This window comes from Pan troglodytes, chromosome 7 (genome assembly GCF_028858775.2).
Source record: "Pan troglodytes isolate AG18354 chromosome 7, NHGRI_mPanTro3-v2.0_pri, whole genome shotgun sequence".
Taxonomy (NCBI): domain Eukaryota; kingdom Metazoa; phylum Chordata; class Mammalia; order Primates; family Hominidae; genus Pan; species Pan troglodytes.
Genome location: NC_072405.2, coordinates 110,943,805 through 111,015,283, shown reverse-complemented (window position 1 = coordinate 111,015,283; position 71,479 = coordinate 110,943,805). Strand labels below are relative to the sequence as shown.

Sequence of the window (71,479 nt, the reverse complement as noted above, 5' to 3'; positions counted from 1 at the left end):
GTGGGGACAGCGTAAGCCCTGCCAGTTAGGGGCTTCTCATAGGTGTAATTCCAGGCCCACATTGAAGGCCTGGCCCCATCTCTCTCAAACGCCTTCTCCAGAAGCCTCTCCCAGCTGCCCCATGCCTGGGTTTCTAGGGCATGGGTTGGTGCTCTATGTATACTGCCTTCTATTGTCATTGATGGTTTTATATTCAGCCACCTCAACTCACATGTCAACCCACTGAGGAAGGAAAGAAAATATTTCTCACTGGCCACATTCAATCCAGTCCCTTTCCACTACACTCTGCTGTAAGTGTGAGGAGGATATGGGTGGGTGGTTAAGAACAGTCTTGAATAGCTGAGCACTGTAAGCCCAGCACTTTGGGAGGCTGAGCCGGGCAGATCACTAGGTCAGGAGTTCAAGACCAGCCTGGCCAACATGGTAAAACCCTGTCTCTACTAAAGATACAAAAAATTAGCTGGGTGTGGTGGTGCACGCCTGTAATCCCAGCTACTCAGGAGGCTGAGGCAGGGGAATCGCTTGAACCCAGAAGGCAGAGGTTGCAGTGAGCTGAGATGGTGCCATTGCGCTCCAGCCTGGGCCACAGGGCGAGACTCTGTCTCAAAATAAATAAATAAATAAATAAAATAAAATAAAAAAGAACAGCTTTGGAATCAGGCTCAGTTTTAATTCCAGTTATCCTATTTTTTAGATATATGATCTGGGCAAGTTACTTAATCTTACTAAACCTCAGTTTTATCATCTGTTAAATGGGAACAATACTATTACCTACCCCACCGGGCCATTGTAAAGATTGAGGCAACACTGGAAAAGTATTTTAGCACAGAGCCCTCGGTCATAGAAAACATTCAGTAAGTGATAGCTTTGATTATGCTCAAGGTATTAATAGAAGAACATCACTAAGAAATAATCCTGTCTGGGTGCAGTGGCTCATGCCTGTAGACCCAGCTCTCTGGGAGGCCGAGGTGGGCAGATGATGAGGTCAGGAGTTTGAGACCAGCCTGGCCAGCATAGTGAAACCCCATTTCTACTAAAAATACAAAATTAGCTGGGTGTGGTGGTAGGTGCCTGTAGTCCCAGCTTCTCGGGAGGCTGAGGCATGAGAATCACTTCAACCCAGGAGGCAGGGGTTGCAGTGAGCCAAGATCACACCACTGTACTCCAGCCTGGATGACAGAGTGACATTCTGTCTCAAAAAAAAAAAAAAAATCCTATCAGAAGCACAATATGTGGTTTACCATGGATTGCAGTATAAAGTGCCGGAAGAGGTACCCGCTGCAACTGTCCAGCAATGAAGTGATAAGGGCTACTGACCTATGCTACTTGGCCTCCAGTACTCCTCCCTGCCACAAAGGTAGTGGTATTGGTCATTCAATCCCATGAAGATGACAGTCTTTGTATACCCCTTCCTCCTATATTTCCCAGCCTCTAGTATCCCCTACTGTAGTTTTTACTTCTATGAGATCAACTTTTTTAGCTTCCACATATTAGTGGGAACATGCAGTGTTTAATTGTCTGTTCCTTGCTTACTCACGTAACGTAATGTCCTCCAGTTCCATCCAGGTTGCTGCAAATGACAGGATTTCATTCTTTTTAAGGGCTGAACAGTATTCCATTATATATATATATATATGTAATGTTTTATATATAACTATATATAATACATTATATATAATCATATATTTTATGTATTTATAAAAATATGTTCATATACACTAGGCATGGTGGCTTATGCCTGTAATCCCAGTACTTTGGGAGGCCGAGATGGGCGGATCATCTGAGGTCAAGACCAGCCTGGTCAACATGGTGAAACCCTGTCTCTACTAAAAATACAAAAATTAGCCAGGCATCGTGGCAGGCACCTGTAATCCCAGCTGTTCAGGAGGCTGAGGCAGGAGACTCACTTGAACCTGGGAGGTGGAGGTTGCAGTGAGCAGAGATAGTGCCACTGCACTCCAGCATGGACAACAAGAGCAAAACTCCATCTAAAAAATATATATATTTTTATATATACCATATATATTTATATATACCATATATTATATATATTTCATATATAATATATTTTATATTATATATTATATATATTATATATATTTTAATTTTTATATATTTATATATTTTATAAATTTATATATATTCATATATTATATATAAAATATATATTATTTATATATTTTACAAATTTATATATATTTATAAATTATATATATTATATATATTTATATATAATTTATAAATATGTAAATTATATATATATTTCATATATATATAAAATATATACACCACATTTTCTTTATTCATTCATCTGTTGTTGGACACCTAGGTTGACTCCATATCTTGGCTATGATGACTAATGCTGCAGTAAACATGGGGGTGAAGATGTCTCTTTGATATACTGATTTCCTTTCCTTTGGATAAATGCCCAGTAGTAGAACTGCTGGAACATATGGTAATTTTATTTGTGTTTTCTTTTAAGGAACTTCCTCACTGTTCTCCATAGTGGCTGTACTACTAGATTACATTCCCACCAACAACGTATAAGAGTTGCCTTTGCTCCACACCCTTGACAGCAGTTGTTATTTTTTTGTCTTTTTGATAATAGCCATCCTAACTGGGGTCAGTTGACACCTCACTGTGGTTTTGGTTTGCATTTCCCTGATGATTATTGATGTTGAGCATTTTTTTTTTTGAGACAGAATTTTGTTCTTGTTGCCCAGGCTGAAGTGCAGTAACACAATCTTAGCTCACTGCAACTTCTGCCTCTCAGGTTCAAGGGATTCTCCTTCCTTAGCCTCCCAAGTAGCTGTGATTATAGGTGCCCACCACCACACCTGGCTAATTTTTTGTATTTAGTAGAGATGGGGTTTCACCATGTTGGTCAGGCTGGTCTCAAACTCCTCACATCAGGTGATCTATCCACCTCAGCCTCCCAAAGTGCAGAGATTACAGGCATGAGCCACTGCACCTGGCCCGACATTGAGCATTTTTTCATACATTTCTTGACCATTTGTATGTCTTCTTTTGAGAAATGTCTGTTCAGATCATTTGCCCATTTTCAAATCAGATTATTTTTATGTTGAAATGATTAAATTCATTATCTATTCTGGATGTTAATCCCCTGTCAGATGAATGGTTTGCAAATATTTTCTCCCATTCAGTAGGTCATGTTTTTACTGTTGATTATTTCCTTTGCTATGTGGAAGCTTTCTAGTTTAATATAATCACATTTGTTTATTTTATCTTTTGTTGTTTGGTTTTGAGGCCATATTCGTAAGATCTTTTCCCAGACCAATTTTCTGAATTGTTTCCCCTATATTTTCTTCTAAAAATTTTATAGTTTTGGGTCTTACATTTTGAATATTTGATCAATTTGGAGTTGATTTTTATAGAGGGTGAGAGGTGGGGGTCTAGTTTCATTCTTCTGCATATGGATATCCAATTTTCCCAGCACCACTTGTCAGAGACTGTCCTTTCCCAAATGTATGTTCTTGGCATCTTTATCAAAAATCAGCTGGTGACTGGATGTAGTGGTTCACACCTGTAATCCTAGCATTTTGGGAGGCCGAGCAGGCAGATCACTTGAGGTCAGGAGTTCGAGACCAGCTTGTCCAACACAGTGAAACCCCGTCTCTACTAAAAATACAAAAGTTAGCTGGGTGTGGTGGCGCATGCCTGTAGTCCCAGCTACACGGGAGGTTGAGGCAGGAGAATCACTTGTATCCGGGGGGTGGAGGCTGCAGTGAGCCGAGATTGCACCACTGCACTCCAGCCTGGGCAACAGAATAAGAGTCTGAGACTCTGTCTCAAAAAAAAAAAAAAAAAAAATCAGTTGGCTATAGATACATGGATTGATTTCTGGGTTCTCTATTCTGTTCCAATGGTCTATATGTCTATTTTTATGCCAGTACCATGCTGTTTTAGTTTACTACCGCTTTGTAGTATATTTTGAAGTTTGGTAGTGTGATGCCTCCAGCTTTTGTTGTTTTCGCTCAGGAGTTCTTTGGCTATTTTGGGTCTTTTGTGGTTCCATACAAATTTTAGGATTTTTTTTTTTCTTTTTTCTGTTTCTGTGAGGAATGTCATTGGTATTTTGACTTTACATTGACTCTGTAGATTGCTTTGGGTAGTATGGTCATTTTAACCATATTAATTCTTCTGATCTTCACAATAACCACTGAAGTTTTTAATTTTTTTTTTTTTTTTTTTTTTTTTTTGAGACGGAGTCTTGCTCTGTTGCCCAAGCTGGAGTGCAGTGGTGGGATCCCGGCTCACTGCAACCTCCGCCTCCTGGGTTCAAGCAATTCTCCTGCCTCAGTCTCCTGAGTAGCTGGGATTACAGGCACATGCCACCACGCCCGGCTAATTTTTATATTTTTAGTAGAGACAGGGTTTCACCATGTTGGTCAGGCTGGTCTTGAACTCCTGACCTCGTGATCTGCCCACCTCGGCCTCCCAAAGTTCTGGAATTACAGGCGTGAGCCACCATGCCTGGATGGTTTTTATAATTTCTTTTTTTCAGATGAGGAAACTCAGGCTTTGAGAAATTAAGTAACTTGTGGGGTCACACAGCTGAGTCAAGACTATGAATTTGTCTGACTCTAAAGTCTCCTTGATTCATATTCTTTGTAGATCTCTTAAAATATGAGAGTTTGATTATTAAAAACAATGCCTAAAAGTGTATGTTTATATAACCACTGAAGTTTCCTTTATCTGTGCTCAGTGGATTCTGCAGCCAGGCCCCCAAGGAATCACACAACATTAAGGTGTGACAAATTCAATCCCTCGCCTCCTTCAAGCCTTTGTCCAAATGTCTTCTTTGGGCCTTCTCTGACCTTTATATTAAATGTTGCAAATCCCCATACACCCACATCCTCACGCCAAGCAAGGATGACCAGTTGTGCTGGTTTGCCAGGAACAGAGTGGGGCCAGGATAAAGGGATTTTCAGTTTTCAAACCGGAGAGTCCCTGAAAAACTTGGAAAAGTCAGTCACCCTACCTTGCTGAGAAAAGGCCATTGCCCTTGACAGCATGATGGTCATGGATGCCCTTGACAGGAGCTGTTTTTGCAGAGTTCTGAAGATGAAAGCACAATTAGATTGGTTTTAAAGAGAATAGGCCAAATACAATGCAGTACCCTGGACTGGATCAAAACAATGAGAAAACTGGTGAAACACAACTACAATCTGGAGCTTAGTGAATAGTCATGTCGTCACCAGAAAGGGGTCCTGACCCAGACCCCAAGAGAGGGTTCTTGGATCTCGAGCAAGAAAGACTTCAGGGTAAGTCCGCAGAGTAAAGTGAAAGCAAGTTTATTAAGAGAGTAAAGGAATAGACCCGGCAGAGTGGCTCATGCCTATAATCCCAGCACTTTGGGAGGCCGAGGTGGGTGGATCACCTGAGATCAGCAGTTCAAGACCAGCCTGGCCAACATGGCAAAACCCTGTCTCTCTAAAAATACAAAAATTAGCCGGGCGTGGTGGCACTCACCTGTAATCCCAGATACTCGGGAGGCTGAGGCAGGAGAATTGCTTGAACCCGGGAGGCGGAGGTTGCAGTGAGCCGAGATCATGCCACTGCACTCCAGCCTGAGCCAAACTCCATTTTAAAAAAATACAAATAAAAATAAAAGAATGTAAAGGAATAAATGAGTGGCTGCTCCATAGGCAGAGAATCCCCAAGGGCTGCTTATTGCTTTTTCTTTTTCTTTTCTTTTTTTTTTTTTGAGACAGAGTCTTGCTCTGTCACCCAGGCTGGAATGCAGTGGTGAGATCTCGGCTCACTGCAACCTCAGCCTCTGGGATTCAAGCAATTCACATGCCTCAGCCTCTCGAGTAGCTGGGATTACAGGCACCTGCCACCACGCCCAGCTAATTTTTGTATTTTTAGTAGAGATGGGATTTTACCATGTTGGCCAGGCTGGGCTTGTTGCCCATTTTTTTAAATTATTATTATTATAATATACTAAACAAGGGGTGGATTATTCATGCCTCCCATTTTTAGACCATGTAGGGTAACTTCCTAACATTGCCATGGCATTTGTAAACTGTCATGGCACTGGTGGGAGTGTAGCAGTGAGGACGACCAGAGGTCACTCTCATCATCATCTTGGTTTTGGTGGGTTTTAGCCAGCTTCTTTACTGCAACCTGTTTTATCAGCAAGGTCTTTATGACCTGTACCTTGTGCCGATCTCCTATCTATGCCTTAACCTCCTGGGAATGTAGCCCAGTAGGTCTCAGCCTCATTTTACCCAGCCCCCATTCAAGATGGAGTTGCGTGGCTGGGCATGGTGGCTCATGCCTGTAATCCCAGCACTTTGGGAGGCCAAGGCGGGTGGATCACGAAGTCAGGAGTTCAAGACCAGCCTGGCCAAGATGGTGAAACACCGTCTGTACTAAAAATACAAACATTAGCTGGGCGTGGTGGCGGGCGCTTGTAGTCCCAGCTACTCAGGAGGCTGAGGCAGGAGAATCGCTTGAACCCTGGAGGCGAAGGTTGCAGTGAGCGAGATCATGCCATTGCACTCCAGCCTAGGTGATACAGTGAAACTCCGTCACAAAAAAAAAAAAAAAAAAAAAAAGATGGAGTTGCTCTGGTTCAAATGCCTCTGACAATGTCTCCATCGTAGTTTCTTGGTTTTAACAAATAAATGTGGCATAGTAATATAAAATGTTAACATTGGGAGAAACTCGGTCAGGAGTATATGGGTGTTCCCTGAATTACCCTTGCAACTTTTCTATAAATCAAAAATTATTCCAAAACAAAACATTGAGAAAGAGAATGGGAGGAGATGAAAAGGGAGCAAGAAGTATCACAATTTTCTCAAGGTAGAATAATTTATCTGTGGTTGATTTTTGAGCTTTGCAGAAATTCTGCCACTAAAACTTTCAACCCTTTGGCAAAGATGCTTTTTCCCTGCTCTAAAGCAAATACTCCTGTAGAAGATAAGCGATTAATACTTATTGGGCATTTATACCTTAATATAAATGAGTTTATCAGCTACTTTTCAGAGAGCAAGTGGGGTGGGTAAGCAGGAAGTCAGAGTTTGCTTACATCGTAAATTAGTCTTGGGCATTTACCTTTTGCTTTTGTTCTTTACATTACACAAATATAAATGCACATCATTCCTTGGATTGTTTCTTTCTTCTTTCTTCTTTTTAATGGTCACTTACAAAATTAGCAAAAATTGGGGCAGAAACATGTTTTCTTCCTTGGTTGGTTACAAGTGCTTTCGGAGTGTTCGCATTTTTACAACTACTTAGCTCCTGGCACTAACCCAAGAGTAACCCTCTACAGAAATAGTATCTGATCCCCCAGATGGCTTCAGGAGAGCTGGCAGCGATGGTACTCCCTCGGAGAAAGACATGTTCTTGCCTTATCTCACTGTCACAGAGCCTTAAACTTTTTGCCTCTCCTGTTGTTATTTAGACTGAGAATGTTGGATTCCTAGGAGGATGAGAAACCCATAACTAAGTGAGAAGGTCTTATACGTAAAGAAGTTGTTACAGGCATCCTTTTTTTTTTTTTTGAGTTAAATACTAAATGTGGAACTTTATAACCCAATATTTATAAATGTCTCATGAATGAAAGCTGTGAATATATTTTGAACTAACTGTATTTTAAATTTTAAAAACTTGACAATGTGCCAAAACAACAAATCTTTGACTTTTCAACGATGAAATTACACTTAAGGAATTTTTAGTTCAAAAAAAAAAAAAAACTTTAACTTCCAAAGGCAGAGGTAAATATACACTAGCCAGTTATTAATTGTGCAATTTCTACTAAACTTTAAAATACAATGGAGTTCATGAATACATGTGAAACCCTTGCCATCTTGATGGAGGTGTGACCTATGTTGTCCCACAGGGCCCCGCACTGAGAAGGGCCCCATGCTTAGTTTAATGTTCTGCTGTCACCGTCTTGAAATTCTTAATACTTTTTGAACAAGGGGCCCTGGTTTTCATTTTGCACTGGGACCTGCAAAGTATATAGCTGGTCCTGCCTGGTATGGAGCCTCCCTGGTATGGAGTAGTGTTTGGTGGAATATTTGTCAAGGGAATGACAAGAAGGAGCCAGCTGTGCAAAAAATCTTCAGATGGATGTCCAGGCAGAAAGGCCAGCAAGTGCCAAGGCTTTGTGGTAGGAAAGAGCTGTGCGTGTGACCAGGGTCACCACACTACATACTTCCAAGGGCATCATTCACCCTGCAGCCTACTGAATGCCTCTCTTGGAGTTATGCAGTGTACAACCTGCATGTCTGCACATAGTGGGCCAGGCATGAGAAACAGCAAAGTCGGTGTGGACAGATCATCACAAGAGGGAGGGGAGTGGTAATGCCATGAGATCAGAGAGTCAGGCAGGCCAGATCACAGGGGGTCTCACAGACCATGGTGATGAGTTTGGATTCTATCCTGCGGTGAGATGGAAAGCAGATGAGTTGTAAGATGAATGACATGATCTGATTTACTTATAAGATGACACTAGCTTCACCAGGGAAAATGAATGGAGGGGGTCAGAGTGAAAGCGGGAAGATGAGTTAGTAGTCCAGGTTAGTGATAATGTCATGGTGGCTTGGATTTTAGTGGTAGCAGCACAAAATAAGGTGTGAGCTGATTTAATTTAAATTTTAGAACTAGTAGTAGTACTTACTAGAAGTAGTTATGCCTAGTTTCTGCTGGCAGCTACCAGCCTTGTTTGTTGTACATCATGGGTAATCACTAACTTCCTAAGGTCATCAACATGTCAGTGTTGACGGAGGCTTCTGTGACTCACTTGTTACGAGAGTATATAGTTGCATAATAGATCTGGGCTTATTCAATTTACATTACAAAATCATGTTCATATATGAAACAAAGAATCCGACATTTCTGGTTACATTTATTTTTGGTTACCAAGAGTCTCTTTTGTATCAATAGGAAATGAAACTGTAAGAAATAAAACTATCAAAAGTCCTCAAGACAGGAACTGCTGTATTATAATGACTGCGTTCCCATAGTGATCTCACAAGATATGCAAAAAACTCAGGCCACTTTGCAGTCAGCACATGACTATGGATTGACAATAAGGCCGTTGGTGGATGGTGGGAGTCTGCCTGTAGCTGCAACGTCCTTCCAACAGGCAAAAACGTTCACCAGTAACAGAGGGCAGAAAGCTGCCATAGGCTTCAGTTACCTTGAAAGCTTGTTGATGCACAGCTGTCAAAGATTTAGGAGTACAGAATTAAAAAGCCAAGCTGAGCACTTTGAAGACAGGCAACCTTAAATGGTCCCAAGTCCAAGATCAACCTCCAGGATAAACAGGCAGCCTGGAGAATGAGGTCACATTTGTGAAATTTGTCCTTGACCCCCTGAGCCATCTTCAGCAATATCCAGCTGTTTGTACTTTAAAATGCAGAAAAGTAGGATCAGTAGTGCCATGGATTAGAACATGAGTCATGCCTTTTAGTCATGATGCTCCTCTTGCCAGCACATGGTGGGCAGAAGGGTATAACAGCAACCACTTACATTGCTCTGAAGCTAGGCTGCCGGGCAAGACTTGCCACAAAGACAATAGGCAACGCGGCTGTGGGATGCTTGGGAGGAAGGAGAAGCCCATAAACCCACCTGGTGTGTCAATTAGACTCAGGGTGGGTCTGCTCAAGCAAATAGGAAGACAGATCCCTGATAATTTTAGAAACAAGTCCTACAAACAGACAGACACTAACCAGGAAGCAGTTCTATCCCAGCCTGGTGTGGGAGACAGTGCTAAGGGCTCCTGCATAGGCACAGAGGTATCAGAAGAGCAACCAGGGGCTCCTTGGCAGCTTCTCATGGGAAGAGAAGACTAAAGCCAGAAGACAGGGCTAGTCCTGGCTTTGCCACCTACTAGCTGTGGAACCTTAGGCGTATTCCTTAAGCTGTCTGGGTCTCAGCTTTTCTCATTTGTTGCCAAAGACCTTCCTGAGTGCTTGTCCTATGTGTCATCTCTGCAGCATTTGACACTTGTACCCTCCCCCGGCCTTAAGTGCCTTGTCTCTTCCATTGACTTCTTTCACCCTGTGTTCTCTGACTCTCCCAACTACTCCAACCCCTCGTTCTCATCTTCTTCATTCGTTTCTCTTCCAGTGCTCACCTCTTGTGTGGCAGTACTCCCTCTTCCCATCTCATACTCTGGGCAATCCTGTTCATATCCAAGCTCTGACTACCATGACGTTTTCTAAATCTCTGTCTCCAACTTCAACCATTTTCAGGGTCCTTGGGCAGGTATTGCAACTACTGACAGGATTGGACATTTCTACCTGGATATTCTCGGGTTTTTTTGTTTTGTTTTGTTTTGCTTTGTTTTGTTTTGTTTGAGATGGAGTCCTGCTCTGTTGCCCAGGCTGGAGCGCAGTGGGCGAGATCTCGGCTCACTGCAACCTCTGCCTCTGGTGTTCAAGCGATTCTCTTGCCTCAGCCTCCTGAGTAGCTGGGATTACAGGCACACACCATCATGCCTGGTTTTTTTTTTTTGTTTTTTTTTTTGTACTTTTAGTAGAAACGGGGTTTTACCATGTTGGCCAGGCTGGGCCAGGCTGGTCTCAAACTCCTGACCTCAGGTGATCCTCCTGCCTCGGCCTCCCAAAGCACTGAGATTACAGGCGTGAGCTACCGCGCCTGGCCCTACCTGGATATTCTGCAGTCAACTCAGATTTATTAAGTCTAGTACTAAGCTCATATTATTCTCTCTTCCTCTAGAATCTCTACCACAGGCCAGGTGTGATGGCTCACACCTGTAATCCCAGCACTTTGGGACACCAAGGCAAAAGGATCATTTGAGGCCAGGAACTTGAGACCAGCCTGGGCAACATAGCGACTTCATCTCTACTAAAAATAAAAAATAAAAACTAGCCAGGTGTGATGGCACACACCTATAGTCCCAGCTACTCGGGAGGGTGAGGTGGGAAGATCGCTTGAACCCAGGAGTTCAAGACTACAGTGAGCTATAATCACACCACTGCACACCAGCTTGGGTGACAGAGCAAGACCTTATCATAAATAAATAAACAAATAAAATAAAAATATAGACTCTCTACCACAGTTAACACCATCACCATCCAATTGTCTAGAAACCTAGGAGTTGTCCACTTCTCCTTCTCCCTCACCACAAGATCAAAGCAGTCATCAGAACAGAATTTATTTCTGAAGTACATCCCTTCCTCTCCGACACACACCTGCTGCTTTAGTTCTGTCCTTCACTGTTTGTCTGTCTTATTCTATTACAATGGTGGCAGAGGCTGTTAATTTTCTGCCAGTATACATTCCTTTGATTTTTCTTTTAGTACAGAAGCCCAGTTTTAGCTGTATACAAGGCTTCCCAATTAGAGATGATAAGATTTCCTAAGGTTCCTTACAGCTAGTTAAGCCACAGGACCACACGGCCACATAACTAAATTCTAACCAGAAGGATGTGAGCAGAAGTGATACACTCAACTTCCAGGTACTTTCTGGAAAAAGGAAATGGTTTCCTTCTTCCTTTCTCTTCTTCCTTTCTTTCTGCCTCTCCACAGGCTGCTCCCATAGTTCTAACATGACAGATGAGGACAAAATCCTAGGTTAGTGTTTCTCAAACTTGAGTGCGCATCAAAATCACCTGGAGGCGGCTGGGCGCCGTGGCTCACGCATGAAATCCCAGCACTTTGGGAGGCCAAGGCGTGATCACCTGAGGTCAGGAGTTTGAGACCACCTTGGCCAACGTGGTGAAACCCCGTCTCTACTAAAAATACAAAAAATTATCCGGGCTTGGTGGCACATACCTGTAGTCCCAGCTATTCGGGAGGCTAAGTCAGGAGAATCGCTTGAACCCAGGAGGTGGAGGTTGCAGTGAGCTGAGATTGCACCACTGTACTCCAGCATGGGTGACAGAGCGAGACTCTGTCTCAAAAAATAAATAAATAAAATCAACTGGAGGGCTTGTTGAAATACAGATTGCTCATGTCAGTTTACCATTGCCATGGCAACAACCAGGGAAAAAAATATAGATTGCTGGGCCCCACCCCTGGAGTTTCTGATTTGCTAGGGCTTGGGTGAGGCCTGAAATTTTTCATTACTGATAAGTTCCCAGATGATACTGATGCTGCTGCCCCAGCAGCTGCATTTTGAGAACCACTCTCTTAAGAGATAGCAAAGTAACAAGGTAAAAGAAACCTGGGCCCCTGAGTGGCCTCACAGAGCAGTATCCCTTCTGTGGCTCTTGACCACTCACTTTTACACTGTAACATGAAACTCTTGTTTGGGCCTTATTTTGAGTCTCAATGTTATAAAAGTTTAGCCTATACCCAAATAATACACCCCTCAGATCATCCTTCATGATTCAACTTACACTATCTTTTTGTTTTGTTTTGAGATGGGGTCTTGCTATGTTGCCCAGGCTCAAGTGCAGTGGGTATTCACAGGTGTAATCATAGCTATAGCCTTGAACTCCTGGGCTCAAGCCATCCTCCTGCCTCAGCCTCCTGATTAGCTGGGACTACAGGTGCATGCCACCATGCCCAGGCCAGCTTACGCTATCTTTTAAGCCACTGATCTGACATGTCATTCTCCTTCATTAAATTCTTCAAATCTTTCCTATTGTCCAGCACAGCTTGACACAACCAATATATCCTGACAAACATTAACCTGAAGCATTGTGAAGAAGGGAAGGAATCCCAGGCAGCCAGCTGGGGTGGGAGGGACGGGCATGACTCTCTTCTATTTCTTGGGCCACGCTGAGGGATTTTCAAAATCCAAATACTCTCAAAGTAGAAAGTATATAGTGACTTCTTCATCAGGGCAGAGAATAATAATACCTGGTATCCTTTGGGTTAGATACCAGGCATATAATCCTCCAATTGCCCTGCAAGGGATCTACTACTAATATTTCCATTTTGCCACTGAAGAGACAGAGACGCAGAAGTAAGTAGACTGTTTGTGGTAGGTACCAAGATGCACTGCTCAGAGCCCCCATGCACTCCACCCAGCTATGGGGAGTGCAGTGAGCAGACAGCTTCCTCCTGCAGGGTCTCCACTGCTGCAGACATCACCTGAGGCCTGGCCCCACCTGGGGCAGTCTGTGTCTGGTGATGGAGCAAGGTAGGGTTACAAAGGCCTGGCCATTTCAGCCTGATACAGGTCAACCCTGGCAGGCCGTACTCGTTCCAGAATTTCCCATCAGGTTGGCCAAGACTTTGCTGGGCCTGCTGTTTGATTTCGTCTGCCCAACGCTGCTTCTTCCTTCTTCCTCTCATAGCTGTTAATTCCTAATAAACATCTTACACTCCAAATCCGTTTCAGTGTCTGCCTGCAAAGAACCCAACCTGCAGCACAGCCCATGAGTAGGGGAAGCTGGGCTTCAAACACAAACAATCTGCCCACGATCACAATTCCACAGCACGTTGCGAAATCCACTCACAGGAGAAATTCACCTTCCTTAGCATGGCATTCCAGGCCCTTTATAATGTGATTGCAATATTCTTCACTCACCTTATTTCCCACCACTCCCCAAGACAGGCCCTACTCCATTCCCATTCCAACCATTTGCTCAAGTGGTATATTGACAGGAACGCCCTCCTTCCTCCCGACAAGGTCCTTCCAAGCCTAGCTCAGACACCTTCTCCTCTGTGAAGCTTCCCTACGGTCCCCAGAGAGGAAGGAGTTGCCTGGAGTAGTGATTGGAGCCTGGGAGTCTGTCAGGCCTGAGTTCAAATTCCAGCTTCATGACATAGGTATGTGACATGGAGAGAAGTCCCTAACTCCATCTCCTCTCCTACACGACGATAATAGCAACTCCCTCACCAGGTTTTGAATTAAACGAAATCTATACATCGGCTGGGCACCATGACTCAGATCTATAATCTCAGCACTTTGGGAGGCCAAGGCAGGAGGATCACTCGAGGCCAGAAGTTTGAGACCAGCCTGGGCAACATAGAGAGACCCTGTCTCTACAAAAACTTTCCTTTTAAAAATTAGGTTGGGCATGGTGGCACGTGCCTGTGGTCCCAACTATTCAGGAGGCTGAGGCAGGAGAATTGCTTGAGCCCCAGAGTTGGAGGCTACAGTGAGCTATGATGGCACCACTGCACCCCAGCATGGATGACAGCAAGACCCTATCTCTAAAAATAATAACAATAATAAAATAAATCTGTCCACCACCTAGCCCAGTGCTTCTCAAACTTTAATGTGCATAGATATGTCCTGAACATTTTGCTCAGATGCAGCTTCTCTCTTTTTTTCTTTCTTTTCTTTCTTTCTTCTTTTTTTTTTTTTTGAGACAGAGTCTCGCACTGTCACCTGGGCTGGAGTGCAGTGGTGCAATCTTGGCTCACTGCAACCTCCATCTCCCGGGTTCAAGCAATTCTGCCTCAGCCTCCCAAGTAGCTGAGATTACAGGTGCCTGCCACCACGCCCAGCTAATTTTTTGTATTTTTAGTAGAGACAGAGTTTCACTATGTTGGCCAGGCTGGTCTCAAACTCTGACCTCAGGTGATCCACCCACCTCTACCTCCCAAGTCCTGGGATTACAGGCATGAGCCACCACGCCCAGCCAGATGCAGATTCTCAAATCAGTGGGGTCTGGGGTGCGGCCTGAGATTCTGCATTTCTAACAAGCTCCCAGGTGATGCAGCTGCTGGGGGTCCGTGGACCACACTTGGAGTAGCAGGGCAGGGCTCTAGCCCAATACCTGGCACTTGGCAAGCACTCAATGACATGTACTCTCCCCACCCCTTTCATTACTCCCTCCTCCTGGCACCCATAGCATTTCACTCGTACCACTTGCACACTGCTCTCCACACCATACTTTAGTTGGTTACTATTTGCATCTCCCACTGCACTGTATTGAGGACAGAAATTATGTTATCATCTTCTCGGTATCACCAGTGCCCAGCAGAGGGACAGGTATATAAAAGAGGATCAATAAATGTTTGATGAATGAAGCCTTTAAAATGGAAATAAAAATATCAACTCTGCTTGTCTCGACAAGTTGTTGTAATGAGCAAATGCGATAATTTGGGAGAGAGAGCGTAGAAACACGTATCGAGTGGTACAAATATAAAGTATTTTTACCCATCAGCCTTCCACCCAGCAGCAGTTCAGACGGATGCAGCTGAAGTGTGTTTACTCATGGCATTTGCTCAGACGCTAGCGATTTTAAAAATTCAGATTCATCTATAGTTTAAAAATAAACCATATCCTCTTCAGGATAACAACTGTGGCACTCTTTGCCAATTATAAGAAAGTAATTATAATGATTTCAATGAAAAGGATGTGTCTTTCAATCAATAGGCAAACAATCAATCAATCATGAAGCAGGCACAGAGTACCTCTCTCCAGGAGGCACCAGGCTTACAAAAGACATTTGCTTATCGACCTCCCCCAAATGAGCAGCAGATATCAGCCTTGTCATCTGATGCCTGTTTGAAGGGTGTAACATTCAAAGAGACATCCAGATGAGGCGAAAGAGAGAGAAATATCACAAAATGTAGACTATAACAAGTCAATGAGTATTCCTCTCACGCAGCTTGATACCAGGTATGCTTTCTGGATTTATGTGGGTACTGTAAGTCTCAGACATGGGGGAAGGCAGATGGTCCACACAACTACAATAGAAAAATAATTTTGAGCCGCATGTGGTGGTGTGTGCCTGTAGTCCCAGCTACTCAGGAGGCTGAGGCAGGAGGATCCCCTGAGCCTAGAAGTTAGAGTCTAGCCTGAGCAACATAATGAGACTCTATCTCTTAAAAAACAAAACTTGCAAAAAAAAAAAAAAAAAAAAACAGTGATTTTTTTTTTCTTTTTTTTGTTTTGAGATGGAGTCTCACTCTGTCACCCAGACTGGGGTGCAGTGGTGTGATCTCAGTTCACAGCAGTCTCTGCCTCCTGGGTTCCAGCGATTCTTCTGCCTCAGCCTTCCAAATAGCTGGGACCATAGGTGCCACCAGGCTTGGCTAATTTTTGTATTTTTAGTGGAGACAGGGTTTCACCATGTTGGCCAAGCTGGTCTCGAACTCCTGACCTCAAGTGATCCACCTGCCTTGGCCTCCCAAAGTGCTGGGATTACAGGCATGTGCCACTGTGCCTGGCCAAAAAAAAAAAGAAAAAGAAATTTTTAATGAAAAGATGACTCACTGAGTGAGGGCAGAGTCAAGATAACCAAGCGAGACACCCAGGGACCAAGAACAGTGGAAGACATCACCACCAATGCCAAGAGTCAGGGGCAAAAATTGCTATTACCAGAGCTTAAAAACTGGAGCCCTGGTGTAAACACCAAGTGCAGTGGTGTTTACAACTAATTTATCACAACCAGCTACTGATTCCTTTGTTCCTTCTCCACTCCCACTGCTTTGCTTGACTAGCCTTAAAAAAAAAAAAAAAAAAAAAAAAAAAGGCCGGGTGCAGTGGCTCAAGCCTGTAATCCCAGCACTTTGGGAGGCTGAGGTGGGCAGATCACGAATTCAGGAGTTCGAGACTAGCCTGGCGAACATAGTGAAACCCCGTCTCTACTAAAAATACAAAAAATTAGCCGGGTGTTGTGGCAGGTGCCTGTAATCCCAGCTACTTGGGAGGCTGAGGCAGGAGAATCACTTGAACCCAGGAGGGGGAGGTTGCAGTGAGCTGAGATTGCACCATTGCATTCTTGCCCGGGCGACAGTGCAAGACTCCATCTCAAAATAAATAAATAGGCCAGGCGCGGTAGCTCATGCATGTAATCCCAGCACTTTCGGAGGCTGAGGCGAGCGGATCACGGGGTCAGGAGTTCAAGACCAGCCTGGCCAAGATGATGAAACCCCATCTCTACTAAAAATACAAAAATTAGCTGGGCGTTGTGGCACACACCTGTGATCCCAGCTACTGGGGAATCTGAGGCAGAGAATTGCTTGAACCCAGGAGGCGGAGGCTGCAGTGAACCGAGATCATGCCACTGCACTCCAGCCTGGGCGACAGAGCAAGATGCTGTCTCAAAATAAATAAATAAATAAATAATAATTAAAAAAGTAAAAAACTGGAGCCCTGGAAAAGTGTCTGTCCCATGGAAGCTGTGACTACAAAGGGACACAGTCACTATGATTCATAATGGAGAACCATAGGGAGAGAGTGGAAGTAATATGTATTCTGACCTTTGTCTGTTTCCAGCCTCTTATCACCCACTGGTGCCTCCCATTGACTTAACCCAAGCCTTCCAGCAAGGGAGCCTGGGTGGTGCACCACATAGACATCAGCCTTCCAGGCACAAAACGAGGCAGAGAAGGGCAGAAAATGAATCAGTTAGTGGGCTGGGCACTGTGGCTCCCACCTGTAATTCAGCAATTAGAGAGGCTGAGGCGGATTGCTTGAGGCCAGGAGTTCAAGGCCAGCCTGGGTAACAGTGAGACCACGTCTCTATGAAAAAAAAAAAAAAAAAAAAAAAGCCAGGCACGGTGGCTCATGCCTGTAATCCTAGCACTTTGGGAGGCCGAGGCAGGTGGATTACCTGAAGTCTGGAGTTCAAGACCAGCCTGACCAACATGGTGAAACCCTGTCTCTACTAAAAATAAAAAAAATTAGCCGGGCGTGGTGGAGCCTGCCTGTAATCTCAGCTATTCGGGAGGCTGAGGCAAGAGAATTGCTTGAACCCGGGAGGAGGTGGTTGCAGTGAGCCGAGATTGCACCATTGTACTCCAGCCTGGGCAACAAGAGCGAAACTCTGTCTCAAAAAAAAAAAAAAAAAAGAAATTAGTGGGTGTGGTGGTGGTGCACAACTGACAACTGTAGTACTTCCAGCTACTCTGGAGGCTGAGGTGGGGGGATCACTCGAGTCCAGAATTCAGGTTTCAGTGAGCTATGATTGCACCACTGTACTCCAGTGCCACTGGAGTGACAAAGTGAGACCCTGTCTGTCTCTTAAAAAAAAAAGAAGGCCAGTACGGTGGCTCACACCTGTAATCCCAGCACTTTGGGAAGCTGAGGCAGGTAGATCATCTGGGGTCAGGAGTTCGAAACCAGCCTGGCCAACATGGGGAAACCCCATCTCTACTAAAAATACAAAAATTAGCCAGGCATCCTGGCATGTGCTTATAATCCCAGCTATTCGGGAGGCTGAGGCAGGAGAATCACTTGAACCCTGGAAGCAGTTGTTGCAGTGAGCTGAGATTACGCCATTGCACTCCAGCCTGGGCAACAGAGTGAGACTGAGAAAGAAAGAGAGAGAAAGAGAGGAAGGAAGGAAGGAAGGAAGGAAGGAAGGAAGGAAGGAAGGAAGGAAGGAAGGAAGGAAGGGAAGGAAGGAAGGAAGGGAGAGAGAAAGGAAGGAAGGAAGGAAGAAAAAGAAAGAAAGAAAGAAAGAAAAAAGAAAGATGTGAGGGAGGGAAGGAGGGAGGGAGGAAAGGAAGGAAGGAAGGAAAGGATCGGTTGGGAGTTGGGATAGAGTTGGGCACTCAGTCAGTTCAGAGACAACCTTGAGCTCTTCCCTCAATTGCCCTAATCCTGGTGACATTAGTCCCTGACTATCCTTTTCCCCACATTTTCTAGGTGCCTGGTCTTTCTGACTCTTCCAGTCTTCACAAAACTGCTCATAACTGGAGCAAATCCTCTAGTTATGTAATGTAAACCAGTATAATCCAAGACCACCCAGTTCCAATTAGAACCTGAGAGACTAAGAAACAACCATCAATTCTGCATCAATCACTAGAGATAAAAATCTTTGTAGTCCACCAAACTGTAATGTCTAGTAGCTCAGGGCTAAGAAACAAATTTACTTAACCAAAGATTACTTTTCAATTAATTGTGCAAAAGTATATGTAAACCACACAAAAATAAAAGTAGCATCCAAGTGGGAGCAGGATGTTTTGCAAACAGTTCCTCCGTGCTTATAAATTCATATTGGATGTGCATAAATCCAGAGAGGCCAGGAGTTCACCCTAACTGGAAGAGAGCCTCTCCCCTCCAAAAAGGGACCTCTGCACAGTCAGCAGTCCAGCAGTCTGCTGTTTGGACTGAAAAAGGAACTGGCCAAATGCCAGGATGAAAGTTTTCTTTTTTAGCAACATGTTCATCGTTGTCTTCATCAAAGTGACTATAAAAAAAAGCCACTCAAAAGAATGATATAATCCTGGACCTGTCCTCTGTCGTTTATAGTATAAGCAAGATGTACTAGTGCAAATAGGTGTGGACAGATTGAAGATGTGTTATGGTGAACCAGCAAAAAAAAGAAAGAAAGAAAAGAATTCACAGCCAAACACAAAAGGGATAATAGCAAGAGTTAACAGAATGCACATACAATAGTCCTATAGGGTAAGTATTATTATTATACCTTTTCTATAAAAGATGAACATGAAGTTTTAAACTCACATTCACATAGTGAATGGCTGGTAGAGCCATGTATACCTAACAGCTGGCTTCTCTCTCTCTCTTTTTTTTTTTTTCGAGATGGTGTCCCGCTTTGTCACCCAGGCTGGAGTGCAGTGGTGTGATCTCCGCTCACTGCAACCTCTGCCTCCTGGGTTCACCATGTTGAAACCCTCCTGGGTTTCAGTATGTTGGCCAGGCTGGTCTCCAACTCCTGACCTCAAGTGATCTGCCCGCCTTGGCCTCCCAAAGTGCTGGGATTACAGGTATGAGCCACGGCATCCAGCCTCGGATACTTGTTTCTGTACAGCCAGTATGTGTGGTGTCTGACAGACCCACCTGCAAATCCAACCTCCACCACACTAGTTGTTTGATCTTGTAAAAACTCCTTGACCCTCTCGGCCTCAGTTTCCTTATTTATAAAAATGGAGACAAGCCAGGCGCGGTGGCTCACGCCTGTAATCCTAGCACTTTGGGAGGCCAAGGCGGGCAGATCACTTGAGGTCAGGAGTTGGAGACCAGCCTGGCCAACATGGTGAAACCCCATCTCTACTAAAAATACAAAAAAAAATTAGTCAGGCATGGTGGCGGGCACCTGTAATCCCAGCTACTCAGGAGGCCAAGGCAGGAGAATCACTTGAACCCAGGAGGTGAAGGTTGCAGTGAGCTGATATGCGCCACTGCACCCCAGCCTGGGTGACAGAGGGAGACTTTGTCTCAAAAATAAATAAATAAATAAAAATAAAAAGGGAGAACAGCTATTCTAAGGATTCAAGGAAATATATATAAGGGAACTAAAAGTCCTCAAAAATTGGCAATAATTATTAATAAATAATAATAATAAACTATAAAAATGGGCATGCAAAAAGTTTTCACTAACATAAAAAAGGCCCCTGTAAGAGTCTGTTCTGAACCCTTACAACAAAAAGAATACCTGGGGGTGCCAAGCAACACGGTGGCCATGACAGGAGGATCCCTTGAGGCCAGGAGTTCCAGACCAGCCTGGTCAACATAACAGAACCCATCTCTACAGAAAAAAAAAAAAAAAAAAGAATGCCCAGGGGTGCTTAGCATGTATGTGTGCTGAACTCCCGCCCTTGCCCTCCTTGGCTCCAGGCTACAAGCCTTCTCTTGTTCTCTGTCCCTCTTCTGAGCGAATGCACTGCTGCTTGACTTTTGACTTTAGGGCCCTTAGAATTTTTCAGACGGCACTAAGGCCAGAAGTTATCCTCTTTTCTGATAAACCAGCCATGTGACTTGTACATCCTGCAGTGCTGAGAGGAAGGAGGGCAGAATGGGAAGTGGGAAAGGCTGGCCGTGGAGAGAATGCTCAGGCTACTGAGCTGAGATTATAAAAGGATTATTGATGGAAGTCCTCACTAGGAAAGGAAGACTTCAGGGGAGGCCCCTTGATTCCAGCTCCACCAGAATTGCCAGCACCACCCATCCCCAGCCTATTCCTTTCTTCTCCCTCTTCCCTCCTCTTCCTAAAGTGGTGAGTTCTGTGCCAAGACACACACACACGCACACACGCACACACACATGCACAAGCAAACAAAAAACAAGAAGAAGGACTTTTAGACTCCACTAGGAATCATTCCATTTGGTGTATAGTTTATAGGTTCGGTCTGTTCTCACTGTGGTTTTACATGGTCCAAAGCCCCACCCCAGCGCCAATTCTGGATTCAAAAGTTTCCAAGGCCAAGTCTAGTCCAGAGAGGTGGCCAGGTTCTGGGAAGCCAGAATTGCCGCTTCAGAGTCAAATCCAAAAGGCAAGGCCAAGATGAAAGTGGGGAGATTCGCCGGGCATGGTGGTTCATGTCTGTAATCCCAGCACTTTGGGAGGCCGAGGCGAGTGGATCATGAGGTCAGGAGTTCCAGAACAGCCTGGCCAAGATGGTGAAACCCTGTCTCTACTAAAAATACAAAAATTAGCTGAGTGTGGTGGCGGCCGCGTGTAGTCCCAGCTACTCGGGAGACTGACTCAGGAGAATCGCTTGAACCCGGGAGGTGGAGGTTGCAGTGAGCCGAGATCGCGCCACTGCACTCCAGCCTGGGCAACAAAGCAAGACTCCATCTCTGAAAAAAAAAAAAAAAAAAAAAGGCCAGGCGTGGTGGCTCATCCCTGTAACTTTGGGAGGCCACAGCAGGCAGATCTTGAGGTCAGGAGATCTAGACCATCCTGGCCACCGCACCTGGCTACACAGTTGCCCAGTTCTAAATCTAGAAACAATCCTTTCTCTTTTACTTCCTACACCCAACTTATCAGCAAGCTCTGTTAACCTTACCTCTGAAATGTATCCAGGATCTCACCCGTTCTCCTCCTCTTCCTCCATTGCCACCCTGGTTCAAGCCTATCACCTGGATTATAAGACAATAACCTTCTAACTATCTCTCTGATTCCATTCTCTGCCCTATACAATCGCTTCTCCACATCATGGCCAAAGAGAGCTTCTGACACATAAAGAGGATCACGTTGGTCCCTTGCCTTAGAATCTCCAATGGCTCCCAATTACCCTTACAATAAAACCCACACTCCTCACCCCAGCTGGAACTCATGCTTCAACCTCCTCTCCCGACACCTCTCCCCGTCGACACTTCTCCCCCTCGACACCTCTCCCACTCGCTCCTTCTTTTTGTTTCTCAAACATGCCAGGTCCTTTCACACTTTAGGGAGAGCTTGCATTTGCTGTTCCCTCAGCCTTCGAGCCTTCATCCCACAGATTTTTAGCTGCCTGTTCCTTCTCATTCAGGTCTCAGCTTGAACCTCCTCTCTGCAGAGGGGCCTTTGCTGAGCATGTGAAGGGGCCCAGCAGTCCTCTCCAGCTGGTCACTCTCATTATAACTCCCAATACTTTCTATTTTCTAACTGCTTGCATCGCCAAAGTAAAGAGAAGCTACTTTATCCTTCTTATTCACCCATTTTCCTAGAACTTAGAACAGAGCCCAGCACAAAGAAAGCACCAACTATTTTTAAATAAACTTAAGATCGGGGAAAGGTGGCTGATTCGAATTACAAGTCTACACTCATCAAGAGAAAGGAAAGCAAAATCCTTTCCTCTGACAAATTTTTTTTTTTTTTTTTGAGACAGGGTCTCACTCTGTCACCCAGGCTGGAGTGCAGTGGTAAGATCACAGCTCACTGCAGCCTTGACCTCCTGAGCTCAAGTGATCCTCCCATCTCCGCCTCCCAAGTAGCTGGGACTACAGGTGCATGCCACCATGCCCAGCTAATTGTTTCTATTTTTTATAGAGACAGGGTCTCACTATACTGCCCAGGCTGGTCTTGAACTCCTGGCCTCAAATGATTTTCCCACCTCAGCCTCCCAAAGCACTGGGATTACAGGCTTGAGCCACCGTGCTCGACCTGGACTTTGCATTTAACAAGTAAGTTTATGCCATCATGTAAAGATATGATTTTAAATGTATTTGATTCAATAACATATATACATAGGTCAGCATTCCCTAGATGATCCCCTAGGTTCCTTTTCCTAGAGGCAACTACTACTACCAACCTGACAAATGATCACATCATTCATGGGATTTACTCATGCTTACTGGATCAGAATCTTCAGGTTGCAAATATTTTCTCCAGCCCTTCCCACGTGTTCAACTATCACAAAGACTTGTGTAATGAATACAAGATACAAAATCAGAAGATTGTTTAGCAGTTTTAATTCAAATTCTTACCAGGCTATTCCCAAACACTTTCAGGCCCTAGAGAGGCCTATGCCATTTGCTGCAGTTGGACAGCTTTCTAGACAAACTAGAAAGTCTGGATTTCAGGACAAGCTCAACATCTAGACAGACAACACCCTGGCGGTGGTTTCAGAGATTAAGAGATGCACTGTCCTCTGATATCACCCACATGGGCTTTCTGTGACAGGCACAACTCCATCTCCTTTGCTGTAACGCAGCGTGGTGTCATATGGGTCATTCAAAGAACATGGGCTGGATTCAAACCCCAGGTTTACCTCTTGAAAACTGTGTGACCTAGGACATGTTATTTAACTTCTCTGAGCTCTTTTCTCTAGTATAAAATCAAAGAATATCTACCTCATAGTGTTGTTGTGAAGATTAAATGTAATGATATACGTGAATGGCTCTCACCAAGTAGTCATCTCATGGTTTGTTAAATTACTTTGGATTTATGTAAAATTCAGATGACCTCCCCGGGGGTGTCTTCCATGACTGACCACACCCGACTCTGTGGCATCAGCATCTGCAGGTCCCCAAGGAGTCTCTCTCCTCCTGTCTGGAGTCAGCCCGTCTGGGGTTGATCTCCACTGCAACCCTCCTCCTGCTCCTCCAGGATCTGCTTTCATCGTTAGTTTCTTCTGTCTTCTATCTTGAATCTCTCTTTGTCCATTGGCTCTCTCTTCTCTTTCAGACTTGCTCAAGTCGTTTTTGTTTTTTTTTGTTGTTGTTTTTGTTTGTTTGTTTTTTTGACAGACTCACTCGGCCACCCGGAATGGAATGCAGTGGTGCCGTCATGGCTCACTGCAACCTCAAACTCCCAGGCTCCAGCCATCCTCCCACCTCAGCCTCCTGAGTAGCTGGGACCAAAGACATGCACCAGCACACCTGACTAATTTTTTATTTTCTGTAGAGATGGGGTCTTGCTATATTGCCCAGGCTGGTCTTGAACTCCTGGGCTCAAGCGATCTGCCCACCTTGGCCTCCCAGAGTGCTGGGATAACAGGCATGAGCCGCCGTGCCCAGCCACATCTTTCATACTTGAAACAAAAAGCCCATCAGTGAATCTTGTGTGTTCTCCATTACTTCCCACTCTTGTCTTCTCTCCTAACAAGATTTTTTTTTTTTTAAGTATGAAAAGTTTTAATCACTAAACTTAAAAAGAGCCTGAGTGACTGGTCAGACCCCTCAGGCTGGGACAGGACTTCCAAGATCAGCTCAAGCCTGAAGGCTAAGTATACCTGCCTTCTCACGGAAGAGCTGGCTTACATATCGGTGATAAAAGGATCCTGGCTGAGGTCTGGAGCAGAGTGGGAAGGACTGAACAGTGACAAAGGGAAGGAGCCCAATTCTTCCACAACTCTTCTTTGCTTTTAAGAGCCTGGGGAAGGCTGGGGCGGTGGCTCACACCTGTAATCCCAGCACTTTGGGAGGCTGAGATGGGAGGATCACTTGAGACCATAAGTCTGAGAGCAGCCTGGCCAACATGGCAAAACCCCACCTCTACTAAAAATACAAAAAATTAGCCAGGCATGGTGGCGTGCACCTGTAATCCCAGCTACTCGGGAGGCCAAGCCAGGGGAATCGCTTGAACCTGGGATGCTGCAGAGGTTGCAGTGAGCCGAGATCATGCCATTGCATTCCAGCATGGATGACAGAGCAAGACTCTGTCTCAAACAAACACAAACTTGAATGACTCTTTCTTCCCCTCGAGACTTGTGGATCTCCTTGATTTGACCCCTCTCTCTCAGCCACACCCCAACTTTCATTAGTTGTCCTCCCACTTTGCTGTCCTAATTCTCTTCTCTGTGCCCTGGATTATGCTGGGAATGCCCTGCCTACCTCTCTTTACCTGAAAACCTTATCACCTTTTAAGATAAAATTCAGATGTTATCATCTCCAAGAATCCTCCCCTGAGCCCTCAGGCAGGATTTTGGCTACCTGTCATCTTACCCTGTGATAATGTGTTCCAAGAAGACTGGCAGCCTGTCTGTTGAGACATTTCCTAGCTGACTCAGAAATCTGATTTCATCAGCATTTTAAGAACAAATTAGCCAGGCATGGTGATGTGTGCCTGTAGTCCCAGCTACTCAGGAGGCTGAGGTAGGAGGATCCCATTAGCCTGGGAGGTATTTCTCAGGAAATAAAGTTTTCCCCAATCTCTCCACTCCTCACCCCACTTTCCCTGCACAGCTCTCACCCCATGCTTCTGATAATAACAGATACATGTGAAAGTTTCTAGTTTCTTTCTTTCTCTCTTTTTTTTTTTTTTTTTTTGAGACAGAGTTTTGCTCCTGTTGCCCAGGCTGGAGTGCAATGGCGCGATCTCAGCACATCACAACCTCCACCTCCCAGGTTCAAGCGATTCTCCTGCCTCAGCCTCCCAAGTAGCTGGGATTATAAGCATGTGCCACCATGCCCAGCTAATTTTGTATTTTTAGTAGAGACAGGGCTTCTCCATGTTGGTCAGGCTGATCTCGAACTTCTGACCTCAGGAGATCTGCCTGCTTCAGCGTCCCAAAATGCTGGGATTTCAGGCATGAGCCACCACACCCGGCCTCTAGTTTCTATCTGGCTGTTACAGACAGGCAGGCCTTCAACAAGAACTTGGAAATACGGTGCAGCTCTTGAATGATGACTTTAAGGATCTTTATGACTTTAAGGATCAAAGTACAAGCTGAGAGGATGGCTTTTACTAACAGGCTCTTCAGTAACTACATTAAAGGATTAATGAGCAAGAGGCACTCAGGCCAGGGGTTGGGCAGTGACTTTTGGTTGGCCAGGAAAGTAAAAAGGGAGTCACAGATAATCATGGGTAGTGATTATCCAGACTTCAGCCGGGATGAGTGGAAACAAATGAACTGTCTTCTGATATCATGGTCCCATTGGCGAGCCCATTCCTGATGTGGAGATAGAGGCATCAAACTTTCACCCTGATTCCACCAAATGTTTGATTTACTCAGCTTCCATTGTTCTGATTTTCATTCATCTCCATGGGTAGGTCTGTTTGCTGTTTATAACAATAATGACTATTGCTATTTTGCCAACTGCATTGACTTCAGTAAAAGGGTAAGTCTGTTTGCAAGGAAAGAGTGCATTAGTCTCTCATATTCCAGTATTACAGTTTTAAGAAAATTATCATTCTTTGGCCGGGTGCGGTGGCTCACGCTTGTAATCCCAGCACTTAGGGAGGCTGAGGCGGGTGGATCACGAGGTCAGGAGATCGAGACCATCCTGGCTAACATGGTGAAACCCCGTCTCTACTAAAAATACAAAAAATTAGCTGGGCGTGGTGGCGAGTGCCTGTAGTCCCAGCTACTCGGGAGGCTGAGGCAGGAGAATGGCGTGAACCCAGGAGGCAGAGCTTGCAGTGAGCCGAGATCGTGCCACTGCACTCCAGCCTAGGCGACAGAGCAAGACTCTGTCTCAAAAAAAAAAAAGAAAATTATCATTCTTTTTGAAATTAATCTGTCCATATCCTGACCTCATACATTTCTTTCTTTCTTCCTTTTTTTTTTTTTTTTTTTTTGAGACAGAGTTTTGCTCTTGTTGCCCAGGCTAGAGTGCAATGGCCCAATCTTGGCTCACCATAACCTCTACCTCCTGGGTTCAAGGGAGTCTCCTGCCTCAACCTCACAAGTAGATGGGATTACAGGCATGCGCCACCACGCCCAGCTAATGTTGTATTTTTAGTAGAGACAGGGTTTCTCCATGTTGGTTAGGCTGGTCTCGAACTCCTGACCTCAAGTGATCCGCCCACCGTGGCCTCCTAAAGTGCTGGGATTACAGACGTGAGCCACCATCCCTGGTGACTTTATACATTTTTCAAGAAAACAGTTAATTTGAGCCCACCACTAAGAGATGAATTTTTTTCTTTCTTTCTTCCTCTTTCTTCCTTTCTCTTTCTTTCTCTCTCTCTTTCTCTCTTTTCTTCTTTCTCTTTCTTTCTTCCCTTCTTTCTCTCTCTCTCTCTCTTTCTTTTTCATGGTGTCTGTCACCTAGGCTAGAGTGCAGTGGTGCAATCATGGCTCACTGCAGCCTCAAACTCTTGAGCTCAAGCAATCCTCCCACCTCAGCCTCCCAAGGAGCTGGGACTACAGGCTCCAAGCACTGTACCTGGCTAGTTTTTAAAAACATTTTTGTAGTGATGGGGTCTCAGTATGTTGCCCAGGCTGGCCTTGAACTCTGGGCTCAAGCAATCCTTCCATCTAAGACTCCCAAAGTTCTGAGATTACAGGTATGCACCGTTGCACCCAGCTCTTGGGGAAAATTTTAGGCGATGATTCCTCTCCTCTATCTCCACTCCAGCACAATTTTCAAGAGCTGCAGCTCTTTTAACAACTTGTGAGGGTTAGAAGTTGCCACAGCAGTAAAATTGTGGTGAAAAGAACATAGGGAAGTGATGGAAGCTCAGTGATCAGACCCTGAGACCTGTAGAGAAGGAAGGTGAGGAATAGCACTGTTTTGGTGTTTTTGTTTGAGACAGAGTCTCACTGATTTTTTTTTTTTTTTTTTTTTGTATTTTTTGTAGAAACGGAGTTTTGCCATATCGCCTAGGCTGGTCTGGAACTCCCGGCCTCAAGTGATCCACCCATCTGGGCCTCCCAAAGTGTTGGGATTACAGGCCACCACGCCTGGCCAGCATGGTTTATTTTGTGCATCCACACCTAGCCCCACCCCGCCAACTCAACCTCAGTGGATCTCAAGTGCAGTCTCTACATCAGTGGCATCAGCACTGCAGGGGACTTGGTAGAAATTCAGGGCCCCACCTCTGACCTACTGAATCAGAAACTCTGGTGGTTGGGCCCAGCAATCTGTTTTAACAAACCCTCAAGGTGAGTGGGATTGGATTTGAGAATCACTGATCTAGGGCAGAGTCCAGGGCCCTCCTCACAACACACACCCTGACCCATACCCAGGCAGACCTCCTTCCTGGATGGGTTCCTCCTGACGTTAGAAAGTGGCTTTAACTTGGACAATGTCAGGAGCCTTGTTTTATGTATTCTCTGGGTCTAGCACACAGGAAGTATTTAAGAATGGCTAATGGGCCGAGCTTGGTGGCTCCCACCTGTAATTCTAGCACTCTGGGAGGCCAAGGCAAGTGGATTGCCTGAGTTTAGGAGTTCAAGACCAGCCTGAGCAACATGGTGAAACCCCGTCTCTACTAAAGACAACTAAAGCTGGGCGTGGTAGCACGCGCCTGTTGTCCCAGCTACTCAGGAGTCTGAGGCAGGGGAATCACTTGAACCCAGGAGGCAGAGGGAGGTTGCAGTGAGCCGAGATTGCACTGCTGCACTCCAGCCTGGATGACAGAATGAGAATCTGTCTTTAAAAAAAAAAAAGAATGGCTAATGAACTAAACTGAAGTGCATATTTTATATATGCTTGGGATCAGTTCATTTATTCCATTCCTTAGCTCTCTCTGATTCAGCAATATCCAAATTCTCCTCTCTCTTACACCATTTCTTTCTTCTTCTTCTTCTTTTTTTTTTGGTGGGGGGCGGGGGTACAGACTCTCACTCTGTTGACCAGGCTGGAGTGCAGTGGTGTGATCTTGGCTCACTGCAGCCTCAACCTCCTAGGCTCAAGCAATCCTCCTGCCTCAGCCTCCCAAGTAGCTGGGACTACAGGTGTGCACTACCACACCCGGCTATTTTTATTTTATTTTATTTTTGTTATGTTGCTCAGGCTGGTCTCGAACTCCTGACCTCAAGTGATCCTCCCATCCCGGCCTTCTAAAGTGCTGGGATTACAGGTGTGAGCCACTGCACCTGGCCACACATCATTTCTTTCAGTTTTCCCCAGGGTTTCTTTCCCCGCTTCCCCATCTCCTTAATTCCGACGTGCAGAGCTCTCAAACCGTCCTGCTGTGCAGAGTCCATGCTTTCCTCTCTAAATTCAGTCCTTTGGAAATGTACTCCATTCACTGTCCCAAATATCACTGCCATGGCCTATATTCCAGCCACAGAATCCACTCAAAGATCCCAGCGTACAGCATTCAATGTCACTACCCCACGCTCTCTACCCCGTCATTCTTCCTGCCCACTTGCCCCCAATGTTTTCACTTCATTCCTTCTGTGATTGGTCCCACTATTTTCTTTTACTGTGGCTCCTACTCTTACTACTTTTACTGATATCCCTGAGTCTGCCCTCCCTCTGTCACCTCTATTCCCTTCCATTCCAGTTGACACCATGATAACTAAAGTCTTCATCCTGGGCAACTATGAGTGTCTCCTAACTGTTCTAATCTTAAATATCTCCTGGCTCTGATCCAAACCATAGCACATCACTGTCAGATTAACTTTCATCAGACACCACTATGGTCATGACAGGGAAGGGCACACCGCAGAACAAACTATAACGCACAGGCACCAAGCCTGTCGCCAGAGAATTGGCGTGTGCCCGTCCCATGGAGTCCACCCACCTACCTTATCCTCAGAGCTTGACTTCTCTCCCTCCCCATTCACTCTAATTTTTCTCCTTTTTCCTCTCAGACTGTCCTCTGGAATTGAAAATTTATTGCGTCCACTATTTTACTCCTAACTTATTCCTGCCGTCCCGTCAGGACTGCCTTTGGACAACCAAAATGGCCTGTGAGAGTGCTTTGCTAAATCTAGTTCTTCAGGTAAAGACAGTTCTTTCTCCTAAGAGGAGTTCTGTTGGCAGATTTTAATCTTAACAATATACTTTTTCTCCCCACTACAGGTGATGAAGGGTGGAAGAGGTTCAGGTTGTAATGGGTCATCAACTACACTTGACCTAGAACAGGTCCTTAGGCAGGAGGTCAGGGCCTCCAGAGGCTTCCTGAGCATACTGGAATCCTGAGGGAAGGAACAGTCTCTAAGGAGGTGGTGAGAAAGAAGGTGCAGAACTGGAGTCTGGCCAATTCCACTCGAGTAGAGAAAGCTGAGCCCCCTTCCCTTGGGATGCCCAGTAGAGAGGAAGCTAGAATCAGAGACACAGAGGCCAAGGAACTCTGACCATATAGAAACCTCCAGCCAAGAAGGTAAACCAAATCATTCCTTGGGAAGGTATTCCTAGATTTGCTTGGGATGACATAATTTTTTTTTTAGTGGATATGCATCTCTTAATCCTGGGAAGATTTAGAATTACATAGAGATATAACGAAGGCAATCAAACCTCATGGTGTTTTTTGTTTTTCTTTTTTGTTTTGAGACGGAGTCTCACTCTGTTGCCCAGGCTGGAGTGCAAAGGCGCTATCTTGGCTCACTGCAACCTCCGCCTCCTGGGTTCAGGCAATTCTCTTGCCTCAGATTCCTGAGTAGCTGGGATTACAGGCACGCGCTACCACATCCAGCTAATTTTTTGTATTTTTAGTAGAGATGGGGTTTCACCAGGTTAGCCAGGCTGGTTTCGAACTCCTGACCTCAAGTGATACACCTGCCTTGGCCTCCAGAAGTGCTAGGATTACAGGTGTGAGCCACCATACCCGGCCTAATTTGCATTTCTCTAATGCTCAATGATGTTGAGCTTTTTTTCATATGTTTGTTGGCTGCATTAATGTCTTCTTTTGAGAAGTGTCTTTTCCTGCCTAGACATACTTTTAATGTTTACTAAAGTGTCTAAAAATTAACCTTGCACAGGCATGATGGTACACACCTGTAGTCCCTACTACTTGGGAGGCTGAGGCAGGGGGATTGCTTGAGCCCAGGAGTTTGAGACCAACCTGGGAAACATAGCAAGACCCCATCTTTAAAAAAAAATTAAAATTAACCTTGCAATGCTGGTTTAAAGTATATAACTTGCTGATGTAGATTTTTTATTATAATTTTAAAATCTTTTAAAAGTTTATATACTATTTTGGAACTTTTTTATTTTTTATTTTATTGTTTTATTTTATTTTATTTTAGAGATGGAGTCTCACTCTGTTGCCCACACTGGAGTGCAGTGGCGCGATCTCGGCTCACTGCAAGCTCCGCCTCCTGGGTTCACGACATTCTCCTGACTCAGCCTCCTGAATGGCTGGGACTACAGGCGCCCACCAACATGCCCGGCTAATTTTTTGTATTTTTAGTAAAGACCGGGTTTCACCGTGTTAGCCAGGATGGTCTCGATCTCCTGACCTCGTGATCCGCCCGCCTCGGCCTCCCAAAGTGCTGGGATTACAGGCTTGAGCCACCGCACCCGGCCCTATTTTAGAACTTTTAAGATAAATTACAACTTACTGTATGTATTAGTTTAATGTATTTGTTTAAGGAGAATTACTTAAGAATTTGGAAAAGTGTATTAATCAGAAAATTGATGTATTTGAAAAAATAATCAAAATTTTAAATTAATAAATGCAATTTAAAATGTTTAAAATGATTAACCAAGTGGCTCAGACATTGTTTGTTAGATTTATAAATAGCATAATAAAATGGAAACGTTTAATGTAAAAGCTTGAGATTTTAAATGTGAAAGTAGTGAATATTAATTTTTAAAAACCCAAGTAGTGTTGTATGAAAGGAGAGAAAATTGGCACAACTCTTGACAAGGATGAAAGAGGCCCTCAAGCCTGACAACACACATACAGTTAAGGCATTGCCACCTACTTCGTGGCATCTGACCATCCTTAAAAAATAATTAAAAAAAAAAAACGTAACTTTTTAACTTTTTTTTTTTTTTTGAGACAGGGTCTCACTCTGTCACCCAGGCTGGAGTGGACCTCGGATCACTGCAACTTCCACCTCCTAGGCTCAAGTGATTCTCCCACCTCAGCCTCCTGAGTAGTTGGGACAGAAGGCACTCACCACCACACCTGGCTTTTTTTTTTTTTTTCCTTTTCTTTTTGGCAGAAACAGGGTTTCTCCATGTTGCCCAGGCTGGTCTCAAACTCTGAGCTCAAGTGATCCACCTGCCTGGGCCTCTTAAAGTGCTGGGATTACAGGCATGAGCCACTGTGCCCAGCCCCAAGTAACTTTTTTTTTTTTTTTTTTGATGGAGTCTTGCTCTGTCGCCCAGGCTGGAGTGCAGTGGCATAGTCTTGGCTCACTGCAACCTCCTCCTCCCGGGTTCAGAGCAATTCTCCTGCCTCAGTCTCCCGAGTAGCTGGGATTACGCTATCATGCCCAGCTAAACTTTTGTATTTTTAGTAGAGATGGGGTTTCACCATGTTGGCCAGGCTGGTCTCGAACTCCTGACCTCAAGGTATCTGCCCACCTCGGCCTCCTAAAATATTAGGATTACAGGCATGAACCACCGTACCTGGCCCCTAAGTAACTTCTAAATAATCATTTCAGCGTGAAAAGTTCTAATGAGTTTTTTAAAAGTCTTTTATTTTTATCTTTCTTTTTAATGCTACCATAGAGAAAGTTCACCAGGAAATATCCAAATCTATAAATGTAAATTCTTCCTAATAGTAAATGTCCAAGAAAAGTGCATTTGAGTTGGGTGAATAGGCGGCAAGTGTGCAGAGTTGGGAAGGCGAGCCAGAGGCTAATCAGAATGACACAATACAAACTCTGACTTCTTACCTTCTCTCCAGACTTGTTTCTCCAGTTGCCTACAGACCTGCAGTTGAACATCCTTGCCTCATCTTCAACTTTGCATTTCAAAAACTTAGCTCATCACTTCCTCATCCCCATCTCTCTATTCTTGGCCTCAGCCAAAAGGCTTCCTGTCATAAATAATGTGTTTATTGCACCATAATCAGCCCAATACAACAGGCTGGTCACCTTCCAGTCATTTTTTCACTCTTTCCTCTCCTTCTCTTTTACTCTAAATCCATCAGTCAGTCCTGACGAGCCTTTCATGCTGGGTCCACTTTGCTCCAATTTCCTCAGTCACCACCATCAGCTATGGCCATGTTACCTTATGCCAGGATTACTGCAGCAGTCTTCTGTCAATTTCTCCTGCTGCAGTTCATTCCACACAGAGCTCCCACAAGAGCCATCAAACTTTGTTTTCGCCTCTAATTTGTATTTGCATAGACTTTTATGGGCTCCCCAATGTCTGTCAAATAAAACCCAAGCTCCTTTTGCTATCCAAACGTTTTCACCAATAGGGGTACTCTTAATCTTCATCTTTTATTATTTCTTGATGGGACCCCTCTGTTTTTGTCAAGCTAATTTGCTGGTCCCATTCTCCAATGCCATTGTGCCTACACACATATCTTTGTATAGTCCATTTCCTTTGTCTGGAAAGCTCTGACCCCTCTTGTTTCCCACCCCTCAACTCTGGTTTCTTCCTTTCCTTCTAAACCCTGTTAAACACTCACCTCTTCCCACACTTTATACTAGATCTCGTTTGGCTATAAACAACTCACAATCTCCTTGGCATCAGTATACATTTCTGTAATTAATGTCCACGTGTTTATATTATTCTGCAACAATGTCTTTGGTTTTGCATATGTATTGTTTCCTTAAAAGACTATATAAAGTTTTTGGCTGGGCACGGTGGCTCATGCCTGTAATCGCAGCATTTTGGGAGGCCAAGGCAGGTGGATTACTGGAGGCTAGGAGTTCAAGACCAGCCTGGCCAACATGGTGAAACCCCATCTCTACTAAAAATACAAAAGTGCCTGTAGTCTCAGCTACTCTGGTGACTGATGCATGAGGATTGCTTGAGCCCAAGAGGCAGAGGTTGCAGTGAGCTGAGATCATGCCATTGCACTCCAGCCTGCACGACAGAGCAAGACTCTGTCTCGAAAAGGAAAAAAAAAAGGCTATATAAAGTTTTTAGAGAAGAGTTTTACCAGCAAAATTTAATCCTTCCTAAGTTCCAGTAACCGCACCAGTAAAATGGCCATAAAATGCTTTACAGAGTAGGGGGCTTGGGAAGATCAAATAAATTGACAATAGAAACTTTGCAGAATGGGCACAGTGGCTCATACCTGTAATCCCAGAATTTTGAGAGGCTGAGATAGAAGGATCACTTGAGGCCAGGAGTTTGAGACGAGCCTAGGCAACTTAGGTCTCCTAAAAAGAAAAATAAAAATGTTTTACAAAGTTTAAAGCACCAACAAATGCATATTCCCCCTTTTTCTTTTCTTTTTTTTTTTTTTTTTTTGAGACAGGGTCTTGCTCTGTTACCCAGATCGGGATGCAGCGGCATGATCTCAGCCCACTGCAGCCTCAACCTCTTGGGCTCAAACAATCCTCCCACCTCAGCCTCCTGAGGAGCTGGAACTACAGGCTCATGTCACCCATGCCCAGCTAATTTTGTCTATTTTTTGTAAAGACAAGGTCTCACTCTGTTGCCCAGACTGGTCTCCAACTCCCGGACTCTAGCGATCCTCCTGCCTCAGCCTCCCAAAGTGCTGGGATTCCAGGCATGAGCCACCACGTATTTCTTAGTAATGACAAGGTAAGCACTTGACTAATAAATGTTGACTAAGAGACCAATACGTGTCAGCTTAGTGATTCAACAAGATTATAAGATGAAGAGCACATATATTATGGCATAAGCAGCATCACTTCATAAACAGCAATCACAGCAGAGCAAGCAGCCTAGTGATTCAAACATACTGAATGTCTCTGACTTACAAAACAAGTTAATAGGACTCCAGATAGATGCTAATGAATCAAAAACCTCACATAAATCACTGTTTCTATGAAAGTAATTCATTATGTTTGTTTAATTATGAGGGAATATTTGAAAAGCATAACATTTGTCCAAACGCCCCCAAGTTCTGATCCTATATTTGAAATGCATTCAAATTTGCTTATTCAACCTTTTTTGGTTTAGCAAATATTAGCTGTATACCAACTATATACCAAGCTCTGTTTTAGGCCCTGGAGACATACCAGTGAAGACAGTTCAAGTTCCTGTTCTCAGGGATCTTTTATTTCAATCAGATAAGTAGCATTAAATAAACAAAATAATTACAGATTATAGTTAAGTGCTATGAAGAAAGCAGTATAGGGACTGGGTGGGGAGGACTATGGATGGCATACTTAGGGAAGACATCAATGAGGGTGTCCTTTTTGTTGAGACAGGGTCTCACTCTGTCGTCCAGGCTGGAGTGCAGTGGCATGCATGATCAAGGCTCACTGCAGCCTCAACTTCCCAAGGTCAAGTGATCCTCCTGCTTCAATCCCCCAAGTAGGTGGGACTAAAGGCATATGCCACCAAAATCAGCTAACTTTTTAAAATTTTTAAGAAAATTTTTAAATTTTTTGAGGTGGAGTCACTCTGTCACCCAGGCTGGAATGCAGTGGTGCGATCTCGGCTCACTGCAACCTCCACCTCCTGGGCTCAAGTGAGCCTCCCACCTCAGCCTCTGAGTAGCTGGGACTACAGCTGTGTGCCACCACACCCAGCTAATTTTAGTATTTTTTAAATAGAGATGGGGTTTCACCATGTTGGCCAGGCTGGTCTCAAACTCCTGGCCTCAAGTGATCTGCCCATCTTGGCTAGAATTACAGGCGTGAGCCACTGTGCCCAGCCTAATTTTTCCAAATTTTAGTAAGGATGAGGTCTTGCTGTGTTGCCCAGGTGGGTCTCAAAGTCCTGAGCTCAAGCAATCCTCCCTCCTTGGTCTCCCAGAGTGCTGGGACTACAGGTATGAGCCACTGTGCCAGCCAGGATGGAGGATGAAGTAGAGAGGCACAGGAGCCCAGGAGGGAGCATGCCAGCTGAGAGAAGAGTGAGTACAAGGGCCCTAGGGCAGCAAAGAGCTGGCTGTGCTAAGAGGTCTATGTGGCTGGAGCCTCCTGATTAAGAAGTCTGGAGCCAGATCACACAAAGCTTGGTGAGCCTTGGGGAGGAGTTTGGATGTTATTCTTTGTGCAATGGAAAACCACTAAAGGAAATTACATATTACTGAAATTTAAATTGTGTTATTTTTTAAACAGTCATATTTATCATTATAATATCTTGGATCACTTCACAAAACTTGACTAGATTTTGTTCAAAATACAAGTTTTTTTTTTGTTTTTTTTTTCTGGTGCAGCAGTACGATCTCGGCTCACTGCAATCTCCATCTCCTGAGTTCAAGTGATTCTCCTGCATTAGCCTCCTGAGTAGCTGGGATTACAGGCATTGCCACCAGACCCAGCTAATTTTTGTGTTTTTAGTAGAGATGGGGTTTCGCCATGTTGGCCAGGCTGGTCTTGAACTCCTGACCTCACGTCATCTGCCCACCTTGGCCTCCCAAAGTGCTGGGACTGTAGGTGTGAGCCACCAAGCCCGGCCCCCAAAATACAAGTTTTGAAAAGAAAAAGGACTAGGTATTTTGAAATGCGAGCTTCCTGCATATGGGCAGGGTGCACCGAGTAGGGGCTGTCACAGGCTCTACTTGCTGTTATCATTACCTGTCTTATGAAATTATGATTTTTTAAAATTATTTTTTGTAGAGACAGGGTCTCACTATGTTGTCCAGGCTGGTCTCAAACTTCTAGCTTTAAGCCGTCCTCCTGCCTTGGCCTCCCAAAGTGCTGGGATTATAGGGGTGAGCTACTGTGCCTGGTCAAAATTAGGATTTTTAACATTTCAAATGCAAGTTATCTCATTGACTGTCAAAATGGCAGACAAGCCACCTTCCGGTGTCTTTTAAAACAGATTCTTAAGACTACACAGTCATAGGAAGGAGACAGTTGATGAACTGATATAAAGTGACCCTTAAAATATGTTAAGAGGAATTAAAAATGCCTTGTGAACAACAGTGATGTACTAACATTACTTGTAAATGCATAAAGTGTCTTTGGGATATATAAGAAACCAGTAACATCGGTCACACCTATGCTGAAGAGACCTGGGTAGCTGAGGGATAGGATGGGAGATAATTCTTACTATACATCTTTTTGTCATTTTAGTGTTCTGAAACAATATGAATTTACCTATTCAAACAATAAATTCTAAATTTTTTCAATATAGATCCTTATCTGAAAGAAAATGGACAGTCTTCCAGAATTGGTGAGAAGAAATTTGCATCACTGGGTAAACCATCTTTTTTTTTGTTTTTATGTTTTCTTTTTCTTTTTCTTTTTTTTTCTCAAGAGGTCACACTGAGGAAAAACCATCTAATTTGAAGGAGGCTTAATAGAACAGTGCAGTGGCTCAGGCATATATTCCCAGAGCTTTAGGGGCATCTCTTTAGGCCAAGTGCTCTAGAGTAGCCTGGGCAACATAGGAAGACCTCCTATCTCTACAAATAAACTTTAAAATTAGCCGGGCATGGTGGCACAAGCCTGTAGTCCCAGCTACTTGGGAGGCTGAAGTGGGAGGATTGCTGGAGCCAGGAGTTTGAGGCTGCAGTGAACTATTATCACACCACAGCACTCCAGCCTGGACAACAGATTGAGACCCTGTCTCTAAAAAAAAATTAAAAGTGGCTGAAAATCTAGGCCTATACTGTTCAATACATTAGTCATTAGCCACATGTGTCTATTTTACTTTAAATCTAAATTAAATGAAATTAAACTAAAAATTCAGTTTCTTGGTCACAGTAGCCACATTTCAGTGTTCAGTAACCGTTAGCTACATGTGACTAATGGCTACCATATTGGTCAGCACAGATATACAATATTTTCATCATCATGGAAAGTTCTATTGAACAGCCTGCTATATACTTAAACAAAATACCACCAGAGTTATAAACTGCCTCTTAAAATTTATTTGATAGGCCGAGCGCGGTGGCTCACACCTGCAATCCCAGCACTTTGACAGGCTGAGGCAGATAGATCAACTGAGGTCAGGAGTTTCAGACCAGCCTGGCCAACATAGTGAAACCTAGTCTCTCTAAAAATACAAAAATTAGCCAGGTGTGGTAGCATGCACCTGTAATTCCAGCTACTCAGGAGGCTGAGGCAGGAGAATCACTTGAACCCAGGAGGCAAAGGTTACAGTGAGTCACTGCACTCCAGCCTGCATAACAGAGCGAGACTCCATCTCAGAATAAATACATAAATAAAACAAAACTTAGTTGACTGAAACAAATTCGAATACATTCCAACACCAGTTTTCCTGAGATGATTCACTAAAATGACATTTTGAGGTGCAATCAAAACCCTCAGTATTCAATTTCTAAGGCAGGCAGGGATACACTGGGAAGGTGCCTACATACACAAATAATTTCGTCACTACAAAAAAAGCGGTTTGCACTAGTAGACACAGGTATTATAGCCTAAGAGTTAAAGAACTATTTTTCTCAATGTAAACTTAAAATTAACATACTTGTTATTTACTGAATTTGGTATCTGCACTGACTCAATAAATGAGTCAGTAGTACTAACATGATAACAAAGTAAATAATGAGATTGATATATTCAATTTCTTTAGTACAATTCATCAACTTATCTCATTTTTGCTATCATTATGAATTCATCACCTCCTTACTTAAGGCATTTCAACTAACTATGGTCATCATTTTCCTTTTGATACACAGTTTAACAGAATCTAGTCAATGCGTGTCCCATTAAACTGGCTTCTGTATTCTCCCATTATTTTCAACACTGTTATTTTTATTTATATATATATATATTTTTTTTTTTGAGATGGAGTCTCGCTCTGTCACCCAGGCTGGAGTGCAGTGGCATGATCTTGGCTCACTGCAATCTCCACTTCCTGGGTTCAAGTGATCCTCCCACCTCAGCCTCCCGAGTAGCTGGGACTACAGGCACACACCATCACAACTGGCTAATTTTTGTATTTTTAGTAGGACAGTGTTTTGCCATGTTGGCTAAACTGGTCTCGAACTCCTGACCTCAAATGATCCTCCTGCCTTGGCCTGGGATTGGGATTACAGGCGAGCTGTAAAATGCTGGGATTACAGGCGTGAGCCACCATGCCAGGCCCCAACACCATTACTTTTAGAAAGTACTTGCCTTCTGGCCCAAACAAAATGTTCCAAGACTCACCTGTGCTTCCCTAGACCCAGACATGGAATCAGCCATTTTTCTGAGGTGTGTTGGTTCCTTTAAGTGAAAAATGGTTTTAGACCTCAAAATTTAGCCAGCAGGAGTGCATATGATCAGGCTCATGTTGGTGGTGTAATATTGCTCCTTGGCAATTTCATTGAACAAAGTTAGAAAAGACATATTTTATTAAGTGTTATTAGTTTGTATGAATATTTTCAACTTAGTTCTTTCATTACTCCATGTCTACTCCAATTTTTTATTCTTCTTCCAAGTTATAATTATATTTCTCTTTCTTTATAACTCAATGAAACACTGAATTATCACTCTAAAAAATGTTAAATTCTTAACAAAGTTAGCATAATCCCTTATTTCTTTTATTTGGCAATAGAAAAAAGCATGAAATAGTAATGCAATTATTAATACTAACAGTAAAACTACTGAATAACATTAATTCTTTGCTTTTCTCTTAAAATGCATCTCACTAAGGTGACCAAACCAATGATTTTGTCCCTCACAAGAAGTCTTCGTTTTGTTTGCTTACTGAGCACTTCACGAATGTCCGGTTCCATTCTCTTAGTTCACATGAGAGCGTCGGCAGGCAAACAACTGACACCTCTGAGTTCTTAGATGGGAATGGCTTTCAGCTTCTCCATTTTTCTCTTGAGAGGCTAGGATTTTTTAAAAATGCAAATTATCTTATCAATAGTTAAATGGCAGATAGGCTACCTTCACATTATCTTTTAAAAATAGATTTTCATATGAAAGGAAATGAACAATGTTCCAAAATTATTCATGACAAGGAAATGGTATAATGTAGGTAACTTGAGGTAATTCTGATGAACAGTAGGTTTATCATTCAGACAATACAACTATAGATTTGCAAGACAGAGACACACTGGACAGGTACCTACACACATCATTCTGTCACGACAATCATTTGACACACACTTGTCAGGACATAAGCCATTACCACCATTCAGCATAAACATATTTTCTTGCTCAGCCTGTGGAGCCAAAAGAAAGATTACTAGAAGGGAGTTGTTCATACCTGGTTGGTTTCCTAGAAGAGAAAACAAACCAATGAACCATAGTTACAGGAGCTGTCCCCTAATTAGTAATACAAAACTGGAACTGATTTCATCATTTAATCTGACAGGTAGGTCATTTATGATTCACAAGAGCTGCCTGGCACCTCTGTCATGGCCTACCCCGGAGAAGGCAGTGCTACCACTCAGCACACCGCTAGTGAGCCTAGACCTGGGGTCTCGCTGTGTGCTGACCTTATTTGGGCCTCACTTGGCTCCCCTGAGCTGTTGTTTTAAGCAAAAGGGCTCCTTAAATGGTGGCTATTATCATTTTTTATTTTTCATTTTATTTTATTTTATTTTTTTGAGACAGTTTCACTCTTTTGCCCAGGCTGGAGTGCAGTGGCATGATCTCAGCTCACTGCAACCTCCGCCTTCTGGTTTCAAGTGATTCTCCTGCCTCAGCCATCCGAGTAGCTGGGATTACAGGTGCCTGCTGTTGTGCCCGGCTAATTTTTGTATTTTTAATAGAGATGGGGTTTCACCACGATGGCCAGTCTGGTCTCCAACTCCTGACCTCAAGTGATCCGCCCACCTTGGCCTCCCAAAGTGCTGGGATTACAGGCGTGAGCCACCGCACCCGGCTTTATTTTTTATTTTGAGACAGGGTCTCGCTGCGTCTCCCAGGTTGGAGCGCAGTGGTGTGATCATGGCTCACTGCAGCCTCCACCTCCTGGGCTCAAGCAACCCTCCCACCTCAGCCTCCCAAGTAGCTGGGACTACAGGTATGCACGACCACACCTGGCTAATTTTTGTATTTTTTGTAGAGATGGGGTTTCACCATGTTGCCCAGGCCAGTCTGGAACTTCTGGGTTCAAGCAATCCACCCACCTCGGCCTCCCAGACTGCTGGGATTACAGGTGCGAGCGACAGTGCCCAGCCCCAGCTCTTTTAAAAAGCCCAGATAAAATCACTGATATTTGAGATATGTTGCCTAAAGGGTGCACCACCATCAGTTTCTGTAGATTTCATAAGCTTTATGTTAAATTTAGTTCTCAACAGGAATGCCATTAGTGCATTACGATTTGCCATTATTTATTTTTCTTCAGAGACAGAGTCTCACTCTGTCACCCAGGCTGGAGTGCAGTGGTGTGATCTCGGCTCACTGCAACCTCTGCCTCCCAGGTTCAAGCGATTTTCGTGCCTCAGCCTCCCAAGCAGGTGGGACTACAGGTGACAATCACCATGCCCGGCTAATTTTTGTATTTTCAGTAGAGATGGGGTTTCACCATGTTAGCCAGGCTGGCAATTTGCCATTAATAAGAGTTGACAAAAGAGGCTGGGCGTGGTGGCTCATGACTGTAATCCCAACACTTTGGGAGGCTGAGGAGGGTGGATTGCTTGAGCCCAGGAGTTTGAGACCAGTCTGAGCAACATAAAAAACCCTGTCTCTACAAAACATAAAACATTAGCTGGGCGTAGTGGCACTCACCTGTAATCTCAGCTATTCAGAAGGCTGAATTGGGAGGATCATTTGAGTCTGGAAGGTGGAGGCTGCAGTGAGCCAAGATTGTGCCACTGCATTTCCAGCCTGGGCAACAGAGTGAGACCCCGTCTCGAAAGGAAGGGAAAGAAGAGGAAAGGAAAGGAAAGGGGAGAGAGAAAAAGGAAAGAGTTGACAAAAAAATTGTTCTTGCATTAAAAACAATCACTTGAATGTGGCTTTTGTTGCAGAAAAAAATAGAATATAAAAACAAATAAAAATAAAAATCACTATTTAAGACAACTGCCCTAGACAATTTCTCTAGAAAGTAAGCTCCATAAGGGCAGACACTTCAGTGGTTTTAATGTTTTATAACAACATTTATAACAACACACACTGTAGGCCTAAAAAGCATTTGATTTGTAGTGAATGAATAATTGACTTATATAATTCAATGTCTTTAAAGAGCTACACAATAAATTCTTTTAAAGATTTACTATAGGAAAAAAATTAGTCTTCCTGAATAAAACTGTTGTGCTGCTTTTCATTAGACAGTTAGGAACTTGTTTCTTCGACTTCCAGGAAGATGAAAGTGAGGCCATTTCCAAGAATATCTCAATTGGTCTTCCTTTGGCTCTCATCTTTCAAATCCAGTACTTTTACACCACCACTGGAATTACCTTTTGGAAGAAACCTGAAAGCCAAAAGTTTAGATCCTGTGTTCCTTTTCATTCGAGCCCTAATCTATTGTTTACCGTACTTGCCTCCTCTCCCGCCTGCCTTTATGCCCTCCTATTCACCCTGTTTCAGCCAAGGGATCATCATCCCTTCAACACATGCTGCTTATGCCCACCTCCACCACATTCCTGATGTTATTTCTTCCACCTTACAATGCCCTTTCCTTTCCTTATTCCAAGTACTGTTCTGCCCCCTGTCATTCCCACATCAAAGAGATCCTTTGAAATTTGCACTGCCTGTGTTTGAATCAAAGTTGTTCTACTACTTTAGCCTCAGTTTCCTCACTGGCAATACTGTAGTTTCCTGCCTGATAGGATTCCGTGAGGAGGCAATAAAATTACCCAGGTTCAGCCAGGAGCAGTGGCTCACGCCTGTAATCCCAGCACTTTGGGAGGCTAAGGCAGGTGGATTACCTGAGGTCACGAGTTTGAGACCGACCTGGTCAATATGGTGAAACCCCATCTCTACTAAAAATACAAAAAATGTAGCTGGGCATGGTGGTGGCCACCTGTAATACCAGCTACTCAGGAGGCTAAGGCAGGAGAATCGCATGAACCCAGGAGGCAGAGGTTGCAGTGAGCTGAGATTGTGCCATTGCACTCCAGCCTGGGCAACAAGAGTGAGACTCTGTCTCAAAAAAAAAAAAGAAAGAAAGAAAAAAGAAAATTATCCAGGTTCAATAAATATCCATGCTCCGTTAATATTAGCTCTTAATAAAATTAAAATTTCTTCTATTTACCTGAAAAGTATTTTTGTCATTCTTTGTATCTTTTTGTTGTTTGTTTAGAGACAGGGTCTCACTCTGTCACCCAGGCTGGAGTGTAGTGGTACAATCACAGCTCACCGCAGCCTCAACCTCCCTGGCTCAAGTGATCCTCTTGCCTCAGCCTCCCAGTAGTGGGGACCACAAATGCACACCACTGCACCTGGCTTTGTTTTGTTTTGTTTTAACTTTGTAGAGATGAGGTCTCACTGTGCTACCCAGGCTGGTCTTAAGCTCCTGGCCTCAAGCAATTGTGCCACCTCGGCCTCCCAAAGTGCTGGGTTCACAGGTGTGAGCCAGCCACCATGCCCGTGCCTGGCCAAATACTTTATATCTTTTTTTTTTTTTGAGATGGAGTCTAGCTTCGTCACCCAGGCTGGAGCACAACGGCGTGATCTCAGCTCACTGCCTTTGTCGCCTAGGCTGGAGCACAGTGGCGTGATCTCAGCTCACTGCAACCTCCGCCTCCCGGGTTCAAGCAATTCTCCTGCCTCAGCCTCCCAAGTAGCTGGGATTACAGGTATGCACCACCATGCCCAATTGAGTTTTGTATTTTTAGTAGAGATGGGGTTTTACCATGCTGGCCAGGCTGGTCTCAAACTCCTGACCTCAAGTGATCTGCCTGCCTTGGCCTCCCAAAGTGCTGGAATTACAGGCATGAGTGACCGTGCCCAGCCCCAAATACTTTACATCTTAACCTATGTTCTTAAAGTATTTGTGCCTTAAGAACAGTGGTCCTAGAATATGACCCATTGCAAGAATATTCTCACTGTGACCCCTCTTGGGAGTTTTTTTGTTATGCATCTAATATTTAATATTGTCTCAATGGGGTCATTGCATTTTTCTGTTCTCTAAATTAGTTTAGGACAGTAACAGTTGTATCTCTTTCATGTGTCTGCATGTGTATGTCTCTTTTATTTTTATTTTTGCCCCTCCCCAGCCTCCTGTGTATGTCTCTGCTTAATACTTCTGTCACACATTTGAACTTGGTATCTACCAAATCAATTGATGTGTGGTAATAGAGAGAGATAAGAGGTATTCGATAAGTGGTAGCGCTGTACATTATGCTATTAAAATTTACATATAGGCTAGGTGTGGTGGTTCACGCCTGTAATCCCAGCACTTTTGAGGGCCGAGGCTAGTGGATCACCTGAGGTCAGGAGTTCAAGACCAGCCTGGCCAACATGGAGAAACCCCATCTCTACTAAAAATACAAAAATGAGCCAGGCTTGGTGGTATGCGCCTGTAATCCCAGCTACTTGGGAGGGTGAAGCAGGAGAATCACCTGAACCCAGGAGGCGGAGGTTGCAGTGAGCAGAGATCGTGCCACTGCACTTCAGCCTGGGGGATGGGGCAAGACTGTCTCAAAAAAAAAAAAAAAAAGAAGTTTACACATAATATTTTACTCAAGTCTTACAAGAATCCTATTAGGAAGGTAGTAGTATCCCTGTTTTGTTTTGTTTTTGTTTTTGTTTTTGTTTTTGTTTTGAGACAGAGTTTTGCTCTGTCCCATGCTGAAGCACAGTGGTGCGATCTCAGCTCACTGCAACCTCCACCTTCCGGGTTCAAGCGATTTTCATGCCTCAGCCTTCTGGGTAGCTGGGATTACAGGCGCACGCCACCACGCTTGGCTAATTTTTTGTATTTTTAGTAGAGACGGGGTTTCACCATGTTGGCCAGGCTGGTCTCGAACTCCTGACCTTGTGATCTGCCGATCTTGGCCTCCCAAAGTGCTGGAATTACAGGCGTGAGCCACCGTGCCTGGTCGTAGTATCCCTGTTATATTGAACAATCATTATAACAACTACACTGGTTTAACATAGATGGCTATGCCATTAGAAAAGCACCTTGTAACAAACCTTAGTATTTTGAGATTTCTCTTATTCTCTTCTACAACAAAATCACTAACTACATTTTTTTCCCAATATTGTTTCTGTGTTTCTGAGTCTGTGTTTATGACCCTTGACCTTATGACCCTTGATCCTGCCGCAGCATGTTAGCTCTAAACTCCAGGAGCTCTTTCAGGGAGCGTTTCCTGACACGCTGGCTGGGTTCTCATTTCTAGTGCTGAGCTTGGAAGTAGTGGACTTTTGGTACCCAAAGTCAGGCAAGCAGGGACGAGCAAGGACTTCTGGACAACAGGAGGTTCTGGACCTCCAAAGCTGAGGACGCTGTATGGCAGTGATCCCACTAATGTTCTGAGATCCCCTCTTTGATGTTAGTAGTCTGATTGCTCGCCATTTTCTCAGAACTAATGTCAGGTTACAACATCTGAAACACAATCTAGAAACAGGACCCCATTTCAAACTCATATAAATTCCTTTCTTCATTCTTGGTTGGTATGAGAAAAATATGCAATGCGTATGGAAGAAAACATAAACTCTAAGTGAGTCTCATTATAGGAATTCCTCTGATCATGGGCATGACAATTTGCAAATCTGAGTAGGTGTTATGTTCCTCACCAACCTGGCAAACCAATTAAGTGGGAAGCTCATCTTCTGAAACATTGCATAGTTTTGATTTTATCACAGACATCGTATAATATTTTTTCTATTTCAAGGATCTACAGAAAGTATACCCCTTCAATTGAGAGGGATCTGTTCTCAACGAATACACTTATTATCCATTTCAAATAAATCTCTCTATATTACCTAAAGATCTTAAAAGGCCAGGTTATCTTACATTACACAAGATACTATAAATTATCCTGGATATATTCTGAATGTATCCTGGATATAACCTGAAAATTACTTATAAATTGCTAGTGAAGTTCAAGTGAATAAGCTCTCTGGAGAACTTTACAGTTTACTCATTAAATAAAAACAGGTTAATTGAATGACTTTAATGTCATTAGATATTCTTAGGCACCCACAGTGAGATGCTGCACATATAAAGACATTATTCTGTCCCACAGCTTGCAATCTAAAATTAGATAAACACAGGCAAGCCAGATAAACATAGACAGCACATTTTTTAAGACAAAAAAATGATAGGAGAGAAAAATGAGAGTAGTGAATCAAAAAGGCAAAAGGAATCAACAAATATTTCATCTTCTGCCTTTTATTCATAGCCTTAATTACCTCTATCACAAGCAATCAGACTGCTAACATCAAAAAGGGGTCTCAGAACATTAGTGGGATTACCACCATACAGCGTCCTCAGCTTTGGAGGTCCAGAAACTCCTGTTGTCCAGGAGTCCTTGCTTGTCCCTGCTTGCCTGATTTGGGGTACTAAAAGTCCACTACTTCCAGCACTAGAAATGAGAGCCCGACCAGCATGTCAGGAAGCGCTCCCCGAAACAGCTTGTGGAGCTGAGAGGTAACATGCTGCAGCAGGCCAAGCAGTCTGGAGGTGAACACGGCCCTAGGTGCCCATGTGACCATCAGGTTGAGACCTCCCAACTAACCCTCATCCTATATGGTCAGTCTACAAGGCCTAGCTGGCCCTCTCCCTGAAGTTAGGTTTAAAAAGAAAAAATACACCCTCAGTGTGCCAGGCTTCACGGTAGATGGTTGGGATGCAGATAAACATGACATAAGCCTTCTTTTGGCGCTTACAACTTATTTTGGGAGATCGCTCATAAACACACTATTTTGATATAACGTAGTAAATGTATTGCCGGGTTGGCGGGCGGCAGGGGAAAAACCAAAGGAAGTGTGCCCAATCCTACCTGGTGGTCAGGGAATGGTTACTGGGGGAGAGGAGGAAGAGTCTGAGAGGCAGAACCAGGAAAGTGTAGCCCAGACGCCAAGAGAGTGTGTGACAAAAGAGAGGGAGAAAAACAGTGTCAAACTCTGCAGATGTCCAGTAATATGGACCTGAAGAAAGTCCATTGGATTTGTCAAATAGAACAGGGATCATTGGCAACTGTTGATGGGGCAATTTGAGTGCAGCTGGAAGTCATACGGTAGTGTTGAGGAACTAAGGAGATAGAAAGCAGAAATGAAAAGCTTGGCTATGAAAAAAAAGTGAATGAGAGAGGAATACGTCATTAAGAGAAGATTGGTTTGTTTTCTTTTTGATCTGAATTGACCAGTTTCTGATCTGAGCGAAAGGAGCTGGCTGGAAATAAAAAGAGGTGATTGATGGATCAAGGGAACAGGTTCTTGGTTTCAGTTCCAGATCCCACTCCTGTTTCCTCCTGGGCTCTGACTCTCTCTCCTATTCTATTAAATAGCAGCTCCTTGTCCTCAGGTATGGACTTTGCTTCTACTTTCCCTTGCACATACTCAACTGTACCGCCATAAAATATGACAATGACATCTACTAAGTGCAAGAGCCACAGCTGCATAGACGTCCTGATGACTGGCTCCCTTCCCAAACTATGTATTCACCTACAAAGCACTAATATCCTTTTCTAGTGATGAGAATGCTTCCACTTACCATCCAGGGCATCACTGCCTGTCAAGCTGCCCTGGAAGCCTATCAACTGTTTATTTTTTATTTATTTGAGTCTCGCTCTGTCACCAGGCTGGAGTGCAGTGACGCAATCCTGGCTCACTGCAACCTCCGCCTCCCGGGTTCAAGCGATTCTCCTGCCTCAGGCTCCCGAGTAGCTGGGACTATAGGCGTGCGCTACCACGCCCAGCTAATTTTTGTATTTTTAGTAGAGACGGGGTTTCACCATGTTGGCCAGGATGGTCTCGATCTCTTGACCTCGTGATCTGCCCCCCTCGGCTTCTCAAAGTGCTGGGATTACAGGCGTGAGCCACCGCGCCTGGCTACTTTTTGTATTTTTAGTAGAGACGGGGTTTCACCATGTTGGCCAGGCTGGTCTCGAACTCCTGACCTCATGTGATCAGCGTGCGTCAGCCTCCCAAAGTGCTGGAATTACAGGAGTGAGCCACCGCGCCCGGTCACATTTTATCCTCTTTTTAATAGGAGCAAAATAGTATTTATGTGGGATTCCACTGGTTTAAATTCTAATTAAATGAGAACAGATATAAAGTACTTAATTCCACACCTAGCAATACAGTTGACATCCATTAAAGTTTATTGAATTAAGGAATAAATTGGGCAATCATTTAACTTCTTTGAGACTGTTCCTGTAACAGTAAAGTAAAATTATTACTACTTGCTCCACCTCCCACACAAGATTGCTCTCAGGAACAAATGATAGTATGTTTACGCGAGTGCTTTAAAACCTGTAAAAGCACTTTACTACTTTCGAGTGGAATTTGTATGTTGATTTAATGTCATTCCTAGAGCCGGTTTTTATTACTATCAATTCGTTAAATTTAGCATTCCTATTAAAACCCACTACTAATGTGCAGAATTGTTTTAGTTATTTATAAGGACGTTGTTTTAGACTATTCCTAATTTTGTCTGGTTGCAGGGCTGTGGTGCCATATAGTAGTGACTGTGACAAACCCGTACTTTCAGGAAAAACATTCACTTTTCTCCACTCCTGGTTTCTATCGCCAAGAAATGTCTGGCAGAAGCAGCACAAATCAATGATTCCAGCCTAGCACCTTAAGGTAAGAAGTGACCAAAGACCCCCAACACAGCTATCCCATATTAAAGCCACTCTGACCAACGACAACGTCCAGTGAAGACACGGAGGAGGGTCGGGCTGGAAAAGAAGAGGACGAGGAACCCGAGGGGCCCTCCCCTCTCTCTCCCTGCCCCCCCACCCCGCGCCGGGAGCTCCAGAGGTGCCGGGGTCCAGCGCGCAGGACGGTTGAGGGGTCCCGGAGCGGGCGGCCAGGACCCGCGCAGCCAGTTGGTGTCAGCGAGCGCCGCGGCCGTTGGGGACTCCAGCTCCCAGCAGGCACCGCTTCTGCGGCCGACGCGCGTGGCGGCGGTGCCCGCTGGGACTCGTAGTGCGGTCCGGGTAGGAGAGAGCAGGGGGCCACGCTGGCTCCATCTACGCACGTTTCGGAAACCGGGCCCGGAGGGGACCACGCCCGCTCACCCGTGCCCGGCGTCCCCCGGAGCTGGGGCTAGAGGAGCCGGGCCGGCCGCAGCGGGAGGAGGCCACAGGCGGCCGCGCACGTGGGGGGTGGTTGGCGCGGAGGAACCCGGAAGCCCCTTGCACCGCCCACCGCCGCGGTGACGGGTTAACGCTCCTCCTGGTGGAGGCAGGGGCGGGCGGGGCGGAAGGCGGGGCCGCCTCAGTCAACACCCCCGAGGACCGCCTGCGAGCCGCCCTCCCCACCCCCGCGGACGCGACGCAGCGCGAGCCCCGCTTCCCGGGCCGCGGCGCCTGCGCAAAAGCCCCGCCCCTTCGCCAGAGCCCCACCCCCACACCGCAGCCTCCACCGCCGCCACCTCTCCCTTCCTCTCAGCTCTTTCCTCCTGTTTTCTCTTCCCTCCTCCCCCTGGCCTCCGCGTCTCCTCCTACTCCGGCGCTGACGCTCGCGTAGGGGCCCTGGCGTCAGACGCGCGGGGGCGGGGCGAGTGCGGCGCGGGGTATAAGTAGAGGGTGCAGGAGGCGGTGCTTCCCCTTCTCCCCGGCGGTTAGTGCTGAGAGTGCGGAGTGTGTGCTCCGGGCTCGGAACACACATTTATTATTAAAAAATCCAAAAAAAATCTTAAAAAATCTTTTAAAAAACCCCAAAAAAATTTACAAAAATTCCGCGTCTCCCCCGCCGGAGACTTTTATTTTTTTTCTTCCTCTTTTATAAAATAACCCGGTGAAGCAGCCGAGACCGACCCGCCCGCCCGCGGCCCCGCAGCAGCTCCAAGAAGGAACCAAGAGACCGAGGCCTTCCCGCTGCCCGGACCCGACACCGCCACCCTCGCTCCCCGCCGGCAGCCGGCAGCCAGCGGCAGTGGATCGACCCCGTTCTGCGGCCGTTGAGTAGTTTTCAATTCCGGTTGATTTTTGTCCCTCTGCGCTTGCTCCCCGCTCCCCTCCCCCCGGCTCCGGCCCCCAGCCCCGGCACTCGCTCTCCTCCTCTCACGGAAAGGTCGCGGCCTGTGGCCCTGCGGGCAGCCGTGCCGAGATGAACCCCAGCGCCCCCAGCTACCCCATGGCCTCGCTCTACGTGGGGGACCTCCACCCCGACGTGACCGAGGCGATGCTCTACGAGAAGTTCAGCCCGGCCGGGCCCATCCTCTCCATCCGGGTCTGCAGGGACATGATCACCCGCCGCTCCTTGGGCTACGCGTATGTGAACTTCCAGCAGCCGGCGGACGGTGAGCGCCGGGCTCCGCGGTCGGCCGGGCGGGCGGGCGGCCATGAGGCTCGGGCGGCGGCGGCGGGCGGGGTAGGCCGGCGGGCCCGGGGCGGGGGGCGGGAGGGCATGTCACCCCGCGACGGCCGGCGGGAAGGCGCCGGGGTCCCTGGAGCCGCGTTTCCCGAGCCGGCGGGGACCCGCGCTGCCGGCAACCACACGCCCGGCTACTTCCTCCTTTGCGACCATTTTCTCGGCCTCAGACGCTCTCAAACTTTAGGGTGATGACGCGCCGGGAGGGTGGGTGAGATTCGGTTCCTCCGCGGCGCTCCCGCCAGTGGCCCCGGGATTCTGGGGCGTTGAGCGCTGAGCTCCTTTCGTGGGTAAGAGGTGGAGGCGCTCCCACCACCCGGAGCTCCTGCCGGCGCCCCAGCCTGGGGAGGAAGTGCAGTTCTGTGCTCGAAAAATACCACGTGTTGAACCCTGTAACCTCGCAGGCCCGAGGCCTGCTTCTGCTCCTGCTCCTGGCCCAGTCGCCTGGGGGAGCCACCAGGCCTTAGGATAAAGTTCCTGTGGCGATGTGTGGTGTGGTGGTGGTCCTCAGGCTTGTGAGTCCACTTCCCAGAACTCATCAGTGACTGATGGATCTAGAAATGGAATTTACCGGAGACATGCATTTGGGGTTTCCCCTAAATCAAGCATTTCTCTAACATTAAAAGGGCAGAGTGGGAGGAGGGGATGTGGCAGCCGACCACTTTGAAGGCCAGTTTTCTCAGGCAACTTAGACCATTTTTAGTCAAATTTTATCTTAGATTCACAATACTGGTGGTTTTCGAGTATATTATGTTACCTTCTGAAATAGTTCCTGTCGTTTTGAGGGGCTTTTCTTTATAAAATAGTCAACTTTGGTTATAAAATGTTACTTTAGTGTAATTCCAACTGGACCAGTCTTATCTGTAGCATGGAAGAAGTTCAAGTTTCTCTTTTATTTTTAAAAGTGGCCCATGATACCTGTAAATCTTGGGAAATGACTGAGTACAAAATAACGGAGATTAAATTGAGCTTGAAATTTATGGGGGAAATGCAGCTAACTTTGTGCTTTTATTTTGAAGCTAAACAGTTAACAGAAACACAATTTTGTAAACAGATAATATCTGTGGTCTGTTGAGTTGCTAGGATTTGTCTTTAGATCAATTGGCTTTGAGAAGTCAGCTTAATTCCATTTTACGGCCCAATTTTGCCTTTTTTCCCCCCTACAGGCTGGCCACTTGAATACGTGTCAAATAATCGAAATATGAAGAATTCATTTTTATTAGAAAAGGCCTTAAGGGTGGAATTTAAGCTCCTATTAACATTCATTCAGTAGAACTTAGGTTACTGATCAGCTCTTCACTGTGTAAAGTTGATACTGATTTTGGAAGCAGAATATTGAGTGACACAGAGCCAGAAGTTGTAAAACTGCACTGCAGGTTTCCTGCCCTTTTGCTCTGTAAGCAGTAACTCCAAATGTCACTTCATAACAGTTCTTGTCAACCTTAGGCAGGGTGTATCAATGCATGTCAGATGGGGGTAGATAACTTTGGGGCAGGTTATCACAACCTAAGAGTTGGTGGAGAAAACATGGGAATGAATTCTAGAGACCATAAAATGAAAACTTGAAAGTGTTACTCTTTCTCAGCTTAACGTTTTTAAATCCAAAAAACAATTTTTACATTTCTTGGGATTCGAAGAGTTGAACTTCAGGTTTCCGTGGTTACAGTGTACAGTGTATATTATCAGTCTGTACCGGTAGACCAGTACCCTAACTGCTGAAAAGAATATGGCAGTTTTCCATTTGTCTAGTTTCTATATGTACAATTTACTATCCAATCAATTACTTAAGTGGATTTCTTGTTCTTTTTAAAAAACTTATTGCTACATTGATAGGCAGAATAGCTTCTGAAAGTGACCAGTTTTCAATTTCATAGGAAGAGGTGACTCATTGAAAAATAGCTCAAGCAAAGTCAGCTAAAAAAAAAAAAAAACTAGGGAAGCTGAGTAGGTGTGGTCAATTGATAATGAGCTAACAGCTGATTATCACTATATTCTAGAAACTGGAACTTTCATTTATAAAAAAAAGAGGTGGCCGGAAAATTCATCCTGTCAATAACTTTAAATTTACATTGGCATGGAATTTGTAGGAATTGTTTCAGGGCTTAAAAGGGACCGTTTTCCCTCTCTTCGGGGACTAGTCTTTTTATTTAAGGATGTGTTATTTCATTTAGAGCCTTTAATGGTACAGGTATACATAATTCAATCCTTTATAGATCCTGAAATTAATTGTAGATTTTGAAATTTTCTAGCAGTATTCAGAAATAACTAGATCAGTTGTTAAGAAAATCAGCGATCTAAAGTGAAATTGATTTTATGTGTCAAGAGAGCGTTAATGGTGATTTCTGAATATTGCAGACCTGGTGTTTTTAAAATTCTGTGATTATGAAACCAAATATGTCTAACTTCACATTAGCTTTTGAAAGCATGATTCAAATCTTGGTCTAGCCTTTCATTTTCTTAAATGGAAGTTGTGCCATGAATCACTGAAACCCTCCCTCCCCCCAATAATTCAGAAACTTTCATTTTTTAGGAAATGGACTAGTTTTCATATAATATTGTTATTAGCAATGAAATGACCAATTTTAGCAAGTAGTTGGGAAGAAGTTAAAATATTTAAATCTATAAACTACTTCCAGCTTGTAGATAAATCTGTTGCGTAATGCCTTTTATACTGCTCATTAAACATTGTATGTGAAGGAATTTGGATTTTGATAACTAGGAAAAAAAGTGCTTTAGATTTAATGGCAATTAAGGCAAGAGATTGCTTCAAGAATTCATTAATTATTAGCAATATGGCATCCTTTTATATGTGAGAAATTTCGGGGGCTTCTGGTATTTGTCTTTGCTTTATACAACTTAGGTCCCACACTAGTGTGTGATACTTGAAAGGTCTAGCCATCTTGAAGCTTAAAGAGGAAGCGTTCAACTGTGAGACCATGTGTCCTCCCACTCCACTCAACATAGTTTATATAATCTTAAGTAGCCAGCAAAAATTTTGAAGTAATATTGACTCTGAAAATGTCTTTCCTGCAGCGGAGCGTGCTTTGGACACCATGAATTTTGATGTTATAAAGGGCAAGCCAGTACGCATCATGTGGTCTCAGCGTGATCCATCACTTCGCAAAAGTGGAGTAGGCAACATATTCATTAAAAATCTGGACAAATCCATTGATAATAAAGCACTGTATGATACATTTTCTGCTTTTGGTAACATCCTTTCATGTAAGGTAAGCCAAAAATGTCCGATACACATGTTTACATTGTTGAGCTACATTTAGTTTAGTGCTTGAAATAGGAACTGTGCAGTAATGGATATCTTTATTTCACAAATATCCAGGTTAGATGGCTAACAGATTGTCTCTCAACACTGAACAAATGTTAAATCAATAGCAAATAAAGAAAAATGGGTATATGTTTTTCCCTAGGTGGTTTGTGATGAAAATGGTTCCAAGGGCTATGGATTTGTACACTTTGAGACACAGGAAGCAGCTGAAAGAGCTATTGAAAAAATGAATGGAATGCTCCTAAATGATCGCAAAGTGTAAGTTATAAATATCTAGCTAATCATATTTTGAATCTTATTTTTAATAATTCCAAATCCATTCATTTTAAGTTAATATTTGTCAGGGAGAAGTTAGATAACACGTAAGATAAAAGAATAAAAACATTCTAAAGATGAATAACAAGAAAAATTCATGTAGTTGTACTGGAGTGAAAATTAATAAGCTAATCTTGATTTTTACAATTGAATTTTCTACACAGTAAGTGTAACATACAAATAACAGGTTTAATATAATTAACATTCATGCCAAAAGGAAAACAGAAGATAAGTAAACAGAAAAATGAAGCTTTTTCAAAATGAGTGCATTAGTGAAAAATCAGGAATTCAGACAAACCTAATATTCATAATTCTTGAGGTACTGGTTAAATTAACCCATTTTATAGGTGAAGAAACTCAAAATAATTTGCTTTTATGTACTGTAAAATGAGAGACATACATTACTCACAAGTCCGGGCGCGGTGGCTCATGCCTGTAATCCCAGCACTTTGGGAGGCCGAGGTGGGCGGATCACCTGAGGTTGGGAGTTTGAGACCAGCCTGACCAACATGGAGAAACCGTCTCTACTAAAAATACAAAATTAGCTGGGCATGGTGGCGCATGCCTGTAATCCTAGCTACTTGGGAGGCTGAGGCAGGAGAATCACTTAAACCCGGGAGGCGGAGGTTGCAGTGAACCGAGATTTCGCCATTGTTCTCCAGTCTGGGCGACAAGATTGAAACTGTCTTTGAAAAAAAAAAAAAAATACTCACAAATGCCTGTTACCAGTGCTTTAGGAGGAAAAAAAAGCAAGCCCAACACTGGCAGGATCCAGAAAAGAATGATATATTGCTGTTTTGAGTAAAAGTGATATAACTCTTTTGGAAATTTGTAACTGTCCTAAGAAGAAATACACAAAGTGTCTTTCATAAAGTTTCAGCTTTACTGCAGTGTGCCTTTATTCCCAGCCACTGGGAAGCTGAGGCAGGATGCTTGAGCCAAGGCTGTAGTGTGTTGTGATTGTGCCTGTGAACAGCTATTACACTCCAGCCAGGGCAAAATAGCAAGACCTTGTCTCAAAAAAGTTGCAGCATTATTTACAAAGCAGAAAGTGATGGTCACAATGAAATACGCTCCCTTTGAGAACATTTATGAAACTAATAGCATAGCGAAGACCAACCATATTTTGTGGAGAGATAAGGAAATTATTTTTATTTTACTTTTTATTCTAAAGCTGGGTTAGAGATAAGGAAATTTAGATGACTAGGGTGAGATTATGTAAGATGGTTTTTCCTTCTGCTTTGCTGTGTATTATAATATGCTATGACACGTGCTACTTTTTTTTCTTCAGTGATCGTTGTTCTTTTTATTTTTATATTTTTGAGACATGGTCTTGCTCTCTTGCCCAGGCTGGAGTGCAGTGGTGCAATCTACTCACTGCCACCTCTGCCTCCCGGGTTCTAGCAATTCTCATGCTTCAGCCTCCCAAGTAGGTGGGATTACAGGTGTACACCACCACACCCAACTAATTTTTGTACTTTAGTAGAGACAGTTTCACCATGTTGGCCAGGCTGAACTCGAATTCCTGGCCTCCAGTGATCATCCCACCTTGGCCTTGCAAAGTGCTGGGATTACAGGTGTGAGCCACTGCCTAGCCCAGTGATCCTTGTTCTGAATTACTACTGTTATATTCAGAAAAAATTAAGTTTTAGTGTCATTTTGTTGAAAATGCTGCAGTTATGTCAGGCTGTTGTGTGTTAGAGTACACGATTGGGAAGTTTAAATTTTTATTCTAGGAGATGGCAAAGAAAGCGCAAGCGCCACTTTAAGATGACGATGAAAGCTTTTTAATTTGATAGAGGTCTTTTTATTGGCATGGTACACATGCACTTCCACTCATTTGTATTGATGGGAGTGATCCCTTTAACCCTAGGTTAGCTAGAGAAGAGAGAAGTGTGTATTAAAAGAAGTGGTTTTTTTTTTGTGATTGTAGTTAGAGGTTTATTCATATATTTCATGGTGTCATATCTTAAATTATGGCCCTATTTCTATTTTGTAGTGTGCTTTTTATTAGGGATTCTGAATATTCTCAGTAACAGTAGCAAAAACAACCATCAGGCTTACTTAATCTGAACTTTATAAAATAGAATCTAATGTTATAGTCCTTGTATATCTTATTAGATTTGTTGGACGATTTAAGTCTCGTAAAGAACGAGAAGCTGAACTTGGAGCTAGGGCAAAAGAATTCACCAATGTTTACATCAAGAATTTTGGAGAAGACATGGATGATGAGCGCCTTAAGGATCTCTTTGGCAAGTTTGGTAATGTGTCTTAATTAAATTTTTACACACACAGCTCTGAATTAGTGCTCAGTGTTAATTTTACCTATTACTTTATACTAAAAAAGTCAATAAAATTAGACTTACATGGTACTTTAAAATATTTGTGGTTATTTGAATTAAGCTGCTGGCCATCTGTTACACTACAAAGTAGTATAATGCAAATAAATAGAATTCTATTGAGGTTAAAGGTTAATAGCATTAGATTAGCACAGTAAGGTATGACTAAGTAATTAGAACAGATTTTAAAATATTTTACTACATTAAGAGGCTGGAGAGATATATGTGTGTGTGTGTAATTAGAGATCCCATGTCATCAGAAGCATATATTTGACACAGCCAGCCTACAGTGGAATGCAGTCTCATAGAACAATAAAGCTGGTCAGTCTAAGTAACATCATGTTTGAGCAGTTTAAAACAATGACTTTCAGCGATGAAACCAAAAATTCAGATTTTCCAGTGATTCAAAGTACTTATTTCCTGCATTTAAAAATAACTTCATAAAACTTGAAATTAATGAAGCACAAACCAGCCTTAGTTTAGGTAGGGGTATAACAGATAAAATAACTTTTAAGTGTTCATGTGCAGATGATTTGCTTGACCCCACCCTTTGCATTTTGTGTTGAACTTAGAGGTGTCTTGCTTTTTTTAATATGTCAAATAATAAAGAATTAGGAAATCTAATACTTTTTTTTTTTTTTGACTCTCGCTCTGTCACCCGGGCTGGAGTGCAGTCGCGTGATCTCGGCTCATTGCAGCCTCCGCCTCCCGGGTTCAAGCAGTGCTCCTATCTCTACCTTGAGTAGCTGGGATTACAGGTGTGCGCCACCATGCCCAGCTAATTTTTGTATTTTTAGTAGAGACGGGGTTTCACCGTGATGGCCAGGCTGGTCTCCAACTCCTGACCTCAAGTGATCCAGCCACCTCGGCCTCCCAAAGTGCTGGGATTACAGGTGTGAGCCACTGCACCTGGCCAGGAAATCTAATATCTTACTGCCATGCTAGCATGTCACATCAAGCCCTCCACTAGAGCAAAAAAGTACCATTTTGCACAAAGATAGATGATATAAAACGTAGAAAGTGACATCATGTTTACATCTCAACCCCCAAATTTAGCTACTGCCTTTTATATATTTCAACTGTCGTGCTTCTTAATGTCTTTTAATTAGAAGCTATTTGTAAAAGTTGATGTTAACTACCAACCCTATGAGTAATGCTGCATAAGTTGACCACAAATATGTGAATATGTCATATTTTCTTGACTTTGGCCTCAGGAGAGAGGCACATTCAGAAGAAAATCTGCCTTGGCCCATACATCTTCTAAGTTTCTGTAATCAAATGTGATTTTTAACCTTTTCTGCCCCACTTGCCTGAGATACCACCCGCCTCAGTTACCTGTCTCTCCTACTTTAGAGGGAGTTAGGGGAAAACATGTCTTCAGAAATAAATGCTTTCTCTTCCAGGTAATTCACCTGTGTCTTTAAAAAGAAATTTTTTTTCCCTCTCTTTCAAATTCCTATATTACCTATGTCTTACCAAAGAGTCCAACCATGTATTCCTTCCACTCCTATTGAAAGTTGGGTAGGCCAAGGCTTAATAAATACTTGTTTCTTAATTGATACAAAGAAAATCAAATTGGTCTTAGCACAGTGGCTCATGCCTGTAACCCTAGCGCTTGGGGAGGTCAAAGAGGGAAGATACTTGAAGCCACAAGTTTTAGACTAGCCCAGGCAACATAGCAAGACCCTATCTCTACAAAAAATAAATTAGCCAGGCATGGTGGTATGTGGGCCAGTAGTCCCAGCTACTTGGTAAGTTGAGGCAGGAGGATCACTTGAGCCCAGGAGTTGAGTTAAAGTGAGCTTATTCATTGTGCTGCTACACTCCAGCCTGGGCAATGGAATGATATACTGTCTCTATAGAAAAGGGAAAAAATCAAATTATTGGGTAAAAAATGCAACTCTTTTGTGCTAGAGCTGAGAATAAAACTTTTTACAGCCGTTTAAAGTGTACCTCCTTAAATGGAAGGAGGAATCCTTCAGGGGAGGGAAGGTATTTATCTTCTTAATAATAAAAGGTCTTTCAATGGAAAAGTATACCTACCTGGGGCATAGAAGGCTGGGAGGGAGGAGTCAAGTTACGGAGCTTTGAAATTTTTTTCATGGCTTTGTATGTTGAAATTTGAAATGTATAATGTGAATGTTATATGGAATATCCTTGATTTATGTAAAAAAATTTTTTAGGGCCTGCCTTAAGTGTGAAAGTAATGACTGATGAAAGTGGAAAATCCAAAGGATTTGGATTTGTAAGCTTTGAAAGGCATGAAGATGCACAGAAAGTAAGTGGTCTGTATTCAGCAGGAAGAAGGGGGTACAAAGTTGAGTTGCTCTTGTGTTGAAGTCTATGTGCATACTAATAGCTATTTGACATGTTCTTGTATTTTCAGTTATTTGCATTTTATGCATTAGGTTTGAGAGTATAAATTGGTAACCTATATTGTCCCAAAACCTTGAGATTTTGGGATGGGTTTGTCTTTAGCTTTTGTGACTTAACAAATTCGTCTTAACTGTTAAGGAAATGAACTGTAAGTTTAAAGTTTTGTGATTTTTTTTTTTCTTTTTTTTGGGGGGAAGGCTGTGGATGAGATGAACGGAAAGGAGCTCAATGGAAAACAAATTTATGTTGGTCGAGCTCAGAAAAAGGTGGAACGGCAGACGGAACTTAAGCGCAAATTTGAACAGATGAAACAAGATAGGATCACCAGATACCAGGTTCATTTTTAATTGAACAACCAAAATAAGACAGGGATGAGGAAACCTATTTTACGTTGATTTCAGTTACTTCCAGGTAGCTGGAGGGTTTGAGAGGGGAATAGGAGAAGAAATATGGGGTAAAATAATAGATGTACTTAGGTACCACCATGGTTTTCTTTTTCTATAATTTTCTTTTCTTCTTTTTAGGGTGTTAATCTTTATGTGAAAAATCTTGATGATGGTATTGATGATGAACGTCTCCGGAAAGAGTTTTCTCCATTTGGTACAATCACTAGTGCAAAGGTAAGAAAACATGGTTCATTTATTTGAGGTCTGGTAAAAATTCATACATGTAGATATATGTATATAAATTTTGTATTATAGCCACTAGAGAGGTGTTTGCTTCGTTACTTCTAAAACTTAAATTCACATTTGAACTGGTTGTCGTAGCCTAATGGTTAACTTAAAAATGGCAAGCGCTGAACTCTTTGCTAAGGAAGGCTGATATCCTCACATGGTATGCACTATTCCAACAACTAGTCATTTTGCTAAAACAAGCAATTTATTAGGGACTTACAATTGTTACTATAGTTCTGATCTGTTTATTCATTTCTACAATTCATTCTGGGTAGTCAAGCCCCAGTTCCCTCCCCTGTCCCCTAGCAGTAAGAATAGAGATCATATTTTCTTTCATTTGAAATCAGAGATTAAGAAACACCAGCAGTAGTATTCTAGTACGAATTCTGAAATCTTGATTTAAGAAGTTCTCTTCTAGATGTTTTTGTCTAGCATCCGTGGGCCAAGAGTCCCCCTATATGCAAGGTTTTGTGCATACATAATTTTGCTGGGGTTGGGGAAGAGTGCATAGAAAAAATTACAACTCAGCTGAACTGGAATGACGCTGTGGCTGATCTTTCTAGTCAGCTTTTCCTGGCAAGTCCGAGGAAGCTTCTGTGAGAGTGAGGAAATGTTAGGGGAAAGGTGGTTGAATACAAGTAAGATGGAAGTGCCATGGTTGTCTTGTGTTTCAGATTATGCTTTTTATGTAAGAGTATTGGAGTATGATAGAATTTATTCCTGAATGTTTTTGTCTTCAGTGTGTTCCCTGGATATTGTTTAAATTGAGTGTTGTGCATCAGCATATTTTGAATGTATGAAGCATGCATGTTTTTCTGTTTCTTGAGACAGGATCTCACTATGTTGCCCAGGTTGGAGTGCAGGGGCATGCCACAATCACAGCTCACTGCAGCCTCAGCCTTTCCTGGGCTTAAGCCAAGCTTGTCCAACCCGCTGCTTGCAGGCCACATGCGGCCCAAGAATGCTTTTAATGCAGTGCAACACAAATTCTTAAACTTATGAGGTGTTTTTTTTTTTGTCTTTTTTAAAGACGAGTCTCACTCTCGCCTGGGCTGGAGTGCGGTGGTGCAATCTCAGCTCACTGCAGCCTCCGCCTCCCAGGTTCAAGCGATTCTCCTGCCTCAGCCTCCTGAGTAGCTGGGATTACAGGCGTGTGCCACTACGCCCAGCTAATTTTTGGTATTTTTAGTAGAGATGGGGTTTCACCATGTTGGCCAAGCTGGTCTTCCAACTCCTGACTTCAGGTGACCTCCTAAAGTGTTGGGATTACAGGCGTGAGCCACCGTGCCCGGCTGGTTGTCTGTCTTTTTATTGATTAAGGGAACATTTGTTTTATTATTTTTTTGAGATGGAGTGAAGTGGTGTGATCTCAGTTCACTGCAACTTCCACCCCCTGGGTTCAAGCAGTTTTCCTGTCTCAGCTTCCCGAGTAGCTGGGATTATATGCACCTGCCACCATGCCCGGCTAATTTTTGTATTTTTAGTAAAGACGGGGTTTCGCCATGTTGGCCAGGCTGGTCTCGAACTCCTGACTTCAGGTGATCCACCCGCCTTGGCCTCCCAAAGTGCTAGGATTACAGGCGTGAGCCACCGCGCCCGGCCAAACATTTGTTTTATATTGGAAATATTTTCTTCGAATTTTCCACTTTATAGACCTCACTTTGTGTGTGTGTGTGTGTGTGTGTGCGCGTGTGTGTGTGTCATCTTAGAAAGGTTTTCTCTCTATTTCTACATTTTATGTTCAGATTCAGAATCTACCTGGCATTTAAGATTTTTCAATGTAATGTGAATTAAGAGTTCTACATTTTTTCATTTGTCCCAGTGTGTCGTGTATTGAGTAGCCCAAAGTCCTTTTTCCCCAGTACTTTAAAATGTTAACTTTAACACAGTGAATTCCCATAATTGCTTGGGTATATTTCTGGCCTCTGTTTTATTACCGTTTGTTCCTATGCCACTCGCATACTGTTAATGTAGTTTTATAGCATGCTTATATATATTGCTGGCCTAGCGAGTGGTTCTTTGCAAGTCTTCATTGCTCATTTAAAAGGTCTTTGCAATCAATTCTAGAAGAACCTTCCTCTTGAGTGTTCTTTATACCGTAATATTTATGGATCCTCTGCTCTTGAATGTAAAAACTTTAAAGATGTGGGTATTGTAAGATTCAACTACTTTGTTCTCAAAGGCATAGTAAAGCATCTTGTCAGCTTGAATTGTTAGAATAGTCAAAATTTAATTGGGAAATGCTTCCAGTGGTGCCCAAAAGTCAATTTAGTAGGCCTGGGATGTATTTATTTAGATAATTAAATTTCAATATTGAAAATCCAATCAAATTCAGTATCTAAAATCTTTAAAAGTTTCTGTGCAGCCTTCACTTCTGTCAGTTCTCTGACCTGGCTAGGGTAATGCGTATGTGTAGTTTGCCCTTAATAATTGGGTATTAAGGAAAAATTGTGAACTCAATGGGTGAATACAAGATGATTAAGCATTAACAGGGTTTAGTTATTTGATTCAGTGATTTATAATTGTCTAAACTGTAACGCTCTTTTTTTGCTCCTCATTCTACCATTAAGTTAACTTTTTTTTTCTTTTTTTTAATAGGTTATGATGGAGGGTGGTCGCAGCAAAGGGTTTGGTTTTGTATGTTTCTCCTCCCCAGAAGAAGCCACTAAAGCAGTTACAGAAATGAACGGTAGAATTGTGGCCACAAAGCCATTGTATGTAGCTTTAGCTCAGCGCAAAGAAGAGCGCCAGGCTCACCTCACTAACCAGTATATGCAGAGAATGGCAAGTGTACGAGCTGTGCCCAACCCTGTAATCAACCCCTACCAGCCAGCACCTCCTTCAGGTTACTTTATGGCAGCTATCCCACAGGTAGGTTTTAGAAGGCAACCAGAACCATGAAGGTTTTCGTATTTGGTCATTTCTAGTGTTTTTTGTGCCCCTCGCCCCGCAAATGTGAAACATTAAGAAAGGTGAATTATGATTGAGTTGGAAAAAATGCTTGAGTGTGAAGTCCTGGTAAATGTTTTGGAAAAGTACATATAATTTATTGCATTATTTGCTTTTTTCTTCAACTGATAAACTCATGTGCTTTTTTCCCCTGCAGACTCAGAACCGTGCTGCATACTATCCTCCTAGCCAAATTGCTCAACTAAGACCAAGTCCTCGCTGGACTGCTCAGGGTGCCAGACCTCATCGTAAGTCTTTTTTCTTTTAATTAAGGTTGGGGATTGAGTTAAAAATAACACATTGGGTAAATCAGCTCTTCTATGTCAATGTTAGGTTAACTATTGCATTTCACATAATTTGTGGTTATGGATGTTCATTTTTATAGCATTTAAAAGCAGTGCTAAGATAGTAATGTCTACAGTGGTTTGATTTCCCTTTATAAAAGTTTTGGGAATAGGTACAGTTCTTCATTTTTTATTTATTTATTTATTTATTTATTTTCGAGACAGAGTCTCGCTCTGTTGCCCCAGGCTCGAGTGCAGTGGCTCAGTTTCGGCTCACTGCAACCTCCACCTCCCAGGTTCAAGCGATTTCTCCCTGCCTCAGCCTCTGGAGTAGCTGGGATTACAGGTGCCCGCCACCACGCCCAGCTAACTTACGCATTATTAGTAGAGATGGGGTTTCACCACGTTGGCCAGGCTTGTCTCGAGCTCCTGATCTCAGGTCATCTGCCCACCTCAGCCTCCTAAAGTGTTGAGAGTACAGGCGTGAGCCATGGCACCCAGCCAATTTCATTTTTTGTCAGGCCACAGTTTTAAAGGTCTCGTTCCATTTAATCATGTATGAGAATCAGAGTCGTGGTATTTTAAGTCTTGTCCTGTGGAACAGTATGTTATATTCCAAGAGCACTTAGAGTTTATTTTTTTAGACAGAGTCTCACTCTTTCTTCCAGTCTGGAGTGCAGTGGCATGATCTTGGCTTACTGCAGCTTTCACCTCCCGGGTTCAAGTGATCCTCCTGCCTCAGCCTCCCAAGTAGCTGGGACTACAGGCACACGCCACCACGCCCAGCTAATTTTTTAAATTTTTTGTAGAGACGGGATTTTGCCCTGTTGGCCAGGCTGGGAGCACTTAGAATTTTATCATGATTATGTTTCAGGTATATTTATAAGTGTGGGCGGCAAACCACCCAGGTGCCAAGACAAGAGACCGAGGACACAAGCTGTTCCAATATAATAAAATATAAAATAAGAATAGTTATACCAGATATAGATCTTAGATATGATTATATGAATATCATTAATCATTAGTTTGTAGCAATTACTCTTTATTCCAATATCATAATAATCCTCGCTCTATAATCATAACCTAGGAAAAACCAGGCCATACAGAAATAGGAGCTGAGGGGACATAGTGAGAAGTGACCAGAAGACAAGAGTGCGAGCCTTCTGTTATGCCCAGACAGGGCCACCAAAGGGCTCCTTGGTCTAGTGGTAATGCCAGCGTCTGGGAAGACGCCCGTTGCCAGGCGGACCGAGGTCTAGCGGTAGCGTAAGTGTCAAAGGAAAACACCCACTACTTAGCAGACCGGGAAAGGGAGTCTACTTTTCCCCGGGGGAGTTTAGAGAAGACTGCTCCTCCACCTCTTGTGGAGGGCCTGACATCAGCCAGGCTTGCCTGCAATTATCCAGAGGCCTAACCGTCTCCCTGTGGTGCTGTGCTTCAGTGGTCACACTCCTAGTCTGCCTTCATGTTCCATCCTGTACACCTGGCTCTGCCTTCTAGATAGCAGTAGTAAATTAGTGAAAGTACTAAAAGTCTCTAATATGCAGAAACAATGGCGTAAGCTTTCTTTCTCTCTGTCTTCTCTCCTCTCTGCCTCGGCTGCCAGGCGGGGAAGGGCCCCTTGTCCAGTGGACACGTAACCCACGTGACCTTACCTACCATTGGAAATGACTCACACTCTTTACCCTGCCCCTTTTGCTTTGTATCCAGTAAATAACAGTGCAGCCAGACATTCGGGGCCACTACTGGTCTCCGCGTCTTGGTGGTAGTGGTCCCCCGCGCCCAGCTGTCTTTTTTTTTTAATCTCTGTGTCTCGTGTCTTTATTTCTGCACTCTCTCGTCGCTGCACACAGGGAGAAGCCCACCGACCCTGTGGGGCTGGTCCCTACATATAAGTACTCGTCCTTGTATGAATTAATGTTTTTACTTATTAATGCTCTGAGTCTGGGAAAATGGCAAGTGTTAAGACTCAGCTTTAAAAAGTTTTGTCACTTTTTAGTCTTTTATGCAAACCTCAGATCGAAGAAAACAGCATAAATACTTTTCACTCAGTAAATTTTCCCAGTTAATGTATATTCACATCTTTAAAATGCAGCATTCCAAAATATGCCCGGTGCTATCCGCCCAGCTGCTCCTAGACCACCATTTAGTACTATGAGACCAGCTTCTTCACAGGTTCCACGAGTCATGTCAACACAGCGTGTTGGTGAGTCTTAATCCTTCCTTTAAAAATTGATCACCAATTTGAAAGAGCAAGATAAAAATACAAAATGTTCTTATTTTTTAGCTAACACATCAACACAGACAATGGGTCCACGTCCTGCAGCTGCAGCTGCTGCAGCTACTCCTGCTGTCCGCACCGTTCCACAGTATAAATATGCTGCAGGAGTTCGCAATCCTCAGCAACATCTTAATGCACAGCCACAAGTTACAATGCAACAGGTATGAATTTAATGATTTCTTAATAAAAATCACATTTCTTGGGTGAAATCAAAGATGTGAAGGCAGCTGGGCACAGTGGCTCACACCTATAACCCCAGAACTTTGGGAGGCTGAGGCAGGCAGATTGCTTGAGACCAGGAGTTTGGGACCAGCCTGGGCAACATACAGGACCCTGTCTCCACAAAGAAAACTAGCTGGGTGTGGTGGCATAAGCCTGTAGTCCTAGCTGCTAGAAGGCTGAGGCAGGAGGATTGCTCGAGCCCAGGAGTTTAAGGCTGCAGCAAGCTGTAATCCCTGCTGGGTGACAGCAAGACTCTGTCTCAAAAGAAAAAATGTGAAGACAGCTGCATGATAGATTCTTGAGAGCTTAGCCTATCTGGAACATTCTGCTAATATGATAGTATGTAAAATGTCTTATGCTTTTGGAATTGGACAAGCAGTGAGAAATTCACATCCTAAATCACCACGCCTGGTCTGAAACAACTATTATAAGTAGCTATGGGCCAGGCGTGGTGGCTCACACCTGTATGTAATCCCAGCACTTCAGGAGGCCAAGGCAGGTGGATCACTTGAGGTCAGGAGTTTGAGACCAGCCTGGTCAACAGGGTGAAACCCCAGCTCTAAAAATATAAAGATTAGCCAGGCGTGGTGGCACATGCCTGTAATCCCAGCTACTGGGGAGGCTGAGGCAGGAAAGTGCTTGAATCCGGAGGCGGAGGTTGCAGCGAGCCAAGATTGTGCCATTGCATTCCAGCCTGGGCGACAAAGTGAGACTCCATCTCAAAAAAAAAAAAAAAAATGTATCTGCGATACATAGTATATAATAACTACTTTGGCTTCTTTCTAATTCGCTCACTCAACTTCTCCACCTCATGTTTCGATGGAAGTCTACCACTTCAGCAGATGTCCATTGATGACTATTTGTATTTGCCATTTTTTTCTGTGCTTTAAACTTAAGAGTTCTCATTTTCTGTCTAGCCTGCTGTTCATGTACAAGGTCAGGAACCTTTGACTGCTTCCATGTTGGCATCTGCCCCTCCTCAAGAGCAAAAGCAAATGTTGGGTGAGTACTTCTGTCCCACCTTGTCAGTTCAGAAAGACTAGAAAATAGAGGAATCACTTAGGCACTAGGTCAGTCAGTTGACAGCTAGGGCAGTGGAATTGATCTGAATTGGCATGAATGATTATGATAGTACAGTTGGTCTGCCTAATTAAAACCACTGGAAAGCCAATAAGAAAATGTATTGTTAGTAATAAATAGGGTAGTAGGGCATTACTCACCGTGGGCCCTCACTACATTTTTGAGAGAAAGAATTTGAAGCAAATGAGAAGAAAACTTGTGACTTTGCCTGAACACCGATTTAACAACCTAATGGTAACATTGCTTAATTGGCAAGCTGGTAATATCAAGAGTTAATTGCCTTGTGGCAGATTTTATTCTGTCTTCCCATGAAGACATAATGAAATTGTGGATTATGGGTTGTTATATACGTGAGACAGAAGTAGGGTTCTTAAACCCCAGTTTAATGTGGTAATTCAATGCAGTTAAAAACTTTTTTTTATTGAAGGGAGTTTTTGAATGTTTCTGTTCCTAGGTGAACGGCTGTTTCCTCTTATTCAAGCCATGCACCCTACTCTTGCTGGTAAAATCACTGGCATGTTGTTGGAGATTGATAATTCAGAACTTCTTCATATGCTTGAGTCTCCAGAGTCACTCCGTTCTAAGGTGATTTAAATTTTTTTACCAAGTTGCCTCTTACACGGTTATTACATGGCTTTTTATGGGGACTTAATTGTACAGAACACTTACATCGTGTTATATATAAGCCATGTACAGTTGTAAAGTCTGCATAATAACCTGTGGCGCTATTTATCCCCATTTTATAGATAGGTAAACTGAAACAGGCTGAATAATTTGCCAAATGCTCACACAGCTCTTAAGTGGCAGAACCTGGCTTCAAATCCCATCAGCTCCAACAGCCATACTCTCAACTGCTGCTGCTTTCTCTAGTGGAAAAAGAGAAATATTTTTCGAGTGTGGGGAGGACACGGAAAGAGAAGTGCAGGGGAGCGATTCATAATTCTAGAATAGTGGTGTAATAGAACTCAAAATTGAATGGATATAGTTGTTTAGTGTAACAATTTATACTTTCATCTGAGGGAAGAAACTTAACCTTTGTTGGGAATTGGTATGTTACCAATATGAAACTCTTTATTTCCATTCCTTTCCTGAACCAGTTTATCTGTTTTCCCCTTTTTTAGGTTGATGAAGCTGTAGCTGTACTACAAGCCCACCAAGCTAAAGAGGCTGCCCAGAAAGCAGTTAACAGTGCCACCGGTGTTCCAACTGTTTAAAGTGAGCTTTTCCCTCTGGTTTGTTGTTTTAAGCTTGTTTTCTTCATCTTTTATAAAGTTTGTTGAGCATATTTTGAAATGTGCATAGCAAAAGATCATTTTACAGTTCATTTAAATGTATTGATAATTTTTCAAGGAAAAGTGGAACTAACTATAGAGGAATTAAAGGAATTTTACCCGTTAACTGTTGGATTTTTAAAATCCCAGGACTTTCAGGTGGTGGTTTTTTTTTGTTTTTTTTTTTTTTGAGATGGAGTTTCGTTCTGTCGCCCAACCTGGAGTGCATTGACGCGATCTCGGCTCACTGCAACCTCCGCCTCCCAGGTTCAAGCAATTCTCCTGCCTCAGCCTCCCGAGCAGCTGGGATTACAGGCCCATGCCTGCCACCGTGCCCAGCTAATTTTTGTATTTTTACTAGACTCGGGGTTTTGCCATGTTGGCCAGGCTGGTCTGGAACTTCTGACCTCAAGTGATCCGCCCACCTCGGCCTCCCAAAGTCTTGAAATTACAGGCGTGAGCCACTGCGCCCTGCCAGATTTTGTATAGTAATATATATATAAAATGACCTGTCACAGGTTGGCTTTCATAGTTTTACCTTTCCTTTTTGGGTGGTGCCCTTGGGTCTCTACTACTGTCTTTCATCACTCCCAAGAAATTGAGTAGTGCAGCCAGGATCAGGACCAGGGATTGGCAAATGTTTTTTGTAAAGGGCCAGATAGGAAATATTTTGGGCTTTGAGGACTGTGTTATCTCTGAAATGATCTTGTTCCAGTGTTACCATGTCAAGACAACCATAGATAGTATGTATACAAATGAACAGGTATGGCTGTGTTCCAATAAAACTATGGATAAAAACAGCCACATTGAATTTGGCTAAGGGCTTTAATTTGCTACTGACAAGTGATAGTCCTGGTCTTAATTTGTTTTTTTAACATTTACAGATTGATCAGGGACCACGAAAAGAAACTTGTGCTTCACCGAAGAAAAATATCTAAACATCGAAAAACTTAAATATTATGGAAAAAAAACATTGCAAAATATAAAATAAATAAAAAAAGGAAAGGAAACTTTGAACCTTATGTACCGAGCAAATGCCAGGTCTAGCAAACATAATGCTAGTCCTAGATTACTTATTGATTTAAAAACAAAAAAAAAACACAAAAAAATAGTAAAATATAAAAACAAATTAATGTTTTATAGACCCTGGGAAAAAGAATTTTCAGCAAAGTACAAAAATTTAAAGCATTCCTTTCTTTAATTTTGTAATTCTTTACTGTGGAATAGCTCAGAATGTCAGTTCTGTTTTAAGTAACAGAATTGATAACTGAGCAAGGAAACGTAATTTGGATTATAAAATTCTTGCTTTAATAAAAATTCCTTAAACAGTGCACGGATTTGCTTTTTTTCAAAGTCTTTATAATTGCCATGCATAAATAGGTAATATCTTAATGGTGCTGAGCTGACATAAGAATCTTTCATGAAAAATGTACTGTTAAGTTCAAGGGGTCTATTGGTTTTATGTAAAAGGCACAAGACAATTCCTGTAGTGCATTTTATGAGTTAAGGTTTCCATACGGATTATTGAAACAATTTGTTACATGTATTTGTTACATGATCTTAATATTTCATGTACAAAACTGACACCCATCCACTGAAGATAAGCCAGTTTATGGGGTTTTTTTTTTTTTTGCGGGTAGAGGTGGGGTCTCCCTGTTTTGTCCAGGCTGGTCTCGAATTCCTGGGCTCAAGCATAAGCATAAGGCTTATTCCTGCATAAGCCACCATGCCTGGCCTGCCAGTTTATGATTATATTGAGGTTTCTAGGCTATGAGATTATTAGCTTAAACCCTTACATGATATAAAACAATGATAGCTACTCTTGAAGAGGATGCAGATAAGATAGGCTTTGGTATGATTTTAATATTAAAGTGTTAAAAGTTATGATTAGTTTTAAACCTTATTCTTGTAACGTCTTTAATTTGGTAGTTCATGATTGTGGCTTAATTTTAGTGTAATACCCAAAGTACTTGTTAAAGGCGAAGATGTGGGGTTCTTTTAGGAGGATGGATTTAGAAGATCTAGCCTGGAGTATAGGGTATCTGCATAAAACTGATAACCCAGGCAATTTATACTTTTGAGTTTTAATTTCTAACCGATCATTCTCTGTGGACTACTGCTAGAGTTAGCTTTCTAAGTTAAACGTGTGGTTATCTCATTCCATGCTAAATAAACAATTCTATTAACCTTTGGGATTAAATAAATCTAAACAAAACCCTAGCTTGTGACAGTGGCAGCCCTCCCTGCTGATGAAGCCTAGTGATGCTTCTACCTAGAATGCTTTTCACTTTGGCTTCTTGTTTTGAAACTCAAGATAATACAAACTCCACCCTCCTACCCTTTAGCATAGAACAGTGCATCCAGTGGGGATCCTGATCATTTTGTATTTTGCCTCACAACAGACATACCCTCTCAGGGGCTGATGGTTCATTACAATTTTTTTTTTGAAAGATTTTCTTCGTTGTGTTAAGGCAGAGAAACACCATATTTTTTCAAAATTGTAATACAAAATGGTTCAAATTTTGAGGTTTTAAAAGAGCCGGCTATTTTGACACTTGAAGTCAAATCTATAAAGTTCACACACTAGTTCACACACCAAAATCTAGTGCCAGGTTGGGTTCATAGCTTTATATGTTAGGTAGCTGATTGATTGGAAGTCAGTATTTGTTGTGAGATTCGAAGATAAGTCATATTCATCTGTTCCTGAAATGTCTGCTTTTTCAGATAGAGCAAACTTTTAAGTGGCCAGAGCCAACAGATTTGGGGAGTAGGCATTTGGATTCTTGCAGGAATTAAGGAAACAGTTGATTCTCATTTGCAGATTCCGTATTTACAAATTTGCCTACTCACTAAAATTTATTTGTAACCCCCAAATCAGTGTGCATGCTGCTTTCATGGATGTGTGCAGAGCAACAAAAAGTTTGCGTCACCTGATAACACACTTCCCAGACGAGTATCCCTTTCATGGTCTCTTGAGTGCTATGTTCTTGACATTTTTGTGCCTTTTGTGGGTGGATTTTGCTGTTTAAAATGGCCCCCAAGCATAGCGCAGAAGTGTTACCTGGTGTTCCTTAGCACAAGAAGGAAGAGATGAGCCTTTTGGAGAAAATGGATGTTAGGGAGGCTTTTTTTCAGGCATGGGTGACATGAGTTACATGAATTCAGTATTAATGTATATTAAATAAGGTATCTTAACAAACACATAAAACAAGGTCATGTATTAATTGCTGGAAATGTCACAGGCTTACAGGAACCTAACCCTGTCAGTACAGGTTGATTATCCCTTTTCAGAAATGCTTGGGATTTTGGAATATTTACATATACAGAATGAGATTTGGGGGATGGGACTGAAGTCTAAACAATTTATTTCATACATGTTACAGCCTGAATGTAATTTTATACGGTATTTTCAGTAAATTTGTGCATGAAACAAAGTTTTGACTGACCCATCACATGAGGTTAGGTGTGGAATTTTCAACTTGTGTCATGTCAGCACTCAAAAGTTTAGGGTTTTGGAGCTTTTTGGATTAGGGATACTCAACCTGTATTTAATAATTTAGTGTTCATGGTGATTTGTTTTTTTTTTTTTTTTTTGAGACAGAGTCTTGCTCTTGTTCCCCGGGCTGGAGTGCAGTGGCACGATCTCGGCTCACTGCAGCCTCTGCCTCCCGTGTTCAACAATTTTCGTGCCTCAGTCTCCCAAGTAGCTGGGATTACAGGCGCACACCACCACGCCTGGCTAATTTTTGTATTTTTAGTAAAGACAGTTTCACCATGTTGGCCTGGCTGGTCTCAAACTCCTGACCTCAGGTGATCCGCCCATCTCGGCCTCCCGAAGTGTTGGGATTACAGGCGTGAGCCATGGCGCCCGGCCCATGGTGACTTCATAGAACATAACTGCTATGAGTAAAAAGAACTGACTGTAGTACATGGTAAATAACGTAGTTCATAATCCACAGTGGTTTGTTTGAAACTCCTAGTTTCATAGCAGAATTTGAGATGCAAAACAGAACAAGACAACTGACATTTTTTGGGCTACCGTGTATCTTTTAAAGCATGTGTATGACTGCATCATTTGACAGTTTTGACACAAACTAACAGGTGACATTTTTCTATGGATACTAGATGTATAATGGTTAATTGGAAACTTCTGGAATCTTTTCTTCGTTTCAACACGTGTGCTAAGACTTGCATAGATGAAATAAGCTTAAGTAATGTGCCTTGTTTATAGTATGCTATCTTTGGTTATGTGAGAGATATTAATGGAGAGTACTTTGAAAATTGCTTATTATTTTGGTTTAAAATCGTGATCCCAGATTATTCATTTAAAGCAAGTATATGGCTTTGTTTTTTTTTTTTTTTTTGTCTGTTT

At 43.3% G+C, this 71,479-nt stretch overlaps 1 protein-coding gene, 1 long non-coding RNA gene and 1 other non-coding gene across 4 annotated transcripts; 2 read left to right on the top strand and 1 right to left on the bottom strand.

Annotated features, from left to right (window-relative positions):
* Positions 1 to 25,575: 25,575 nt before the first annotated feature.
* On the bottom strand, positions 25,576 to 39,714 carry LOC129135749 (uncharacterized). Its single transcript, XR_008536795.1, has 3 exons — positions 39,355 to 39,714; positions 33,848 to 33,932; positions 25,576 to 26,091 (listed from the first exon to the last, which is right to left on the bottom strand). It is a non-coding gene; the product is annotated as an uncharacterized LOC129135749 (long non-coding RNA).
* LOC112204297 (U6atac minor spliceosomal RNA) lies at positions 31,469 to 31,594 on the top strand. The gene has a single exon (XR_002937868.3). It is a non-coding gene; the product is annotated as a U6atac minor spliceosomal RNA (small nuclear RNA).
* Positions 39,715 to 48,478: 8,764 nt separating the features above from the next.
* On the top strand, positions 48,479 to 68,438 carry PABPC1 (poly(A) binding protein cytoplasmic 1). 2 transcript variants are annotated; one of them, XM_063817334.1, is made up of 17 exons: positions 48,479 to 48,655; positions 49,467 to 49,619; positions 49,734 to 49,962; positions 53,067 to 53,260; positions 53,459 to 53,574; positions 55,753 to 55,892; positions 58,154 to 58,248; positions 58,544 to 58,681; positions 58,871 to 58,966; positions 61,619 to 61,891; positions 62,127 to 62,217; positions 64,349 to 64,459; positions 64,541 to 64,695; positions 65,674 to 65,758; positions 66,291 to 66,421; positions 66,958 to 67,051; positions 67,992 to 68,438. In XM_063817334.1, the coding sequence occupies exons 3-16, from the start codon at positions 49,770 to 49,772 to the stop codon at positions 67,048 to 67,050; spliced, it is 1,911 nt and encodes a 636-aa protein (XP_063673404.1). In that variant the 5' UTR covers positions 48,479 to 48,655; positions 49,467 to 49,619; positions 49,734 to 49,769; the 3' UTR covers position 67,051; positions 67,992 to 68,438. The 2 variants fall into 2 exon arrangements, with proteins under 2 accessions (XP_063673404.1, XP_063673403.1); XM_063817333.1 differs by having other exon boundaries at positions 48,480 to 48,655; positions 49,464 to 49,619.
* Positions 68,439 to 71,479: the final 3,041 nt, after the last annotated feature.

Bases quoted from the DNA above. Each gene is read 5' to 3' on its own strand.
- PABPC1 (XM_063817334.1), top strand. From the start codon at position 49,770: ATGAACCCCAGCGCCCCCAGCTACCCCATGGCCTCGCTCTACGTGGGG. The intron at 49,963-53,066 runs GTGAGCGCCGGG...TCTTTCCTGCAG, and splicing joins CTTCCAGCAGCCGGCGGACG to CGGAGCGTGCTTTGGACACC. The intron at 58,967-61,618 runs GTAAGAAAACAT...TTTTTTTAATAG, and splicing joins GTACAATCACTAGTGCAAAG to GTTATGATGGAGGGTGGTCG.